At 44.3% G+C, this 71,675-nt stretch overlaps 3 protein-coding genes, 1 long non-coding RNA gene, 1 other non-coding gene and 1 pseudogene across 5 annotated transcripts; 3 read left to right on the top strand and 3 right to left on the bottom strand.

Annotated features, from left to right (window-relative positions):
• The first annotated feature begins 8,441 nt into the window (after positions 1–8,441).
• On the top strand, positions 8,442–10,366 carry LOC144673962 (uncharacterized). The gene is made up of 2 exons (XM_078535548.1): positions 8,442–8,484; positions 9,561–10,366. The coding sequence occupies exons 1-2, from the start codon at positions 8,442–8,444 to the stop codon at positions 10,364–10,366; spliced, it is 849 nt and encodes a 282-aa protein (XP_078391674.1).
• Positions 10,367–20,593: 10,227 nt separating this feature from the next.
• On the top strand, positions 20,594–20,667 carry trnat-ugu (transfer RNA threonine (anticodon UGU)). Its single transcript has one exon. It is a non-coding gene; the product is annotated as a tRNA-Thr (tRNA).
• Positions 20,668–30,146: 9,479 nt separating this feature from the next.
• Positions 30,147–33,503, bottom strand: LOC144673961 (uncharacterized; annotated as a pseudogene).
• Positions 33,504–39,441: 5,938 nt separating this feature from the next.
• LOC144673960 (uncharacterized) lies at positions 39,442–53,259 on the top strand. Its single transcript, XM_078535547.1, has 4 exons — positions 39,442–39,513; positions 44,818–45,713; positions 50,910–51,448; positions 53,165–53,259. The coding sequence occupies exons 1-4, from the start codon at positions 39,442–39,444 to the stop codon at positions 53,257–53,259; spliced, it is 1,602 nt and encodes a 533-aa protein (XP_078391673.1).
• Positions 53,260–53,398: 139 nt separating this feature from the next.
• On the bottom strand, positions 53,399–58,054 carry LOC144673959 (uncharacterized; the record flags this gene model as incomplete). The annotated part of the gene is made up of 3 exons (XM_078535546.1): positions 53,399–53,412; positions 54,908–55,115; positions 57,410–58,054. Coding segments are annotated over 3 exons (867 nt in total), but the record flags the coding sequence as incomplete, so codon positions are not given.
• A 5-nt stretch (positions 58,055–58,059) lies between these two features.
• On the bottom strand, positions 58,060–62,414 carry LOC144673956 (uncharacterized). The gene is made up of 3 exons (XR_013574451.1): positions 62,303–62,414; positions 60,251–60,357; positions 58,060–58,180 (listed from the first exon to the last, which is right to left on the bottom strand). It is a non-coding gene; the product is annotated as an uncharacterized LOC144673956 (long non-coding RNA).
• Positions 62,415–71,675: the final 9,261 nt, after the last annotated feature.

Here is a 71,675-nt window from a genome sequence, read left to right as displayed (position 1 = left end):
TTTGAACTTTTAAAGCTCGAGTGTTAACTGGTGGGCTAACTGAATAAATCCTTTCACATGCATGAAGGATCTGAATGGTCTCTCACCACGGAGACTGTGTTGCCGTCTCAGTAAATGAGTTGATATGGTGAATCACTTTCCATTTCCAACTGGTGAACAATATGTTAACATTGTTAGTTTACCTATACGGTTTCCAGTCAAACGTGGATCTCGGAGTCTACTGGTCATGGATTCCACATTCTTAGCACAAATCATTTAAATAAAATCAAAATACTGCAGATGCCGGCTATATGAAATGAAACAGAAAATGCTGGAATTCTCAGCAGATCTGATAGCGTCTGTGGAGAGAGAAACATAGCTTTTATTTCAGGTCTGCAACATTTCATCAGAACTGCACTGCATCTGAACTGTTAATTATGGCTCTCAATACAAAGATGCTGCCAAATGTGGTCAGGGAACTCAGAAGAAAAAGGACGCCCCTTTTGAGGAATCGAATTCGATGAGAATGAAGGGTGAACTGTCCAACTGAACAGAGACAATCAAGGCACCTTTCCCTTCTTTAAGATATTGGAACATTGATTCTAATGTTATCAGTGAAATTAACTGATCTGTGACATTGAAAGGATTCTCGTTACTGCAAATCAGGAATTCAAACCTAATATCAGTTTCGGGATAATCAGAATACTTGGTAACAGACAAGACACAGAAACGCTCGAAGGGAGACGGCACTGGGTGTAGGAGAGCTGGTTCCCAGTGACATGGATGTGTCTTCAGTGGGTAGGATCAGAATGTTTCCATGTATCCACAATGAATGTCCCCCTTTTGGTTAACAGCTGAACGTGCTGACCAATTGCGCCACAGAGACTAATGAAAGCATCATCAGCAATTCCTAACTTTAGCAAACTGCCTTCAGAATTAATTATCAGTTAATTGAAATAAAAACCATTCAATCATTTCCGCATTTCTTATTTCTGTTCGTTTTCAAACATTCACTAAATTTGCAATATGAAATTGAACAATAATTGGCCAAGTTGGTGACATCCTTGTTTTCGGGGTGTTTGCCTCTCCTTTGCCCTCTGTCACTCTCGGTGTATGTGTTTGTGTGTGTTCCTCTGTCTATGTCAATGTAGTTCAGTTCCCCGAGGGGTTGAACACATTTTTCCCATCACAAACTTTATTCACATTAGTTGTGCAGTTTCATATCAAAATGTCACAAAGGAAAATATCAGGATGGAAGATGCAGGAGGAGTTTGCAATTTTTGGAAGGAGGTGCAGTTAAAAAAGTGGAAGATTCAGCGAGAAGTTTTCTTCTCCTTTAACACGAGAGTTGGAAGCAGATCTGGGAGATATTTGTGCCGGTGTAAACAGTAAAAGCTCCCCTATTACCTCTATATTTTGCCTTGCACCATCATCCCGACAGTTGGTGCTATGCTACCTATCACAACCCTTCACTCATTCCATTTCTTCACCTCTGTATTTGGTTTTGACCTGTTGCACGGATGACATTTCCGGCACTGATGCAAAATTCCACTGATTCTGGCGGAGCTTTTATGCGTTTTGAGGTTTTAATCAACTAAATTTTAGCAATTTGCACGAGGGCTGTAAATCACCGTTCCCTGACCGGGAATCGAACCCAGGCCGCAGCGGTGAAAGTGCCAAATCCTGAATACTAGACCACCAGGGATGATACTTGAAAGTGTTACAACCTGGCCTGATGCCTGTATCTTCTATTTTCATTTCAGGCCTCTTTCACCAGAGGCACGTTTCTCCCACAAAATGACACGTTTATGTAAAACACAAACAACATTCATTGTCACACAGTTCAGGGTGACACTGGGTCCTTAAGCGACAAAAGAAAGAAAAGAAATTGCAACCTCTCCTGTTACCCAATGATTTCCAACAGTCATGATTTTTTCTGAGGATCAATTTCAAATATAATTTAACAACTGATCAACCATGTACCATTGCACATTCCAAATTTATGAAGTTATTGGATTTAAATAAACATTAATTATTCTCTCTTCCTCAGCTCTCCAGTGAATGAGACAGGGAAAAGCAGCAATATCCGGGCCCGCACTCACCCGCTGCCAGTTTAAAAGTACATTTACTTTGCTGAGTGTTTATTCTGTGAAATGATGCAGAGAGAGCATAACATGGTTGTAGGATACTGCGTTCAGTTAATGTTCCACAGTAAACAGGAACAATTCAACTACTTGACAACGTTTCTGCCCCAGACTCCAACCAGGGCGCCTTTATTGTGCAAGGCGAATGTGATAACCACTACACCACAGAAACACAGCAGGAGACAGTACCCCATACCCCTGATTATAATGCAGTCCTGCAGTAGCACTTTGGGTCTTTGATTTGAAGAAAGGGATTTCAGCTGTTCTCATTAGGAATGCTGGAGACAGACTGATGAACAATGCCATCATCAAATGGCACAACATGTTGGAAAATCATTAGATCATCATATCTATCCAAACCCGGGGCACGACGGTAAGAGCACTGAATCCTAACCACTAAACCGACCTGTGCCAGCTTCTGTTGTGAAGAGGAACCAATTAGTCTCAATTTACTTCTCTCTTTTCATAAACATGATGTTTATCCACTTCAATAACTGTCCAATTCACTTCCGAAGAAGCAGTTTCTGCAGAATCCATGCACAGTTTGCCTTAATTAAAATAGTTTCTCTGACCCAATGACATGGTGAGTTGGACTTAGGTTCCTGATACTGGTTTTGATATAATTATTACTTATTTACACAATTGATTTCATATTGAATTTATAAAAGACGTTTATTCTGATTCAGCATGTCCTTATTATTTCTGAGTTTATGTCTACATTCTCATTACGTTTCCTCTTCAAACTGCCAACCGAGTCTGTTACAGAACAGGGATAAAACCAAAAATACCTGGAAAACTCAGCAGGTCTGGCAGCATCTGCAGAGAGGAACACAGTTAATGTTTCGAGTCCGTATGACTCTTCATCAGAACTAAGGGATAAATAATTGTTACAGATTGTCCCTCTTCGTAGAACAGGGATAAATGATTGTTACAGATATCCAAAGGTCCGGTTCGATCACATGCTTAAACAGATAGTTTAATTGGTTTAAAATAATTTAGATCTGGGAATGGAATCTTATACAGGATAAGTATTTATCTTGGAAACAGGAAAGCGAGTCACTGTGCAATACAAATCCCACGGTGCTCATTTTGAGATTTGGTGAATGATAGTAGATGTACGGGAATGAAGGAACATGGAAGTGAAGCAGGAAAAACACACGGGAGAGTTTGGAAGGTTTTTGACTTCATTTCATCAATAATTTATTCTGGAGGCACCGAAAGGGAAGAAAAGGGAACAGCGCAGTCGACAGGATTCAAGCCTATGTGGGGAGATTTCCAATGGGTTTTGAATCCAACCTTAACCACTCGGCCACAACAATGAGCCTTCAACGAGTATTAATGTTGTTCATATAAAATCTTGGGATGGCTACAGCAGAGGAAGAGGACATTCGGCCCGATTGATTCCAGGTCACCCTGAAAATTATACTGCCTTGTTCTTCCGACCAAAATAAAGCACTGCAAACGTCAGTGCCCGGAAAACCAAGCCTGACATATTTGCTCAGGTGAGGAACCAGCTGAAGCTTTCAATATTGGTTTTCTTAACTCTGAATTTCCAAATGGGAATTGGAAAATGGCTTGAAAGCGAGAAAAAACAGGGTTAAGGAGAAAGAGAAAGGAAATTGAGATTAATTATAAAGCTCTTTGTACAAAACTGACATAGAGAGAATGGGTGGAGGTCCTCTTACTGCGCTGTGCCATTTGATGAGGACATTGTTGATCAGTCTGTCTCCAGCATTCCTAATGAGAACAGCCGAATCCATTTCTTCAAAACAAAGACCCAAAGTGCTGCTGCATGACGTCACCGCTTAACATTCCAGACAGCTCCATTGGGCTCTTTACAGCGCAGGGTTTGTAGAGGCGAGTGGGGGTCATATTTGCTTCACATGTGATAGCGCAGCAGTTTGAAACCAGGCAAGAGCATTATCCAAGCGTGTTTATTTAAATGTGAGTGGAAGTGCAATCATTTACCTTTGTTGTAAATATAAACATCCTGCTGACTAAGGTTTTTACCTTTTGTGATTTTAACCGAATTAATTATCATTTCAATAGAAGAAAACCCATCCAAATGCACATGTATTTTCTGATTTCCATTCAGGAAATTTGCTTTTGGAAATCGAACAAAAACTGAGCCAAGTTACTGAAATCCTTGCTTTCTACGCCTCGGTCTCCCCTTAGGCGTCTGTCACTCTCGGTGCATATCTCTCTGTGTGTGTTCCTCTGCGATTGTCAATGTGGTTCAGTTCCCTGAGGGGTGAAAGCGTTTTAAAAATCACAAATTTTATTTACATTAGTTGTGCAACATCGTGTTAAAAAGTTGCAGAGAGAAGCAGCAGCGTAAAAGATAAAAGAGGAGATTGGCCCTTTCTATATATGCCTTACAACAACAACTTATATTTATAAAGCACGTTTAACGTAATGAAACGTCACAAGGCGTTCCCCAGGATCATTATATTACAAAGTGTGACACTGAGCCACATATACGGTCAGATGACTAAAAGCTCTGTCAAAGGTGGAAGCTTTAAGAACTGTCTTAAAGGGAGAAAGTATCGATTTCATGTTCCAGCTAACAGCAATGGTTGGTGAAGAAGTCATTTGTGTTCAACCTAAACAGACCATTTGGTCGGAGCAAGTTGTCTCTGGTGGAAAAGATCTGAAATGAAAAAAAAAAACATGTAAACAGTAGTCTCCATAAGTCAAATTTCAAGCCTTATTGGTAGTTTCCCTCGTGGCACAGTGACTATGATTCGGCACTTTCATTGGACCAATAGCATTTAGGTTGGAGGGTTTTGGAAATTGAAAGTTGCACATGAGCAGCTTGTGGGACTATTTCACCTCACTGTCAATTTCATGTTCCAGCTCACAGCAATCGCTGTTTTCATTGGCTGAAGAAGTCGTTTTTTGTTGAACCTAAACCTCAACTGAAATGAAAAAAAGGGCAAAGGCTGTAGATAAGCCAAACCGAAAGTACGTTGGACAGCTAGTATGGTGGTCTAGTGGTTAGGATTCGACGCTCTCATAATTCAATTCCCAGTCAGGGAATGAAGATTTATTGATCTTGTGAAGTTGTTAAAACAATTTCTTAGAAACATTTACCAGCCCCACCGGAATCAGTGGAATGAGGTTTGAAGCTTTGCCTCAGCTGCAAATCTTACACTTGAGAACAAATACAGTGAAAAGCTTTAGAAAGTTGGTGTAACTTTTATTTGTGACTCACTAACTTGGGTATTCTGTAAATGCTGCTCGGAGGTTTAGTGACCGGGATATAATCTACCTGCGTTTCCCTGAGCCTGTGCTCGGTGTATGGGAAGGTTTAGCCCGGGTTGCTTTTCTGCTTTTCCCTGTCTCACTCACTGTGGAGCTGAGGAAGACAGCATAATTGATGGGTTTGTTTGAATCCAATAATTTCCTAGATTTTTAATGGGTACGATGATGCTATTTATTTGGCTCAAATCTTTTCTCATTATATGTGTTTGTGTGTTTGCTTTTTGTGTGGGAGTTCACTGGATAACAGTAGATCTGGCACCATTTTGGGAATATTATTTTGCAGCCCAAGTACTCAGTGACCAGCTCTCCTAATGCCGTCTCCCTTAAAGCCTTCCCCTGTATTGTCTGTTACTACATATTCTGATTGTCCCGAAGCCAATAGTAGGTTTGAATTCCTGATGTGCAGTAACGAGAATCATTTCAATGTCTCAGATCAGTTAATTTCACTGATAACGTCAGAGTCAATGTTCCAGTGTCTTAAAGAAGGGAAAGATGCCTTGACTGTCTCTGGTCAGTCGGGCATTTCACCCTTCATTTTCCTCGATTCCATTCCTCAGTGGGATTTTCTTTTTCTTCTTGAGTTCCCTGACTACACCTGGCAGTATCTTTGGATTGAGAGGAAAAATTAACAGTTCAAATGTAGTGTAGTTCTGATGAAAGGTTACAGGCCTGAAATGAAAAGTATGTTTATCTCTCCACAGACGCTAACAGATTTGCTGAGAATTCCAGCATTTTCTGTTTTTATTTCAGATAGCCAGCACCTGCAGTATTTTGCGTTTCTTTAACTCCTTAGTGAAACATATAAGATCCTGAGGGGACTTGACAGGGTTAATGTGGAGAGGATGTTGCCTCTTGTGGGAGAATCTAGAACTAGGGATTGCTGTTTAAAAATAAAGGGTCACCGATTTAAAACGGAGCTGAAGCAAAGTTCTTTTTCTCTCAGAGGGCCGTGAGTCTTTGGAATTCCCTTCCTGAAAAGATTGTGGAAGCAAAGTCTTTGAATATTTTTAAAACAGAGGTGGATATATTCTTGGTAAGCAAGGGGGTGATAGATTATCGGGGGTAGGCATGATATAGATTTCGGGTTACTTTCAGATCAGCCATGATCTTATTGAATGGTGGAGCAGGCTTGAGGGGCCGAATGGCCTGCTCCTGCTCTTTGTTGTTAGGGAGGAATACCAGTAGATTTCGAGATCCATGTCTGAGCTGAAAACATATAGGCCAACTCAAACTGTAAACAGATCATTCACCAGCTGGAAATGGAAAGGGATTTGCTCATCATCCCTTTTACTGACACAGCAAGACAGTCTCACTGGTGCGAGGCCATTCAGATACTTCATGAGTGCAAAGGGCTTTATTCAGTTTGCCCACAAGTTAACATTCCAACTTTAAAAATTCAAAGGATTTGATCCACAGTCAGAGAATCGCTGCTGGCAAGAGGCAGGTTAAATATTGCATGTTTGGGAGAAAACAAAAGATCACCAGCTCAGCCCAACTCCTGAGACTCCACTGAGTTCAGGTCTAACTGTAGGGTTTGGTTCTGCTGTTCATTACATCCAGGAGAGAATTATGGTGGAGGCCAGGCCAATTTGGTCACTGCATCGATTTATTCAAGAAGTTTATACCTTTCCCCCTTAGCATCGTATTCTGATATGTTTCTGTTGCACATTATCGCCTTTGAATGGCGGGGTGGTCACCCAGCATTCGCTGCAGGGCAGAATGTGCCCTATCCTCATTAAAGCAGCTCCCTGCATATGCGCATTACTCTGCGTGCCTGTGTGCGTGTGTGTGTGTGTGTGTGTGTTTATTGCATGCGCATTTCGTCTGTTTAATGAGCATGCGCAGTGCTGGTCTGTGACTGAAGTTGCTCAGAGTGGATGATGAATGTCGAGTGGAGTAAACTAACAGAGTTAGTGGGTGTCTGAGGAGGAATAGAGTCAGCTGAGTGGGCAGGGAGGCTTCATAAAGACACAGTGCAGGCCGCAGACCCCAAATAACAAGGTACCGGTCTTGTGTTTGCAGAGAACGGGCCGAAAAAGTCTGGATTTCTCCCTTCGCCCCGCCCGGGGTAACGGCCGCCATCTTTATAGGGGGCAATGTGCAGCAGAGCGCATGCGCGGTCATCCTGGTCCAGGTGGCAGGAGGAGAGAATGTTGTGCATTTCTATCCTGGACACTCAGGGATGGATTTTGGAAACTCCTTTTACAGGGGGTTCGAAGGGGAGGATTTACACACAGTAAACTCAAACCAAGAGAAACGTTTGTTCCGTCTGATATAGATCTTGTAAATTTCTTTTGCAGAATATTTGAAGGGGAGGATTTACAGACAGGAAACTCAAATCAAGAATCAAAATAAAATCTGACAGGGTCACTCAACTCCTCGGAACCTGAATGCCATCGGCCTTTGAATGCGGAAGGAATAAGGTTTATCTGTTTTGCATATGGGATAAGATTTTAAACATCTGTGTGACTGGAAATAGAGAGGAAGAGAGCATGGAGGGATTTGTAACCAAGGATGTGAATTTAAAAATTGAGATTCTGCTTAACCGGGGGCCTGTGTAGTTCAATGAGCAGAGTGGCGATGGGGGGAAGGGACTTGATGTGATTAAAATTTATTTAGTTATGATTAGAGGTATTCAAAATCAACAGGGGTCTGGACAGAGTAGATCGGGAGAGCATCAGGGGTCTGGACAGAGTAGATCAGGGGAAACTGTTCCCATTGGTGGAAAGATTGAGAATGAAAGGGAAGAGATTTAAGGCAATTGAAAAAAGAATCAATGGAGACATGAGTAGAAGCTTTTTCACACAACGAATGTTTAAGATCTGGAATGTGCTGCCTGACAGTGTGGTGGAGGCAGGTTCAATTAAGGCATTCAAGTGGGAATTGGATTATTACTTGCAAAGGAAGAATGTGCAGGGTTATGGGAAGAAGGTGGGGGAATGGCACTAAGATTCGGGCTCATTTGGAGAGCCGGTACAGACAGGACGGGCTGAATGGCCTCCTTCTTTGCTGTAACAATTCTGTGAGTCTGCGATACAGACAGTGAAGTTTTGGATGATCCCAGGTTTATCGAGCTTGAATGTGAGAGGCCGGATAGGTAAGTGTCAGCATATTCAAGTCTAGAGGAACAAAGAAATGGATGAGAGTTTCAGAAATGGTTGAGCTGAGGCAGAGGCAAAGTCGGGCGATATTACTGAGGTGAATCCACTCGAGCACAGACCTTCCCTTTTGTTCTCCCATCCCTTGCCTCCACCATCAAATCGCCCTTCCACTGACCCCAACCCATCATTTTTGTATCTTTCCAGAGTATTTCCAACATTTTCTGTTTTTATTACTGAGGTGGAAATAGGCGGTCTTGGTGATGATGTGGATATGTGGCTGGAAGGTCATCTTGGGATGAAATATTTCACCATGGTTGTTGACAGTCTGCTTCAGCCTCAGACAGTTGTCAGGGAGAGGGATGGAGTCGGTGTTTAGGGCATGGAGTTTGTAGCGGGGATTGAAGGCAATGGCTTCAGCCTTCCCAATATTTAACTAAAGGAAATTGCTGCTCATCCAGGACTGGATGTCAGACAAGTCAGGACGGTGTGTGACGTGGAGGGGAACTTGGAGATGATGGTGTGTCACAAACACCTGCTACCCTGGTCCTACTAGGTGGTGGAGGTTGAGGATTTGGGAGATTCTGTCAAAGTTCTGGTCAAGTTGTAGATGTATAACATACCTCTCCTTCAACCTTTCCTCTCCCATCTCCCTCTCTCTCTCGGTCTCTCATTCCCTCATCTCATAAAGGCCAGAGTCTTGCTTAGGCCCAGACCAGATGGCAGGTTCCCTTCCCTGAAGGACATTAGTGAACCAGTTTGGTTTTTATGACAATCCAGCAGTTTTCATGGTCACTTTTTCCTCGTGCCGGCCCCACAAATTCTCAGATTCATTCAGCTCAATTTCACAACCTGCCTTTGTGTTTTTGTGGGTTCTCTCTCACTCCATTTTTTCTGTTTTAAATCAATTTCACAGGGTAATAGAAGGGGAGGATTTGCAGTCGGGAAACTGAAGCCAAACATCACATCAGGATCTGACAGAGTCGCCCAATTTATCGTTGGATTTTGAACATGGAAGGAAAAAGCACCGTTCACAGTGGGGAGAAACCGTACACGTGTTTTGTGTGTGGACAAGGCTTCAGCCGATCATCTGGCCTGTCAAAACACAGGTGCAGTCACACTGGAGAAAAACCATGGAAATGTGGGGACTGCGGGAAGGGGTTCAGTTACCCATCCCAGCTGGAAATTCATCGGCACATTCATACTGGAGAGAGGCCATTCACATGTTCTGTGTGTAAAAAGGGATTTTCTGATTCTTCCACTCCACTGAAACACAAGCGAATTCACACTGGGGAGAGGCCATTCACCTGCGCTGAGTGTGGGAAGGGATTCACTCACTTATTCAGCCTGTTGACACACCAGCAGGTTCACACTGGGGAGAGCCTGTTTACCTGCACTGTGTGTGAAAAGGGATTTGCTGATGCATCCACTCTACTGAAGCCCAAGCGAGTTCACACTGGGGAGAAACTGTGGAAATGTGGGAACTGTGGGCAAGGATTCAATAGACCATCCCAGCTGGAAATTCATCGATGCACTCACACTGGAGAGAGGCCAGTCACCTGCTCCGAGTGTGGGAAGGGATTCACTCAGTTATCCACCCTGCAGACACACCAGCGAGCTCACACTGGGGAGCGGCCGTTCACCTGCTCCGTATGTAAAAAGGGATTTGCTGATTCATCCACCCTATTGAAACACAAGCGCATTCACACTGGGGAGAGGCCGTTTACCTGCACTGTGTGTGGGGAGGGATTCATTCAGTCATCCACACTGCTTATGCACCAGCATGTTCACACTGGGGAGAGGCCATTCACCTGCCCTGAGTGTGGGAAGAGATTCACTCGGTCATCCCACCTGCTGACACACCAGCGTGTTCACAAGTAACTGCAGGGATTGGATTTCCTTCCTAATGACATTCATGCCTGAACAATGTTCATTGGGGTCTCTTTCTGCTGATGTCAATAAACTCCAGTCCAGTTATATATTTTGGATAAAATTCAAATAAATCAGCTTTGTGTTAGGTAAACAGAGTGTCGAGCCTTTTTAATATCTCGAACATAATTTAGTTCCTTTTGAAGGTCTCTCCCTCTCCCCCGTCTCCTTCATCCTCACCTCCAAAAACAAGTGTGAGGAGCTCATGGAGCTTCTTTGTCACTAAGATTGAGACAATCCAATCAGCTGCCTCTGCTGCTTCCCTCCCTTCCACTAGCCCACCGGGACAAACTGTCTCTAAAGATCCCCCTTGTCCGAGCCCTGAACCCACATCTTTCTTTTGTTTCCCCCCATCTCCCCTCATGCCCTCTCAGTGCCCTCTGTGTGCATCACCTGCTCCATTGACCCTATTCCCACTAAACTACTGACCACCCAACTTCCCCATGTTTGCCGTCATTGTCAACGATTCTCTCTTTTCAGGTACTGGGGAGAGGGGGATCCTCTCCTTTAAATCTTCCATCATTACTGCTGACCTTAAATAAAAACAAACCCTTCACTCCTCCATCTTTGCATGCTGCCGCCCCATCTCCAGCCTCACTTTCCTCTCAAAAATCCTTAAATGTTTTGTAATCCCCCAAATCCATGTCCATCTTTCCCAGAACTCCAGGTTTCAATCCCTCCAATCAGGTTTCTGCCCTTTCCTGATCATAGTTTTTTTAATTTGCTAATCCAGTGCCAATGCCAATCAAGACAATGGCTGTGTCTAATGTGAATATGGTAGTGAGACCGAGTGAGCTCATTTGTTGGTTCCAGTCTCAGCCTCTATGGTGATGAGGGCTCAGCTCCCACCGCTGCCAAACTTTCGAGTGATTTGTTGTTTAAGGCGCTTCCAAAAAATTCTCCGTGCGGCGAAGGGGCAGCTGAGCTGTGCAGTGTTGTATTCCGGACGGAAGATTGAGGAGAGGCCGTGTAAATCCCAGGGTGACTGGGAAAAGGTGGGGCAATGGCATGGACTGGAAGGCCTTTTTCCTCTGAAACTCCCTATATCTATTCTATTATTTATACAATATGAGTTTATTAGTGGGCAGTCCTGGCTGAGTGTAAGGTGATGTGTCCATTGGGGACTTTGGTTTGAGTTCTACCAATTCCCCTTCTCATCATTCCCGATTGCAGCAAGCTATCTGCAGAATTAATTATCGGTTAAATAAAATCAAGAACACCCCAGCAGCCCTGTGTTTCTAATTCCTGTTCATCTGCAAACATTCACTAAATTTGCAGTCTGAAATGGAACAATAATTGGCCAAGTTGGTGCCATCCTTGTTTTCTGGGTGTTTGTCTCTCCTGAGGCCTCTGTCACTCTCGGTGAATGTGCCTGTGTGTGTTCCTCTGTGCGTGTCAGTGTGGTTCAGTACCCAAGGGGGTGAACACATTTTTACAATCACAAGCTTTATTCACATTAATTCTGCACCTTCATGTTAAAATGTTACAGAGAAAAATATCGGGTTGAAAAATGCAAGAGGAATTTGCAATGTTTGGAAGGAGGTGCAGCTAAGAAGTGGAAGATGTGAATGATGTTACTGATGATTGAGCGGAATGTATTGCAACCTTGGGACTTTTGTGGGTCGATTACCTTCTACACTTTGAAATTCAGAACAAGCTGAGGCTCCAGGTGAAAAAACACTTTTTTTTCACTTTATGCATTGTTAGCTCAGTCTGTAGAGCCTGAGACTTTTAACCCGAGGGACGTGGGTTCCAGCCCTATGCTGGATGTTACTGTTTTTTTTCTAAACTTTGCTGCATTTATGGTTGATCCCCAGCTCTCCATTCCTCCAGCAGTATCACTGCTCAAACTGAGTCTTTCTCCATCCCGCTTTGTTAATATCACAGTTGCTGGTTTCTGAGTGAAAACTGTCCTCGGCTTCACTGGAAGTCGGAGAGTTTTGTGCTTAAGATTTGGTGCTTTCACCGCTGCAACCTAGGTTCAATTCCCAGTCAGGGAAACCTTTTCTTTCCCGCTGTGTGAACTGTCACAGTGAATAAGAATTCCTTCTTAAAAGAAACCAGGTCTGGCAGCGTCTGTGGAGTGAGAAAGAGAGTTAATCTTCCAGCTGGATGAACTTTCACAAGAGCTGGACATTCAGAGATGGAACAGGTGGAAAACAAGTCCAGAGGCGGAGAGAGGGGAGTGAAAGGCCAAAAGGGAAGGACTGTGATAGGTTACAAGGCATGAGAGAGAAACTGACTAAAGGGATGATGGTGCAAAATGCGGATGGGAATGGGACAGATTTTTCTTCCAACTTTTCAAACTGGGACAAATATCACTCCTGATCAACCAGTCACAACTGCTCTTTTAAAGCAGCACGCTGGGCCGAATGGCCTCTTTCTGTGCTGTCTCTTTCTATAATTGTTTCATTTCCATCTGCACTGCTGCTGCCTTCACAGTCATTCGATAATCTTACAACCCATTCCAGCAAAATTTACCTTCTTCCCTTTGATGTCATGGGACTGAGTAAGATCAGTGCAAAGTGTTCTTGTCATTTTGCACATGATTTCGATCCAGTGGTGGAAGGTTTTTAATACACTTAACCCTGAATGAATTCAGCAGGGACATGGAGAAAGTCATGAAAGGTGAGAAGCATATCAGCGTGAGTTGAACCTGAGCGGTGAGACGCTAATGGATTTTAAAGCCACTGCCTGAAGCACAGTTCCAAACCTGAAACAGGTTGTCTGCTCATTATGACGTTGCTGTTTGTTGTGGGGGGGTGGGGTGGGGTGTGAGTTTGCTGAGCGGTGATTGGCTGCCGTGTTTCCTGCATCACAACAATGACGACACTTCAAAAAGTCCTTAATTGGCTGGAAAGCGCTTTGAGACGTCCCCTGGTCCGGAAAACCCTATATAAATGCAAATCTGTCTTCTTTAATTATCATAAATCCCAGCCCTCTGGTTACTGACCCTTGTCAGTGGAAACAGTTTCTCCCTCTCTGCTCTATCAAGCCGCCCGTCCCCACCACCACCACCCCCATTATTTCGAACAGCTCCGTGAAATCTCTGTTCAATCTTCTTTGCTCTAAAGAGAACAATCCTGGTCTCTATAATCTCTCCACAAAACTGAATTTCCTCATCACTGGACATGATGCAAGGTGGAGGATTGAGGCTAAATTTTGTAAAATATTGTCAGTTGGCAGGTGGGAAAATGGAGAAGGAACCAAACCAGAAAACCCAGTCTCCAGCTTTGTGAATCTTTAGAAACTCTTTGGGAACCGGAATCAGGGAAGAATGAAGGGGGAACTGTTCGACTGACCAGAGACAGTCAAGGCACCTTTCCCTTCTTTAAGACGCTAGAACATTGACATTATTTATGTTCTCAGTGAAATTAACTGATCTGAGTTATTGAAAGGATTCTCGTTTCTGCACATCAGGAATTCCAAACCTAATATCGGCTTCGGGACAATCAGAATACTTGGTAACAGTCAAGACACGCAAAGACTCGAAGGGAGACGGCACCGGTTGTAGGAGAGCTGGTTCCCGGTGACATGGATGTGCCTGCAGTGGGTGGGATCAGGCTGTTTCCATGTATCCACAATGAATGCCCCACTCTTTATTTTGGAAGAGTAAAATTGATCGAGAGAATTGTCATTCCAGTAGCAGCAATCTGAAGCTTTAACTCACTGATACTCTGGTTAGAGGCTGCATCAGTCTCTGGCGCAATTGGTCAGCGCGTTTGGCTGTTAACTGAAAGGTTGGTGGTTCGAGACCACCTAGGGGCGAAGCTTTCACTGTTTTCTCCCCATCAGCATTGATTATCACACAGTTCCAGACTGTCATTGGGTACTTGTGCTGAAACGAATGACCCCCAAAATGTTGCCAGTTCCAGTGTTAACCAGTGAGCTCCCAGGTAATTGGCTTTTGTCGAATATTAATTTCAAATATAATGAGAAAACAATTAGTCTGACCATGTACCGATATCTAACCCATTGGAAATTTATGAAGTTATTGGATTGAAACAAATACATCAATAATTCTCTTCCTCAGCTCCACAGTGAGTGAGACAGGGAAAAACAGAAAAGCAGCAATATTCCGGCCCCGCACTCTCCAATCACCCGCTGCCAGCAGAAAGCGGCGACTGCAGCTTCAATCAGCGGGTTACTGCCCATCCCTGGGACGCAAGGTACTCCAACCAGGGCCAAACCTCCCAATACACCGAGCTCAGGAAAACACAGGTAGATTATATCCCGTTCACTAAACCTCCGAGCAGCATTTACAGAATACCCGAGTGAGTGAATCACAAATAAAAGTCACACCAACTTTCTAAATCTTTTCATTGTAAAATTCCTTCATTTCATTGAAAAGTTAACAGTTGTGAATCTGAAAATGAGCACCATGGGATTTGTGTTACCGAGTGACATTTTTCCATTGTTTATCCGTCAGGTTTGCAATTCAAACTGTGTTGGATATTGAAGCGATTCTGATTTCAAAATGAGTTCACAAAGCAGCTAAACATTAAATCCAGAAACAAATCCTGAGGAAAATGGATCCCAATGTTTGGAAGGAGGTGCAGCTGAGAAGCGGAAGCTGTGAATGTTGTTATTGATGAATGAGTGAAAAGCATTGGATCCTTGGTCAATCACTGTAGCCGAGTGGTTAAATGGGTGGTTCTAAAACCCATTGGAGTCTCCGCAGGTAAATTCAAACCTTACCAAATGTTCTTCTTATTATTGCTGATTTCGACCAGGTGTCCACAGAACTCCCGGATCAATGGAAGAAAACGCATCCAAAAATTCTCTTGATTTTTGGACTCTAAGGGAATGAATGGCTATCGGGATCGGGAGGGAAATTGGTTTTGAGGCTGGAGATTCGCCCTGATCTTATTAAGTGACGGAGGAGGCTTGTGGGGCCCTATGAAGTATTTCTGCTACTTTGCTCCTGTTCTATTTGAGTAGCAATACCAGCCAAGGTGATGGGCACTAATATCCTGAGTTCGGTAGATTGGCTCTAGGTGGTTGAAAGTGTCACTTTTCATTGAGTGGTGAAAAATATGCTTTTAAAATCCACTGGGGTTTCCCCAGGAAAGTTCCAATCTTACCGACTGTGCTTCTTATTATTGTTGATTTCAACCAGGTGTCCACAGAACTCTCGGATCAATGGAAGAAAAACATCCAAAAATTCTCCTGATTTTTGGACTCTAAGGGAATGAAGGACGATCGGGATCGGGTGGGAAATTGGTGTTGAGGTTGGGGATCCGCCATGATCTTATTAAGTGACGGAGGAGGCTTGTGGGGCCTTATGAAGTATTGATGCTGCTTTGATTCTGTTCTGTTTCAGTAGTAATGGGCAGTAGCATCCTGAGCTCGATGATTCAGCTGAGTTATTGTAGGTGCTGATTTCAGGTTTCACTCTTTATTGAGGCGTGGTTTCTAATCCCACTGCTGCTAAATTGTCCTATTGGTCGAAAAGATGCCAGCTCACAGTTAAAGCAGGTGTGTGCGGTGTTTCACTTTAATGGGAAGAACGAGGAGACACAATAAAAATATAAATGGCTGTGGAGAAAATGTGGGGTTGTCGAATGAGCTGAATTCCTCTTCCATAAGCTGGCATGGACAGACTGGGCCCAATTTCCTCCTCCTCTGCTGTAGCCATCTATAATTTTATTCCAACAACACTAACCTATCTATAGGACCAATCATCGTGGCCGAGTGGTTCAGGCGATGGAGTCCAGATCCGGTCAAGGCGATGTGGAGTAGATCGTGAGCTTGGTAGCGCAGCTGTAGTGGTTGTTAATGGTTTAAGGTCTCATTCTTTATTGAGGCGTGATTTCAAATCCCACTGCTGCTAAAATTGCACTATTGGTCGAAGAAGTGCCAGCTCACGGTTAAAGCAGTGTTAATGCGGTGTTCACATTAACAGTAACACTGAGGAGAGACAATAAAAATATAAATGGCGACGGAGAAAAGGCGAGATTGTTGAATTAGCTGAATTCCTCTTCCATGAGCTGGCACGGACACGGTGGGCCGAATTTCCTCCTTCCCTTCTCTGCTGTGGCCGCCTATAATCTTATACCAACAAAATTACCCTGTGCATAGGGGCAGTCATTTAGACGATGGAGTCCAAATCCATTGGGGTTTCCTGCTTCTCATTATTCCTGGTTTTAACTCTGTATCCACAGAGTTAATTGTCGGTTACATTGAATAAAATCCGTCAAAACAAGCGGGCGTTTTCCTCCTTCTGTTCATTCACGAAACCTGCAGTGCAAATGGAGCAAAACTTGGTGTCATGCTTGCTTTCTGGGCGTTTGTCTCTCCTTAGAGACAAACCCTTGCCCTCTGTCACTCTCGGTGTCTATCCCTGTGTGTGTTCCTCTGTGTGTGTCAATGTGATTCAGTTTCCCGAGGAGCTGAACACATTTTTACCATCACAAACTTATTCACATTAGTTGTGCAGCTTCAGATGAAAATGTTACAGAGAAAATTATCAAGATGAAAGATACAAGAGGAGTTTGCGATGTTTGGAAGGAGGTTCAGCTAAGAAGTGGAAGGTGTGAATGATGGTATTGACGATTGACAGGAATGTATTGCAACCTTGGGGCTTGTGTATAAGACATAGGAGCTGAAATTAGGCCATTCGGCCCATCGTGTCTGCTCCGCCATTCAATCATGGCTGATAAGTTTCTCAACCCCATTCTCCCGCCTTCTCCCCGTAACCTTTGATCCCCTTACCAATCAAGAACCTTCGATTACCTTCTACACTTTGAAGTTCAGAACCAGCTGAGGCTGCAGGTGGAAAGCAACAGTTATCTCCATGTATGTTGGAATATGGGATACTTATGTCATGTGTGCCCGGCTAGTTCAACTGGTAGATCAAAGGCTCTTAATCTCAGTGTCGTGGGCTCGGCGCACGTTGAGTGCAGCTTCTTTCAAACAAATAACCACCAACCTCTGTTCCTTTGAAACTGGCACACGACGGACATTCACCACTGATTCAAAGCACTTCCATGTCACATCTCTTTCTGTCTCACCTCCAGCTCTCTCCGCCCTTCCAGGAGCTGTTTGACCACACACAGTCAGTTAGTGCGAGCATAATACACAACGTGATCGGTTTACAGATAACAGGCTAAAGAGACACCAGGATCTTCCTGATTCTCCAGGTACTGATTACAGGAATGTGCACAGTGCCGATTATCCACAGTCACACACTCCTTCCAGTCTTGTCTACGTTGTTCAGCTTTGAAATTTCTCGCATTTTCGCACTGGATTTCAATGTAAAGAAAACAGAGCTGTGATAAGCTTATATTGTTCAGCAGATATACTGCACGAAGTTACATAACAGGCTGATGATAACAGTGCTCTTTGGTCGAGGTGAGCTCCAGTGAAGGATTGGCACCATTAATGTGTCGTTCAATTAGTCTTGTGATTGGTTGATCCATCAGGAGTGATATTTTTGTCAATGCAAACAGTAGGCACCAGAATTTGCCCTTCTCCCACCCATATTTTGCCTGGCACCACCATCCCTATGGCCAGTGCTTTGCAAACAGCCCTTCTCTTGTCCTTCTTTCACTCCGCTTCTGTCTTTGTTCCCGGCCTGTTCTAAGTGTGATATTTCCAGCTCTGAGGCTAAACTTAAACTGATTCTGGTGGAGCTGCTAAATGTTTTCAATCAATAAGTAATTAATACTCATTTTGACAATTCCACAAGATCAATAAAACTGCATTCCCTGACCGGGAATCGAACCCGGCCGCAGCGGTGAAAATGCCGAATCCTGACCACTAGACCACCAGGGAAACTGGCAAATTTTCGTTTCCGTTTCATTTATTGACGCTGCTTTTATCCATGTTTCCATTTTAAATGCAATGAATTCTTCAGTCAATTACAACAACGGTTTCTGTGAGCTGGGACATGAAATTGACAGTGAGGTGAAATATCCCCACAAGCTGCTCATGTGTAACTGTCAATTTCCTAAACCCACCAACCTGATCACTGCGGCTGTTGTGAAACTGACAAGGGAACATATGGCAGACATTCATCACTGAAAGTAACTGACACACTTCTAAACACTTTCATGTCGCATCTGTTTCTGCTTCTGTCCCTGCCTCGCCTCCAGCTCCCTCTGCCCGTCTAGCTACCAGGTCATTTAGCTGCTTGATGCAGACACAGTCAGTTCATGAACCCAAGCTTTCCCTGGAAAGCAGGGACAGAGAATGTGGGACCCAATGATTTTAGAAAGAATGAGTTTGCTGATGACATGGTAAAGATAATCTGGGATCTCATCTTCCTGATTCTCCCAGACACTGAAGACAGGAATGTGCAGAGTGCCGATTATCCACAGTCGCAGGCTCCTTCCAGTCTTGTGCACGTAGTTGAGCTTTGAACCCACTCGCAAAAGTGGATTATAAAATGGCAGAATAAGTGTGAAAGAAGTGGTGTTTGGGAAATATCAAATTATAGAAAGTTACAGCAAAGAAAGAGGCCATTCGGCCCTGTGTGCTGCTTTCAAAGAACACCAAAGAAGAGTCACACGGAATTGAAACATTAACTTTATTTCTCTCTCCAGAAATATTGCCAGACATGCTGAATTTCCAACATTTTCTGTTTTCACTCAGATTTCCCGCATCCACAGTATTTTGCTTTTATCTCTGGGTTTCTAGCCCAGTGACAATGCCAATACGCCATCTCCTGAATGCTCTGATTTGATATGAACATGTTCTCCCTCAGGAAGTGCTGTTAGTAGCGGACGAGTGTTGAGGGCGATGGTTCTGACATCCATCGGGGTTTCCCCAATGTTGTTTTGCTGACTGCGGTTATCATTATTCCCGATGTTGACCAACAGAATTAGTTATCGGATAAATAGAATCAAACAAAAACTTCTGCGCTTTCTTATTTCCATTCATCTGCAAGGATTTACGAAATCTGCAGACGGAAATGGAGTAAAACTGAGCGAGTTTGGAGACATCCTATCTTTCTGGGTGTTTGTCTCTCCTTAGGCCTCTGTCACTGTCGATGTGTATGTCTGTGAGTGTCCCGCTGTGTGTGTCAATGTGGTTCAGTTCCTCATTTTTAGCAATCCCCACTTTATTCACCTTACTTGTGTGGCTTCATATTAAAATCGTACAGAGAAAATAAAAACCGGTTTAAAAGGTTCAAGAGGAATTTTCTTTCTGTATTTCTGAGTGGAGACTGTTCAGTTATTAAGTGTCCGTATGTTACAAAGCGGAGGGAGATTGAAATTTTCACTGAGCAACATTTAAACAGACACCGAGTCCTTGTGGCCGAGTGGTTAAGGCAATGGACACATCGAGAGAATGAATTTGTAAATACAAACAGTCCAAACTGATACCCCTCGGACATGAGGAACTGTATTTCTTCTCGAAGCTGTTCCACGTGTGACATTTGCAGCTCTGATGTGAAACTCCAACTCTCTCTCCACTGATTCGGGCGGAGCTGCTGTGCGTTTTCCGTTTTTAATCAATAAGTAAATCACGCCTGTTTTAACAGTTTGTACCAGATCAATAAACCTTCATTGCCTGGCCGGGAATTGAGTCCGGACTACGGCGGTGAAAGGGCCGAATCCTCACCTCTAAATCACGAGGAAAGTTGTCTATAACTCTTGCAACGTGCTTTATCTGGGCCACAATTGCCATTTTTCAGACACTTTCACCAGAGGTGTTTTTAAGGGGTAGCTGCAGTGAAGGATTGGCACCAATAAAATGTCGTTCAACTGGTCTGGTTCCAAATCCTGCTCAGGAATTTAAGAAAAACTTTGAGTTTGCTCAGTGTCCTGACTTCAAAAGCGAGAATGTAAAAAAGTACATTCCCCCAAGCGTGTAATAAAATGTCGGAATGACTGGGAAATTATGCTGGGAAACATAAAATTGTAGACAGTTACAGCAAAGAAAGAGGCCATTCGGCCTGGCGCGCTGCCTTCAAAGAGCAGTTGTGATTGATTGGTCAGGAGTGATATTTGTGTCAGTGTAAACAGTCGGCAGTAAAATCTCTCACATTACCGCGGCAGACATTCATCACTGAAAACAACTGACACACGTCAACTTCTGCCGCTTTCATGTCGCATCGTTAACTTTCTGTTCTCCCTTTCAGGCATTTCCAGGTCTATCAAATATTATCCATGCAGAACGTTGTCCTGTTCCTAGTTCCACTAGGAGACTTACTGTGCGTCGGATAGCTAAAGTGGCTCCACAGCTCAGTGGTTTAGAGCACTGGTCTTGTAAACCAGGGGTCGTGAGTTCAATTCTCACTGGGGCCTGCTATTAATTTTTATGAAATTTGGTAACAAGGTAAACTTTGAGCACAGCACTGTAAAGAGATTAAAGCTGGAAATACAAAACAAAAAAAAAAATACCTGGAAAAACTCAGCAGGTCCGACAGCATCTGCGGAGAGGAATAAAGTAAACGTTTCGGGTCCGTATGGCTCTTCAACAAAACCTGTATCGTAAGGTCATGTCAGTGGGCAACAAGATGGCAGATGGATTATAATGTAGGCATGTGCGATTATGTTCACTTGGTTATAAAAATGAGAATAACAGAATGCTTTTAAAATGTGAGAAATTTGTAAGTGCTGATGTTCAAAGAAACTTGGCTGTGCTTGTACAAGCAATGTGGAAAGCTAGCATGCAGGATCAGCATGTTGGCCTTTATTGCAAGGGGATTGGAGAGCAAGAATAAAGAGGTATTGCTACAGGGTTTTGGTGAGACGGTATTTGGAATCTTGTGTGCTGTTTTCATCTCCATATTTATAAAAGAATAGACTTGCATTGGCGACGGTGCAGGGAAGGTTCACTAAATTGGTCTCTGGAATCTATTCTCTGGAGTTTAGAAGAATTAAAGCCAATCTGATTGAAACCTGTAAAATTCTGAGAGGGCTTGATAGGGTAGACACAGGGATTGTTTCTGCTGGTCAGGGAGTCTAAAACACTGGGGCACAGTCTCAGGGTAAAGGGTCGATAATTTCAGGCTGAGATGAGGAGAAATTATTTCATCCAAAGGGTTGTGAACCTTTGAATTCTCTACCCAGAGGGTTGTGGATGTTCCATCATTGAATACATTTAAGGCTGGGATGGACAGATGTTTGGTCTCTCGGGGGACTAAGGGATATGGGGAACGGGCAGGATAATGGAGTTGAAGCCAAGATCAGTCATGATCGAATTGAATGATGGGACAAGCTCGATGAGCCGTGTGATCTACTCCTGCTTCTATTTCTTGTGATCATAAGTATAATAAAAACAGAAAGTATTGGAAGTTCTCAGAAGGTTTGACAGCAAATGTGAGGGGAGAAACAGAGTGAAGGTTTTGAGTCTAATTTGACACTTTTTCAAACCATAAATTGGCTGCTAGTTATGACATTTTGCACAACATCAAGACAGAATTGAACCCAGGCGGTGAAAGCACCGAGGCTGAACCACTAGAGTGTTACCTTCCAACTGAAGGTTTAATGGTTTAAGAAAACCTAGGGTCAAGTAGACTCCCTCTCTTCCTGCTTCTACTCATATTACCGACATAATTCTGCTTTGTGTCCTTTGGCTGCAAGGAAATGTTGTCCAATCTTTGCCAGCCCTGCTGTTATTCGGTAAGTTCTCACACAAGGATTGCGTGTCTCCAAATATTGCGTGCAGTTCTGGAATCCGCGTCATAGGAAGGGTGTGATTGCACTGGAGAGAGTGCAGAGGAGATTTACCAAGATGTTGCCTGGGCTGGAGAGTTTTAGTTATGAGGAGAGATTAGATAGGCTGGGGTTATTTTTCTTGGAGCAGAGGAGATTGAGCGGGGACATGATTGAGGTGTATAAAATTATGAGGGGCATAGATAGAGTAGACAGGAAGGAACATTCCCCCTTGGTGGAGGGATCAATAACCAGGGAGGATATATTTAAGATAAAGTGAAGGAGGTTTAGAGGGGATGTGAGGAAGAATTATTTCACCCAGAGGTTAGTGGAAATCTGGAACTCACTGCCTGAAAGAGTGGTAGAGGCAGAAGCTCTCATAACATTCAAAAAGTATTTGAATGTGCACTTGCAATGCAATGGCATAGAAGGCTATGGGCCTAGTGCTGGAAAATGGGATTAGGACAGTTAGGTACTTGTTTGACGGCGCAGATTCGATGGGCTGAAGGACCTCTTTCTGTGCTGTAGACCTCTATGACCCTATGACTAAATAGATTTATGAATATTCATTTCAAATATAGCAAGAAACTGAAACAAATATGTGCATAACATCCAACCTATTAGAAAGATTGGGTTCAAAGCAACGGATAGAAATTGACTGTCAAATTGCATATATAGAACTGGAACACACCATCACAACGAAGGAATCCATTGTCTGTTAAAATGTTGCTCAGTGAAAATTTCAATCATCCTCCGCTGTGTAACATACAGGCACTGAGTCAATAAGCAGTCTCCACTCAAATAAACACAAAGGGTCAATCTCCTCTTGCAACTTTTCAACCTGTTGTTATTCTCTGTACCATTTACCATGAAGATATATAAAGAAAGTGAATAAGGTTTGCGATTGTAAAAAATGTGTTCACCCCTCGGGGAACTGAACCACATTGACACACACAGAAATATACAACGTGAGTGGTAGCGAGCAAGGGTTTATCTCTAAGGACAGAAAAAACTCTCAGAACGCAAGAATGGCACAAATTAGCTCAGTTTTGTATCATTTCTGACTGTAAATTCCGTGAATTCTTATGGATCAATAGAAATGAAGCAACACGGAAGTGAAGCAGGAAAAACACACGGGAGTGTTTGGAAGGTGCTGATTCCATTTAACCAATAGTTCATTCTGGAGGCAGCAAAACAAAGGAACAGCGAGAACCACAGTCAGCAGGACTCTAACCCACGTGGAGAGGCCCCAATGGATTTAAAACCCATCCCTTTAACCACGGCTGCAGGCCTTATACTAGCGTCATTGTTGTTCATGTAAAATCATGGAATGTTTACAGCAGAGAATGAGGGCATTCAGCCCCACCTATTCCCAGTCACCCTGCAATTACGACAGCCTCCCTTGTTCTACCTACCAAGACGAACTACATCATATGCCAAATACCCCAAGCCTATTCTAAGGGATTTGATGAAACATCTGAAAGACAAACCAACTGAAACTTTGGCAATAGTGGGATTAAAATCCATGACTTAATAGGAACTGGTGCTTAAATCCAGAGCCTGAGACCACTTGCATACGCTACTGCTGGCAATATGATAGCAACCATTGCCTTGATTGGTAACGTAACAAATATCAACAGGAATAGACCATTTTGTCTTTCGAGCCCCTCACTGTACCATAAAATCAGACCCCAAAACCACATAGAGACCATTCAGCCGGGTCAGAGGAACATAGGCCATTCAGCCCTTTGACCCTGCTCAACCATTCGTTAAGATCAAGGCTGATATGTTTGTGGTCTCAACTCCACTTTCCTGTCTGTCTGTCCGTCCCCACCCCCACCCTCACCGCCCCCCATAACCATTGACTCCCTTCTCTCCCAAAAATCTGTCCAAACCAGCCTTGAAATTCCTCAGACTAAGGACCCTCTGAAAAAACAAAAAAAAATTTTTCATCTGCGTCAGAAAAGGGAGGCCTCTTCCTCTTCTGGAATTAACTCACCTGACCCCACTCCCCTACCTTTTCCCTAAACATGTTGCAGTATTTGATCCAATTCCCTTTTGAATTCCGCTGCTGAATCTGCCATCCCCACACTCTCTATCTAACCCAGCCTCCGGATCCATCCCTACCAGGTCGCCATGTGGAAATGCATGGTGACCCTGCACTGAAGAACAGGACCCAGGCATACTCAGCTACTTGACAACAGAACAACATGAAGTGACTATTGTGGAAAATTGAATGAGACAACATTTTAAATCATCAAGATATTGACACACACTCCATAGAGAAACTGGCTTTCAAACAATCAGGATAGAATTAAACACACCAGTACCTATCAGAGGGAGTAAAATTAAAGTGAAGAGGGAAACAAACTCTAGATTTAGAAAATATCCACAAGGTGGATGAAGGTGAATAGTGAGCTAGAGAATCTTTAAAGTCCGTGCATGAACTTCTGTTTGAACCAGATGTATTTACCAATGTCAATAATTTAAAATTGTGTGAGATGATCTGCAGGTGGGGAGGATGAATCTCAGTCGATAGTTAACACATTTAGTGGATAAAGTTTTCAAATTTGCTCTTGGTGGCAGCTCAAGGGTTAGTGTTGCTGATTCTGATCGTTCCAGTAGCTTTAGTATGTTATCCACGGTTTGTCATAAAGAAATTAGGAAAACAAGCTCGTAGCTTAGAAATAGTGAGGTTAGTCAGAAATCAGTTGTGAGAAATCAATAAGGATATTCCCTTCTCAAGGTGGTTAGATCTGTAAGAAATCACTGCCTAATAACCTTATAAAATCTTCAGAAGTGTATTGAATATTGTACGAATGGCTCCTCCTCTCCCTCTCTCTCTCGCTTAGGAAGAAAGACTCCTGGCTTGACAAACATAGGACAACATATCCCAATGTTATCTCATAGGGATGGACTCAGGAGTTAGGGAATGGAATTTGTACTGGTGACTGAAGACAATGGCTTTGATCTTCCCAATTATTAAAAGGTGCAAATTTCTGCTAATCCTGTACGGAATGTTGGATAAGCAGTTTGATAATTTAGTAACAGTGAAGGAATGGAGAGGGATGGTGGTGAGGTAGAGCTGGGTGTTGTCAGTGTACATGTGAAAACTAACATGATGCTTTTGGATGATGTCACCTCGTGGCAGCATGGAGATGAGAAATAGGAGGTATCAAGGATAGATCCTTTTTTTAGGATGGATGATGACGGTGGATTTAAAGGTGAGAGGGACAGTACCAGAAGAGAGGGAAAAAAACATGAACAATATCAGCCAACATGGAGAAGTTGAATGGTCAGCAGTTCAGTGGGAATCGGGTCACTGGAGCAGAAGGCGAGTCTCATGGACAAGATGAACACTGAAAGGTTATGAAGGGAAATAGGAAACTGGAGAAAGATCTAAGTTCAGATCTCGGACATGGGGGATCTTTAGAGACAGTTGTCCCGGTGGGCTAGTGGAAGGGAGGGAAGCAGCAGAGGCAGCTGATCGGATTGACTCAATCTTAGTGACAAAGAAGCTGCATGAGCTCCTCACACTTGCTGTTGGAGGTGAGAACAGAACAGGCATGGGAGAGAGAGAGAGCACTTCAAAAGGAACTAACTTCTGTAGAGAAATGAAAAAGACTCGACACACTCTGTGTTTGACACAAAGCTAATTTATTTGACTTTTATCCAGAATTTTAACCCCTATAACTGGGTTGAAGTTTATTAACATCAGCAGAAACAGACCCCATAGAACATGGTTCAGTCCCAAATGTGATTAACAGCAAAATCCAATCACTGTAGTTACTTGTCAACTTGAGTTAATGTTTCGAGTCCATGTGACTCTTCTGAAGAAGAGTCTATGTGGACTCAAATCGTAAACTTTGTTTTTCTGTTCACAGATGCTGCCAGACCGGCTGAGTCTTTCTACACTTTGTTTTATTTCAGATTTCCAGCATCTGCAGTATTTTATCTTTATACTTGTGAACTGGTTGTTATCACTGAAGTGTGGATGAACAACCAAATGACTTGCCACACTCGGAGCGTGAGAACAGCCTCTCCCCAGTGTAAATTCACTGGTGTACAGTGAGGTCAGAGGATTGCCTGAAGCCAGGCCCATTATGAGAGCACCTCAACGGTCTTTCGTCAGTCTGAACATGTTAATAAGGCATCAGTTGCCTGGAACATTTCTAGCACTTCCCGCAGTCCGGGCATTTAAAATGCCTCATCAGTGTGAACTCACTCGTGTGTCTGCAGATGGGACAACTGAGTGAATCGCTTTCCACAGTTGGAGCAGTTGAATGGTCTCTCGTCAGTGTCAACATGTTGATGGGAACCAATGAACATTCTCCACTCTCACAATCCGCTGCTTCCGGCTTCTCTCCGGCACCAACCTCAAGCAAAGAGAGCAGGAGACTCCGAGCATGCGCCATCCACCCGGACAACCCGCGGCAGATAGAGCGGTTTCTGAGGCGCACGGGGTTGTGGGTAATCAGGCCGCCATTAGAGACCTCGTCTCAGTTAATCTTTGCCTGAAACTGGGAAAGCAAGGGGAAGGTTCAATTCGCATCGGGATAGAAAATAAGAAAGATCAAGTTCCAACTCCTGCCATTCGGACTAGAGATGATAAGGGACAAAAAGGAGGATTTACACATGGGGGCAAATGGCATAGCCGAGAGTCGAAATGAATACTTTGCAACTGCCTTTACAAAGGAAGAAAATGCTACCAAGAACATGGTGAAAGAGGAGGTGATTCAGATTCAGAAAGGTTTAAAATTGAATTCGAGGAGATATTAGATAGGTTACCAATACTTAAAGTTGTGAAACAAAAACAGAACATTCTGGAAAAACTCAGCCGGTCTTACAGCATCTGTGGAATGAAAAAATAAACAATTAATGTTTCGAGTCCGTATGACTTACTGTTTTGTTCTCCCTCCGCAGATGCTGTTAGACCTACTGAGTTTTTCCAGCATTTTCTGCTTTTGTTTCAGAATTCCAGCATCTGCAGTATTTTGCTTTTACTTTAAAGTTGTGAAATCACCTGAGCCAAAAGAGATGCACCCAAGGATCCTGGGAGAAATAAGAGTGAAATTTACAGAGGCGGTGGCCATAATATTTAATTGTGCCTTAGACTCAGGTGCCAAAGGGCTCGAAAATTGCAAAAGTTACACCCTTGTTCCAGAATAGGTGTAAGGATAAGCCCAGCAACTGCAGGCCAATTACTTTAACTTCAGTGGTGAGAAACATCTAGAAACTATAATTTGGACGAAGTTAGCAGTCACATGGACAAATGCAGGTTAATAAAGGAAAAACAACATGGACTTCTCAAGAGAAAATCATGTTTAACTTCCTGGAGTTTTTTGAAGAGGTAACAGAGAGGGTTGATGAGGGCAATGCTCTTGATATAGTGTACATGGACTTTCAAAAGTCACTTCGTACAGGGCTGCTCAACAGACTTTTAAGCAAAGTTATAGCTCGTGGAATAAATGGGACAGTAGCCACATGGATACGGAATTGGCTCAGTGGAAGGAAACAGAATGTAGTTAATGGATGTTTTTTAGGCTGGTGGAAGGTTTGTAATGGTGTTCCCCAGGGGTCAGTGTTGGGACTCGGGCTTTTCCTGATATATATTAATGACCTAAATCTTGATGTAAAGGGAAAAATTTCAAAGTTTGCAGAAGATACAAAAGGGGTTGAAGGAGAAAGGGACCTGGGTGTATATGTCCATAAGTCATTGAATGTGGAAGGAGAGTGATTGAGAGAGTGATTAATAAAATATACAGTATCCTGGGTTTTATTAATAGGGGCATAGAGTAGAAGAGAAGAAGGTCATGTATAAGTCACTCGCTTGGCCTCAGGTGGTTTATTGCATCCATTTCTGGGCAGCACACTTCAGGAAGGATGTGAAGGCATTGGAGAGGGTGCAGAAAAGATTCACAAGCTTGATTCCAGGGAGGAAGGACAGCACATCAGAAGATAAATTGGAAAAAATTAGGACAGTTTTCATTAGAGAAAAGGAGGCTGGGAGGATATTTGGCAGAGTTATTCAAAATCAAGTGGGGGCTGCACAGAGTAGATAAGGAGAAACTGTTCCCACTCATCAAAGGATTGAGAACAGGAGGGCATAGTTTTAAAGTGATCAGTAAAATAATCAACAATGATATGAGAAAAATCCTTTCACGCAGTATCTGGTTAGGGTCTGGAATGCTTTGTGTGGGAGTGTGGTGGAGGCAGGTCCAATTGAAGCATTCAGGCAGGAATTAGGCTATTATCCGAAAAGGAAGAATATACAGGTTTATGGGGGAAAGGCAGAAGAATAGGACTGGTTGAGTTGCTGATTCGGAGAGCCAGTGCAGACACGATGGGCTAAATGCCAAGCGCCAAACCAAATCTATAACGTGGTAAAAATTATTGGTTCATTCTGACAGTCAATCTCTATCAATATGTTTGTAACAGAGCAACATTCCATTGTTCTCCCAGATTTACATTCTAACAGGAAGTTCCAGGTGTTTGTAGCGCTGTGATCTTGTGGTGTGGACAATAACATCGTCAATGTTATTGTCCACACCACAAGATCACACATCAATCTTGTGGAAAGTGTCTGATACATCCAGAGTGATATGGTCTGCAAAATGCAATCTGTGTGAGTCATTGGAATATGATTGTGTAATAGTTCAATGTGATCTGACCACTCACTGAGTGAGTCCGTATAAGTGTAACATAGATACACACAGCTTGTGTCATAGTTCAGTGAGACCTGACTACTTAATGAGTGAGTCTGTATGAGGGTGAGATTCTGCTAACATAGACATTACAAACTAAGAATGACAAGGTCCATCTCCTACCATTTGCATCCTGCAATAATGGACCTGTTGGCAAATTCTTGGGAATTAATCTGTTTCAATAAGTCTGTCACAAACTAACACCCTGTTGTTCTGCTGTGCTTTATATTTTAATGGGCATTAGCAGACATATTTATTGCTATGAGCTTGGGTAGTGGCTATGTCTTCACTCTACTCTGTTGATCTGATCAAGAAGGGCTGCTGCAGAAAGAAGGACTTGGTCTGTCAGACGCGGTCACTGTGAAAGTGATAATGAAACATCTGTGTGTCAAAGTTCAGTGACACCTGATCACTTACCGAGTGTGAGTCAATGAAAATGTAACTCAAATAATCTCAGCTCCTGCAGGTGATTCTCTGGCTACAATGACATAGATAAGAAAGGAATCAGGAGCATGTAGTCCCACCCAGCTGAACACCAGTGGAGAGGCATTGGAGGAGGATGGTTCAGTCAGTGGTGTCAAAGACCACAGACAGGCCAAGAAGGACAATGAGGGAGAATTTACCTTTGTCACATTCACAGAGGATGTAATTTTTGACTTTGATGAGAGCTGTTTCAATATTGTGGCAGGGGCAGTTTTCTTATTGGAGGGATTGAACCATGGAGTTCCATTAAAGATTGGCATGGATTTTGGAGGTGACCAGGACTTTGGAGAGAAAAGGGTGGAGAGAAATGGGGAGATAGTTTGCAAGGTCATTGGGGTCAAGGATTGGTTTTATTGCGGAGGGAGTGATGATGGCAGATTTAAAGGAGAGGGAACGTGCTTCAAAGGAACTAACTTGTGTTCGAGATATTAAAAAGACTCAACGCACTGTGTTTAACACAAAACTGGTTTATTTGATTTTTATACAGAATATTAACCAGAATGACAGGGCTGGAGTTTATTAACATCAGCAGAAACAGACCTCAATGAACATGTCCTGGATGTGATTAACAGGAAAATCCAATCACTGCAGTTACTTACGAAATCACTGGTGTTTCACCCAGTTAGCTGACCGAGTGTTGGAAGGGATTCACTCAGAGCAGGTGAACAGTCTCTCCCCATTGTGAGCTAGCTGGTGCGTCAGCAGGTGGGATGACTGAGTGAATCCTTTCCCACACTTGGAGCATCTGAACGGCCACTCCCCCATGTGAACTCACTGGTGTACAGCGAGTTGAGAGGATCACCTAAACCCAGTCCCACAGTGAAAGCACCTAAGTGGTCTCTCATCAGTGTGAACCAATTGATGGGACACCAGTTCGCCAGAACTTTTAAAGCACTTTTTGCAGTCTGGACATTTAAAAGGTCTCTCATCAGTGTGAATTTATTGATGTGTCTTTAGATGGGATGATTGAGTAAATCTCTTCCCACACTCGGAGCAGCTGAACAACTTCTCCCCAGTGTGAACTCGCTGTGAACCAGGTTGTTTGAATGGGCGAATTTTTTCCCACACTCGGAGCAGCTGAATGGCCTCCCCTCAGTGTGAATTTGTTCATGTCTCAGCAGGCTGGATAACTGAGTGAATCCCTTCCCACACTCCGTACAGGTGAACAGTCTCTCCCCAGTGTGAATTTACTGGTGCCTCAGCAGGGTGGATAACTGAGTGAATCCCTTCTCACGTACAGGTGAATGGCCTCTCCCCAGTGTGGACTCGCTGCTGTATGGTGAGTTCAGATAAACGCCTGAACCCAGTCCCACAGTGAGAGCATCTGAACGGTCTCTCGTCAGTGTGAAGATGCTGGTGCGCCAGCAGGTTGGATGAGTCAGTGAATCCTCTCTCACACTCGGAGCAGGAGAACGGTTTTTCCCCAGTGTGAACCCGCTGGTGTATCACCAGGCTGGATGACTGAGTGAATCCTTTCCCAGAAATGGAGCAAGTGAACGGTCTCTCCCCCGTGTGAACTCTCTGGTGCCTCAGCAGGTTGGATGAATTAATGAATCCCTTCCTACACTCTGGGCAGGTGAACAGCCTCTCCCCAGTGTGACTGTCTCGATGAGTTTCCAGCTGAACTGCATAAGTGAATCCCTTCCTACAATCTGCACGTTTCCACAGCTTCTCCCCATTGTGACTGCAGTTATGTTCTGATAGGCCAGATGATCGGCTGGTCTCATCCACACACAGAACACGTGTACGGTTTCTCCCCACTGTGAACAGTGCTTTTTCCTTCCATTTTCAAAATCCAATGATATTCAGGTTACCACAAATTTGGCGAATCCATCAGATCCTGATGTGATGTTTTATTTCACTTCCCCAAATTAAAATCCTCCCCTCCTAATAGTCTGTGAAACTGATTTAAAACAGAAAAAAAGGAGTGAGAGAGAACCCACAAAAACACAAAGGCAGGTTGTGAAATGGAGCTGAATTAATCTGGGAATTTGTGGGGCCGGCACTGGGAAAATGTGACCATGAAAGCTGCTGGATTGTCATAAAAACCCAACAGGTTCACTAATGTCCTACAGGGAAGGGAACCTGGCACTCGGTCTGGGCCTACACAAGACTCTGGACTCCATCGGAGCAAATAGAGAGAGAGGTTGGAGAGGTATTGGATAAAACAAAGGGATAAACTTTAAATCTCCATCCCTAGAAGGACCAGGGTAACAGGTGTAGGTGAACACCATCACCTACAAGTTCCCCTCCAAGTCACACACCGTCCTGACTTGTCTGACATCCAGCACTGGATTAACAGAAATTTCCTCCATTTAAATATTGAGAAGACGAAAGCCATTGTCTTCAGTCCTCGCTACAAACTCCACTCCATAGTCATTGGCTCCATCCCTCTACCTTGCTGGGAGTTGGAGCAGAGCCGACCTGTGGGAGATACTCGGGAGATGAGAAGAGCCTAGAAATACAGGTCGGGGATTCGAGTGAGGCCTACCTTGCTGGGAGTCAGAGCAGAGCAGACCTGCAGGAGACAGTGGGGAGCTGAGGAGCCCCTATAAATACAGATGGGGGATTTGAATGAGGAGTGTCTATAAATACAGACTGAGGATTCGAGTGAGGAGTGTCTATAAATACAGACAGGATATTTGAGTGAGGAACACATATAAATACAGACCGGGGATTTGAGTGAGGAACGCCTATAAATACAGACCGGGGATTTGAGTGAGGAGCGTCTATAAATACAGACCGAGGATTTGAGTGAGGAGCGTCTATAAATATAGAGTGAGGATTTGAGTGAGGAGTGTCTATAAATACAGACTGAGGATTCGAGTGAGGAGTGTCTATAAATACAGACAGGATATTTGAGTGAGGAGCGTCTATAAATACAGAGTGAGGATTTGAGTGAGGAGTGTCTATAAATACAGACTGGGGATTTGAGTGAGGAAAGTTTATAAATACAGACGGGGGATTTGAGTGAGGAGCGTCTATAAATACAGACGGGGGGTTTGAGTGAGGAACGTCTATAAACACAGACGGGGTATTTGAGTAAGGAACATCTATAAATACAGACGGGGGATTTGAGTGAGGAGCGTCTATAAATACAGACGGGGGATCTGAGTGAGGAATGGGCTATTTCACTGTTGCAGCTGCTGTGAGGCAGCAGGAGAGGGGGGAAAGAGGCAACTGTGATGTCACAGGAAGCTGGTACGTTGATTGGTTGGTAAGTGCTCAGTCTAAGGGACAGTGTGTGAGAAACCAGGTTAGGACAAGCGAGTTCGGGTAGATCTATAAATAAAAATAACTAAAACTTTACAATCATAAACCAAAATTTGAAAACTTTAAAACTCAAATAAAACAACAAATATTTTAAACAAGCAATAAAATAGAGTTACTTAAATCAACATCTAATACACATCCCTTGTAGTTAAGAAGCATATAATCTTTAGTTGTCAGTGGTACTAGCATTCAGTAAACACAGTAAATTGTAGCATACATAGGAAGAAAGTAATTAAAGTAAATTAACTAAATAACATAAGTTAGAATGGTAGGACAGGGGTTATGTTGCAGCTGTGACATGTGGGAGCTTTTGGACGCCAAGGCGATCCATGACAAACACGTCTGCAGGAAGTGTAAGCAGCTTGAGGAATTCCAGATCAGGATTATTGATCTGGAAATCGAAATGCAGACACTGTGCAACATAAGGGATGGGGAGAAATACCTGGATACTTTGTTCCAGAAGACAGTCACACCTCTTAGAAGAGGGTCATCTGTTTTGATCAGCAGTGAGGGACAGGAGGATGTGACTGTCAGTGAGGCAGGTGATGGGACTGAGCAGGCAGTAGTGGAGGAGTCTCAGACTTTGCAAGTGTCAAACAGGTTTGAGGTGCTCACAACCTGTGTGGATGAAAGTGAAATGTGCAAGGTGGATGAGCTGGCTGGCCATGATACTGTGGTACAGGATGCCATTCACGCAGGGGGAGTAAAAAGGAATGTAGTGGTAGTAAGGGATAGTATAGTGAGGGCATTGACACTGTTTTCTGCAGCAAAAAGTGAGAGTCCAGACGGCTGTGTTGCCTGCCCAGTGCCAGGGTTCGGGACATCTGCTCAGGGCTGGAGAGGGACTTGCAATGGGAGGGGGAGAATCCAGTTGTCGTGGTCCATGTACGTACCAATGACATAGGTAGAACTAGGAAAGAGGTTCTGTAAATTCAGTGTAAGGAGATAGGCACCAAATTATGTAGCAGAAACTCAAAGGTAATAATCTCTGGATTATTACCTGAGGCACGTGCAATTTGGCATCGGGCAAATAAGATTAGCGAGACCAATGCGTGGCTCAAAGATTGGTGTGGGAGAAGTGGGTTCCGGTTTGTGGGGCACTTGTATCTGTGTTGGGGACAGTGGGGGCTGTACCGTTGGGATGGTTTACACCTGAACTGTGCTGGGATGAGTGTCCTTGCAAATCGCATAGTTAGGGAAGTAGAGAAGGCTTTAAACTGAACAAGAGCAGTGAGGGATCAAGCTTGGGTAGAGGTAGCAATTCAAGGTGTAGAGTCAAGACAGGAGAGCAAAATAGTAATATGAGAAATGATGGTCAGAGAATGGCAGGAAAGGACTGAGAGAAAAAGCCTAAGAAGAAATCAACAGTCAAGACTAGATGTTACAACGGTAACAAAAATATAAGACTCAAAGCTCTCTATCTGAATGCACATAGCATTCAAAACAAAGTAAATGAATTGATGACCCACACAGAAGTAAATAAATATGATCTGATAGTAATTATGGAGACGTGGCTGCAGGACAACTAAGATTGGGTCCTTAATATTGAGGGTACATGACATTCAAGGAGAATAGGAAGCTCAGTAAAGGTGTATGGGTAGCATTGTTAATCAAAGAGGGCATTGGTGCAATAGTTAGAGATGACCTTGGATGAGGAGATCAGGATGTAGAATCGGTTTGGGTGGAGATGAGGAATAGTAGGGGAAAAATAGTCATTAGTGGGAGTGGTTGACGGGCCCCTAACAGCAGCCATAGTGTAGGACAAAGTATTCAAGAGAAAATATTGTGTGCTTGTGATAAAGGGACGGCAATAATCATAGGTGATTTTAATCTACACATTAACTGGAAGTATCAGATTGGCAGTAATAGCCTGGGTGAGGAGTTCTTAGAATGCTTTTGAGATAGTTTCTTAGAGCAGCATGTTCAGAAGCCAATCAGAGAGCAGGTTATATTTGACTTGGTATTGTGTAATGTAACGGGATTAAGTAATGACCTCAGAGTAAGGGCACTGCTAGGTAGCAGCGAGCACAATATGGTTGAATTTTACATCCAGTTTGAAAGGGAGAAGAGTGGGTCACAGACTAGTATCTTAAACTTAAATAAGGGCAACTTTGTGGGGATGAAAGCTGAGCTAGCTGAAGTGAAATGGGAAACTAGCCTAGAGGATAGATGAATAGAGAAGCAGTGGCAGGCATTTAGGGGGATATTTCAGAGTATTCAGAATGAATCCCGACCATATAGAAAAATTATAAGGGGAGGACCCACCATCTGTGGTTAACTAAAGAAGTTAAGGAAAGCTTCAAGCTTAAGGAAAAAGCATACAACTCCGCAAAGATGAGCAGCAGGACAGATGATTGGACAGAATATAAAGAACAGTCGAAAATGGCTAAAAGGTTAATCAGGAGAAAGAAATTAGAGTGTGAGAGGAAGTTTGCTAGAAATGTAAAAATGGATAGCAAGTGTTTCTACAGGTGCTTAAAAAGGAAAAGAGTGAGCAAAGTGAGTGTTGGTCCTCTAGAGGGTGACAGTGGGGAGTTAATAGTAGATAAGGAAATGGTGGAAGAAATGAATAATATTTTGCTTCTGTGTTCAATATAAAGGATACAAAAAACATTCCAGTAATAGCTGCAAATCAGAAGGTGACAGGAGAAAGGAACTTGGTGAAATTGAAATCATTGGGGAAATGGTACTGAGCAAATTGAAGGAGCTGCTGATGTCAAGTCTCTGGGACCCAATGAACTACATCCTTGGGTCTTAAAAGAGGCGGCTAATGCGGTAGTCGGTGCGCTGGTGTTAATTTTCCAAAATTCGCTCGATTTTGGAAAGGTTCCATCAGATTGGAAAGTAGCAAATATAACCCCTCTATTCAAGAAGGGAGGGAGGCAGAAAACAGGAAACTATAGGCCAGTTAGCTTGACGTCTGTCGTGGGGAAGTTATCAGAATCAATCATTAAGGAGATTATAGCTGGGCACTTAGAAGAGGTCAAGGCAATCGGGAAGAGTCAGCATGGTTTTGTGAAAGGAAAATCCTGTTTAACCAACTGATTGGAGTTTTTTTGAAGGAGTAACATGCGCAATGGATAAAGGGGAGCCTGTAGATGTACTGTACTTGGATTTTCAGAAGGCTTTTGAGAAGGTGCCACATCAAATTATTATGGAAAATAAAAGCGCATGGTGTAGGGGGTAACTTATTAGCATGGATAGGAGATTGGCTGGCTGGCAGAAAGCAGAGAGTGTGTGTAAATGGGTCTTTTTCTGATTGGCAGGATGTGACGAGTGGAGTCCCACAGGGGTCTGTGCTGGGGCCTCAACTTTTTATGATTTACATCAATGACTTAGAGGAGGGGAGTGAAGACATGGTCGCTAAATTGGCAGATGGCACAAAGATAGCAAGAAAAGTATGTTGTGAAGAGGACACGAGGAGGTTGCAGATGGATATAGATAGGTCGAATGAGTGGCCAAAGATCTGGCAAATGGAGTAAAATGTGGGAAAATGTGAAGTTGGTCACTTTGGCAGGAAGAACAAAAAAGCAGAGTATTGCTTAAATGGAAAATGGCTGCATAATTCTGAGGTGCAGAGGGACCTAGGTGTTCTAGTAAATGAGTCACAAAAAGTTTGTATGCAGGTACAGCAAGTAATTAATAAGGCTAATGGAATGCTATCCTTTGTTAGGAGAGGGGTTGAACATAAAAGTAAGGATGTTATGCTTCAGTTGTACAGGACTGCACCTTGAATTCTGTGTGCAGTTTTGGTCTCCTTATTTAAGGAAGAATATAAATGCATTGGAGGCGGTTCAAAGGATGTTCACTAGATTGATACCTGGAATGCGTGGGCTGTCTTATGAGGAAAGGTTGGACAGACTGGGCTTGTTTCCACTGGAGTTTAGAGGAGGGAGGAGTGATTTGATTGAAGTATACAAGATCTTGAATGGCCTTGACAAGGTGGACATGGAAAGGATGTTTCCTCTTGTGGGTGAGTCCAGAACTAGGGGGCACTGTTTCAAAATTAGGGGGTTGCCCTTTTAGGACAGAGATGAGGATAATTTTTTCTCTCAGAGGGATGTGCGAATGGGAACGCTCTGCCTTAGAAGGCAGTGGAGGCGCGACCATTGAATATTTTTAAGACACAGGTAGATAGATTCTTGTTAGGCAAGGGAATCAAAGGTTATCGAGGTTAGATGGGAATGTGGAAATTCAAAGACAACAAGATCAGTCATGATCTTATTGAATGGCACAGCAAGCTTGAGAGGCCAAATGTTCTGCTCCCGTTCCTATTCCATATGTTCTTATGGTGTCTCTCCAGTGTGAATTCGCTGGTGTATTTGTAAGTGGGATGACTGAGTGAATCCCTTCCCACATATGGAGCAGGTGAATGGTCTTTCCCCAGCATCAAACCGTTGGTGTCTCAGCAGGCCAGCTGGCTGAGTGAATCCCTTCCCACACACAGAGCAGGTGAACGGTCTCTCTCCAGTGTGAATTTGCTGGTGTATCAGCAGGTCAGATGACTGAGTGAATCTCTTCCAACACTCAGAGCAGACGAACGGTCACTCCCCATTGTGAATTCGCTGGTGTGTTCGCAGGTGGGATGATTGAGTGAAACCATTCCCACATTCAGAGCAACTGAATGGTCTCTCCTCAGTGTGAATTCGCTGGTGTGTTCGCAGGTTGGCTGACAGAGTGAATCCCTTCCCACACTCGGAGCAGGTGAACGGCCTCTCCCCAGTGTGACTGCGTCGATGGATTTCCAGCTGGGATGGGTAACTGAATCCTTTCCCACAGTCCTCACATTTCCACAGTTTCTCCATGGTTCAAGTGCCCTGTGTCTCTCCAGGTTTGATGATCAGTTGAATCCTTGTCCACACATAGAACACGTATACAATTTCCCCCTGCTGTGAATGGTTTGATGTTATTTCAGGCTGCGTAACTGGTTAAAGCTCTTTCCACAGTCAGTTCACTGGAACACTCTCACTCGGGTGTGTGTGTCTCGGTGCTTTTCCACTCACACTGATGTTTGAAATCTTTTCCCACAGAAAGAACAAACATTTCTCTTTGCACATTCAAAAACGATAATATTCAGGTCCTGATGAATCGACTGACTCAGTCAGATCTTGATGTGATGTTTGCTTTGAGTTCCCCCTCTGTAAATCCTCCCCTTCCGATACCCTGCAAAAGGGGTTTACAAATGTGATCACTGTAAGAACAGGATAGAAATTCAGAGCAGACAATTCTCATTTCTATGGAACATTATTTCCTATCTTCTTCTCCCAAAGCTGCAAATCCCTGTCCCACACATTCTCCCTCCTCCCTGTGCTGAAGCCAAACAGAGTTTTGGATAATTCTTCCTGTATCTTTTAAACAAATTTGTCCAACTGAAGATAACAATATGTTTCATCATTCACTTCAGTCATTACTCATGACAAAACATTAATCTGAAACTCCCTGACCGACCACACAGAATAGCAGACGTTCACCTTGTGTCCAAAACTTACTATGTGGAGATTTAATGAGTGATTGTGAAGGTGGTTTCTCCAAACCTCCCAGGATTTCCTTCCTTCCTTCTCTCCCTCTCTAACTAAGTTAAACCTGGGATCAGTCTCATGGTCTATTCCGGTTACTGCTTCTCTTCCTGATGACTAATTAACTCCAATTAAATACTGAGAAGACTGAAGACACTGTTTTCAGTCCCTGCTCCAATCTCCATTCCCTAGATACCATCTCCATCCTTCTCCCTGGGAACAGTCTGAGATTAAACCAGTCTGTTTATAAACTCGGTGTTACATTTGATCTCGAGATCAGATTCTGACCTCATATCTGTGCCATCACAAAAATCGCCTGTTTCCACCTCTGTAACATTACCCGCCCTCACCCTGTCTCAGCGCATCTGCTGCTGAAACCCTCATCACTGCCGTTGTTACCTCCAGACTTGAACGATTATCCCAACACACTCCTGGCTGGTCTCCCACATTCTGCTCTCCGTAAATGTGAAGCCATCCAAAAGTCTGCTGTCCATGTCTTCAGTCGTAGCAAGTCCTGTTCCTCTGTCACCCTCTGCTTCCTGACCTGCCTTGGATCCCGGTCAAGCAACAGCTTGATTTTAAAATTCTCATCCTTGTTTTCAAATCCCTCCATGGCCGCGCCCCTCCCTTTCTCTGTAATTTCCTCCAGCCCCACAACCCTACGAGATATCTGCACTGCTTGAATTCTGATAGCTTGTACATTGTCCATTTTAATCGCTCCAGCATTAATGACCTTGCCTTATGTTCCCTCGTTCCCAAATTCTGAAATTCTCTCCCTACACATCTCCCTCTGTCTACCACGTTTTCCCCCTTTAAGACACTTGAGTATTGCCAAAAAAAGAGACATTCTATTGAAACCTTTTCTCTTGTACTCATCAGGACAGGCGCAAGAACATCAAATTTAAAAGATTATCAGTCGGGCTCATAATGGGGCTCACTTATGCTTGCTATAAGCTGCATGTATTCATACACAGGGAACTGTCCACTGCAGACAGAAGGTGCATGTCCAGGGATGGGGCTGTTTGTTGAATTAAACAAAAGCATGGAGGATGATAGCTCTTTGGTGAATACTCCATGGTAATGCCTTGACCAATCAGAGCTAACTGGCCAAACCAGTCAACACCCATTCCTCGTGCAGCATAAATTGTTATTTGCTGAGAAATTTGTTTTTTTTGCATCTGTCCAGAGGAGTGCAACATGAAATATCAGTAATATGTCTCCCTTTTTCAGCAATACTTAAATTCTGTACTGCTGAGTGACTGTGGGTTTATAATTCTATTGCTGCTGATCTAAAACTCCTGGTGAACACGCATTTTATGAACGTCTCCCTCGGGCTGTTGCTCATTGTCCCCGTGAGGATGGCGGCCGCGCATGCGCCCTGTAGCATATTGGCCAATCAAGATGGCGGCCGCGCATGCGCCAATCTCCACATTCCCCCTATAAAGATGGCGGCCGTTAACTCGGGCCTTTCTCCCGCAGTTCAGAGCAAACCCGTGAACGGTGGCTCCTTATTGAGGGTTTGGGGCCGACACCGTGAGTTTATGAAGCTTCCAAATTCACCCGTCAACCCTATCTCTATTCAAGGGTTTATTTTCGATTCTGCATCCGTACTCGGTCTTTGTTTAACCCGCATTTTAAATCCGCTCACTCGAGTTCACTTACCGCCTGTCTCCACGGACTGCGCATGTTCCGACTCCAAATGACTGGCATGAGCTCCGGACCAATAGGAAGAAGGGGCGGGTTTGGATGACCGAACGGGAGCGGCAGGTCCTTCAGCCAATCGGAGTGAGAGGGGCGGAGCGTTTTGGGAATGGAGCATGCGCAGTGTGGGCGGGGGACCAGGATGAAGGCGGTGAATTTTTTCCCAATTATTGATCTAGATTTTTCTTTTCCACCTATTTCCATTATTTTTAAATGTATTTCCATCCATTGTTTTATCTCTAACTTTTAGCCTATTTCAATCCCTTCACCCCACCCCCACTAGGGCTATCTGTACCTTGCTCGTCCGGCTTTCTACCCTTAATTAGCACATTCCTTAGATAATATCACCACCTTCAACACCTCTTTGCACTTTTGTCTGTGACATCTTTTGATTATCTCCACCTATCACTGGCCCTCTATCCAGCTCTACTTGTCACCCCCCCCCCCCCTCCCCTTAAACCAGCTTATATTTCACCTCTCTTCTATTTTTACTTAGTTCTGTTGAAGAGTCATTCGGACTCGAGACGTTAACTGTGTTCCTCTCAGCAGATGCTGCCAGACCTGCTGAGTTTTTCCAGGTATTTTTGTTTTTGTTGCGGTGGAATTTAAAGTCCAGCGGGTGAGAAAGGGCCGAGTGCAGGAGAGGAATGGAGCCGGAGGGTGGACTGGGAGGGTTCACATAGCCCCGGTGTAGGACTTCAAACCCGGATTAGAAACTTCCGGAGCCCAGTTTATACCGAGTGTTTGGAAACTCCTTTTACAGGGGGTTAGAAGGGGAGGATTTACACACAGCAAACTCAAACCAAGAGAAATATTTGTCGCTTTGGACTGACATGCTGAAACACATTGAATTCACACTGGTGAGAGGCTGTTCAGTTGCTCACAGTGTGGTAAGAGGTTCAGGACATCACCCCACCTGCTGGGACACCAGCACATTCTCACTGGCAAGAGACCTTTTAATTTAAGTGTGAGAAGTCCTTTAAAAGGTGTGGGGAACCTTGCGGGGAGATTTGCTAGTGCTGTTGGTGGGCTCTTAAACTAATTTGGCATGAGGGTGGGATACAGAGTGGAGGTATAGTAGGGGGTGATGTACATACAAGTATATAAGAAAAAACAAGTCAATCTAGAAGGCAGGGTGTACAAAGTCAAGTTAAGGCACAAGGCAACATGGCAAGGCTGGATGACATTTATTTTAATGTAAGGAGTGTTGTGAGTAAGGCAGATGAGTTGCAGATGCTGATTAACACATGGGGATATGATATCATTGCTATCACGGCAACATGGCTGAGGGAGGGGCAGGACTGGCAGCTCAATATTCCGAGGTATAGAATCTTCAGGTGAGACAGGAAGGGGGCGGAGGTTGTAAAAGAGATGGTGGTGTCACAATATTGATCAAGGAGTCAATTAGTGCAGTAAGGAGGGATGGTATCTTAGAAGGTTCCTTAAATCAGGCCGTATAGGTAGAACTTAAAAACAAAAAGGGGGCAATCACATTGTTGGGAGCATCCTATAGACCCCCAAACAGTCAGGGAGAGATAGAAGGGCAGATATGTAGGCAAATCACAGAAGTGTCAAAAGAATAGGGTAATAACAGTCGGGGATTTCAACTTCCCCAATATTAACTGGGATAGACAAAGTGTGAAAGACTTTGAGGGGGCTGAATTCTTCAAATGTATCCAGGAGAGATTTTTAAGCCAGCACATAAAAAGTCCTACAAGAGAGGTGCTGGACCTTCTTTTGGAGAACAAAGCTGGGCAAGTTGTAGAAGTGTCAGTGGGGGAGCAGTTCAGTGATAATGACCATAACTCAATAAGATTTTAAGTAGTTATGGAAAAGGATGAAGATGGATCGAAAATAAGGGTTTTGAATTGGGGGAAGGCCAATTTCAATATGATAAGACAGGACCTGGTCAAAGTGGACTGGGAGCAGTTACTTGTAGGAAAATCAACATCAGAGCAGTGGGAGTCATTCAAAAAGGAAATAGTGAGAGTGCAGGGCCAACATTTTCCCACAAAGGACCAACAAGTCCAGAGAAACCGGGATGTTGAGGAATTGACAGGATTAGATAAGGGGGGAAAAATGGGAAGCTTATGGTACAAACCGAGGGCTCAAAAGAGCAGGAGCCCTTGATGGGTTGAGAAAGTGCAGGGGGTTACTTAAAAAAAGAAATTAGGAAGGCGAAGAGGGGGCATGAAAAACTCAGCTGGGTGAAATAAGTTAAAATCCAAAGGCATTTTATAAGTATATTCAGGGCAAGAGGATAACCAGGGAAAGATTAGGGCCCATCAGGGACCAAAATGGCAATCTGTGAGAGGAGCTGGAAGATGTAGGTGAGGTTTGAAATGAGTACTTTGCATCTGTATTAACTATACAGAAGGACGGTGTAGGTATAGAAATCTGGGAGGGGGACTGTGATATACTTGAACAAATGAGTATTGAGAGGGAGGAGGTATTAGCGGTTTTATTGGGCCTTAAAAGTGTATTAATCCCCAGGCCCAGATGAGATGTATCCCAGGTGCTGTGGGAGTCAAGGGGGGAGATTGCAGGGGCACAGACATTAATTTTCAAATCCACTCTGGTCACAGGAGAAGTACCAGAGGACTGGAGGACAGCTAATGTGGTACCATTATTAAAGAAGAATGGTAGGGATAAACCAGGGAGCTAATAGGCCAGTGAGTCTAACATCAGTGGTAGGGAAACTTTTGGAAACATTCTGAGGGACAGAATTAATCCCCACGTGGAGAGGCAAGGATTAATCAAGGATAGTCAGCATGGCTTTGTCGGTGAGAGATCATGTCTAACAAATTTGATTGAATTTTTCGAGGAGGTGACGAGGTGTGTAGATGAGGGTAGTTCAGTTGATGTAGTCCACATGGAATTCTCTGAGGCTTTTGACAAGGTCTGGCCTGGGAGACAGGTCCAGAAGGTAAGAGCCCATGTGATCCAGGGCAATTTGGCAAATTGGATCCAGAATTAGCTCAGTGTCAGGAGGCAGAGGGTGATGGTCAAAGGTTGTTTTTGTGACTGGAAGCCTGTGTCCAGTGGCGTACTGCAGGGTTCGGTGCTGGGTCCCTTGTAGTTTTTAGTGGACATTAATGATGTAGACATGAATGTAGGAGGTATGATCAGTAAGTTCACAGGTAACACAAAAAAATCACTATTGTAGTAACTAGCGAGGAGGAAACCCTTAGACTAGAGGACAATATAGACGGGCTGGTCAGATGGGCAGGACAGTGGAAAATGGAATTTAATCCCAAAAAGTGTGAGGTGATGCATTTTCGGAAGACTAACTAGGCAAGGGAGTACATGATGAATGGTAGGACCCGAGGAAGTACAGACCCTTGGTGTACATGTCTATAGATCCTTGAACATAAGAACATAAGTACTAGGAGCAGGAGTGGGCAATTCAGCCCCTCGAGCCTGCCCCGCCATTCATTACGATCATGGCTGATCTCATTTTGGCCTCAACTCTAATTTCCCTCCCTCTCCCCATAACCTTTCAACCCATTACTAATTAAGTCCGTGTGGTGAAGGTGCTCGCACAATGCTGTTAGGTAAGGAGCTACAGTTTATTCACCCAGCGATGGGGAAGGGACATTGTTGTTGTTGATTTGGAGAAATATCAATTTGTCTTTATATCACATATTAATTGTTATATAGTTTACCAAGATATTTCACAGAAATGTTAGAAACCAAGGAGATACTCGGGCAGGTGGCCAATAATTTGGTCAAAGAGGTTGGTCTGAAGGAGTATCTTAAAGGATGCAAATGAGGTAGAGAGATGGAGAGGTTTAGGGAGGGAATTCTAGAGTCTTGGAAACTGACAGAATGGCAACCAGTGATGGAATTATTAAAATCAGTAATTCTTGAATTCGAGAAGAGCAGATATCGTGGGGGGATTGTGAGGCTGGAGGAGGTTACAGAGATAGAAATGATCACAACCATGGAGGAAAACAAGGATGAGAATGTGAAAATTTAGGTGCTGCTTAAATGAGTGCCTTCAAATCATTTGTATAGTTTGTGAATGGTTGTGGGCCAAGCACTGATCCTTGTAGTATCCCACAAATAACTGCCTGTCATCCTGAGAATGAGACATTTATTCCGACTCTCTGTTTTCTGTCTGTTCACCAATTCTCAATCTATAACAGGATAATACCCCAATCCCATGCACTTGAATTCTGTTTACTGACAGCCTGTGCTTTGTTTAGTAACCTTCTCTCTCTGTCTCTCCTACTCCTCTCTCTCTTTCGCTCTCTGTCACATTGAATTCTCCAGCCCAGCGAGTTGTGGATGCTCCATCATTGAATATATTTCCGGCTGAGTTGGAGAGATTTTTGGTCTCTCAGGGAGTTCAGGGATATGGGGAGAGGGCGGGAAAGTGGAGTTGAAGCCCAAGATCAGCCACGATCGTATTGAATGGTGGAGCAGGCTCGATGGGGTGTTAGGACTTCTCTTGTTCCTATTTCGTATGTTCTTATGGAGGCCAGAGTCTTGTGTAGGCCCAGACCGGGTGGCAGGTTCCCACCCCTGATGGACATTAGTGAACCAGTTGGATTTTTATGACAATCCAGTAGTTTTTTGTTCACTTTTTCCCAGTGCCGGCCTCACAAATTACCAGATTCATTCAGCTCAATTTCACAACCTGCCTTTGTGTTTTTATGGGTTCTCTCTCACTCCCTTTTTTCTGTTTTAAATCAATTTCACAGGGTATTAGAAGGGGAGGATTTGAAATCGGGAAACTGAAACCAAAGAACACAACAGATCTGATGGAGTCGCCTAATTTATCGTAAGCTGAATATCATCAGATTTTGAACATGGAAGGAAAAAGCACCGTTCACAGTGGGGAGAAACCGTACACGTGTTCTGTGTGTGGACGAGGCTTCAGCCAATCATCTGACCTGACGGAGCATAAATGCAGTCACAATGGAGAGAAACCATGGAAATGTGGGGACTGTGGGAAGAGATTCAAATCCCCATTGGAACTGGGAACGCATTGGTGCACTCACACTGGGGAGAGACCATTCACTTGCTCTGAGCGTGGGAAGGGATTCACTCAATTAGCCAACCTCATGGGACACCAGCGAGTTAACACAGATGAGAGACCTTTTAAATGCCCACAGTGTGAGACGTGCTTCAAAAGTTCTGTGGAACTAAAGTCCCATCAATGTTTTCACACTGATGAGAGACCGTTCAGGTGCTCTCTCTGTGGGACTGGGTTCAGACGATCATCTGAACTCATTGCACACCAGCGAGTCCACACTGGAGAGAGACCGTTCACCTGTTCCAGGTGTGGGAAGGGATTCATTCAGTCATCCAACCTGCTGCTGCACCAGAGAGTTCACACTGGAGAGAGGCCATTTACCTGCTCCGAATGTGGGAAGGGATTCAGTCAGTCATCCGACTGGCTAAGGCACCAGAGAGTTCACACTGGAGAAAGGCCATTTACCTGTTCCGAATGTGGGAAGGGATTCAGTCAGTCATCCCACTGGCTAAGACACCAGAGAGTTCACACTGGAGAGAGGCCATTTACCTGCTCCAAATGTGGGAAGGGATTCAGTCAGTCATCCGGCCTGCTGCTGCACCAGAGAGTTCACACTGGAGAGAGGCCATTTACCTGCTCCGAATGTGGGAAGGGATTCAGTCAGTTATCCCACTGGCTAAGACACCAGAGAGTTCACACTGGAGAGAGGCCATTTACCTGCTCCGAATGTGGGAAGGGATTCAGTCAGTCATCCGGCCTGCTGCTGCACCAGAGAGTTCACACTGGAGAGAGGCCATTTGCCTGCTCCGAATGTGGGAAGGGATTCAGTCAGTTATCCCACCGGATAAGACACCAGAGAGTTCACACTGGAGAGAGTCCATTTACCTGCTCCAAATGTGGGAAAGGATTCAGTCAGTCATCTAACCTGCTGCTGCACCAGAGAGTTCACACTGGAGAGAGGCCATTTACCTGCTCCGAATGTGGGAAGGGATTCAGTCGGTCATCCGACCTGCTGAGACACCAGCAAGTTCACAAGTAACTGTCGTGATGTGATTTTGCTCTTAATAACATTCAGGACTGAAGTATGTTCATTATAGTGTGTTTCTGTAGACATTAATAAACTCCAGCCCACTTAGATAAAAATCAGATAAATCAGCATTGTGTTAAACACAATGCATTGAACCTTTTTTTACTATTTTTAACACGTTAGTTACTTTTTGATAATAAACTCCAGCCCAGTTACACATTCTGTATAAAATTGAAATAAATCAGCTTTTCGATGAACAGTTGAGTCGTTTTGATATCTCTAGCACAAGTTAGTTCCTTTTGAAGGGCTCTCCCTCTGCCCTGTCTCCTCCATCCTCACCTCCAGCAACAAGTGTGAGGAGCTCATGGAGCTTCTTTGTCACTAAGATTGAGACAATCTGATCAGCTGCCTCTGCTGCTTCCCTCCCTTTCACTAGCCCACCGGGACAAACTATCTCTGAAGATCCCCCTTGTCCGAGCCTGAACTCGTGATTAAATGACAAAGGGGATGATGGTGCAAGGCAGCATTGGGTGATAATGAGACAAGGAAATAAACTAATGGGACAAGTGGATAAACAACAGACAGGCCCAGAGGAGAGATAAATGGTAAAAGAAGAACCATTACCAGACCCTACTGTCAGAAAAAATGGGAGCAGTGGTTATGATTTGAAATTGTCAAAATGAATGTTGAGTCCAGAAGGATGTAAAGTGTCCAATGAAAGATGGGCTGCTGTTCCTCGAGCTTCCATTTAGCTTCATTGGAACAGTGAAGGAGGCCGAGGTCAGAGTGGGAGTGGGTGGAGATTAAACTGGTAAATGACCAGAACCTCAGGGTCACACTTGGAGACTGAAAGGCGATGTTCCACACGGCAGTTACCCAATTGGGATTTAATCTCCTCAATGTAGAGAAAACCGTACTGTGGTCAGTGAATAGACAATACTGAATAGCAAGAAGTACCAGTAAATCACTGTGCCCCTTGGAAAGTGTTTTGGGCCCTGGAATGAGGGAAGGGAGGAGGTGGACGGGTGCTGCTGCATCTGCTGTGCTTGAATGGAAATGATTCACACTGATGTTGATAAGAACACAAGAAATAGGAGCAGGGTTGGACTAAAAGGCCCCTTGAGCCTGCTCCACCATTAAATGTTCTTCCAGCTCAACTCCATTTTCCCATCCTATCACCATATCCCTTAGTGCCCAAATATTTATGGATTTCCATCTTGAACATATCAAGATGGAGAACAACAGACTCAGTGCAACTATTAATCTGAGAAATGCACAAACAAGGTGCATGTGAATTACAAATTCACCTCTTCACTGCTTGGTAATCATGTAAAATGAGCTTTACACTGGCCCCATGCTGAAATCTAGTCATTCTCTGACAGGTATTCTTAATGGTATAATTAGCTAATTTAAAATGAAAAATACCCCCTGCTTCACTGTAAGGCTGAGAGACAACTTTGTAATTGATTCATAATGTCACAGACTGGCTCATTAGATCTGCTCATTTCATCTAATCTTATTTTCAGCTAATGGGAGAATGGCTGAAACAGGGGATGGTGAATAACAGCTCGAAACCACAGTCCCCTCTCCCACTGCCATAATGATCCTTACAACATACAGGAATTTGGGACAATGTGACTTTGATGCTCAGATTAGCTCTGCCTCCATATTATAGGAAGGAGCGAAGCACTGGGGATGGTGCAAAAAAGATTTACTGGAATGATGCCAGAATTGGAAAATATGTCAAATTCACAAAGATTTAACAGATTGAAAAGTTTTTCTCTGGAAAAGAAAGTGAGGGATGACTTGACTAAGGCCTTTAAGATAATGAAAGGGGTTGACAGAGTAGACAAGTGGAAGAGTTTTCCACTTGTAGATGGTTGAGAATAAATATACGTTAGTCATCAATAAATCTATGCACAATTCATATGCAACTTCTTCAATCAAAGATAAAAGCAGAAAATCATGGAAATACTCAGCACATCCAGGAGAATCTGTGAATTGAGAAATAGAGTTAAGTTTTCAAGTCTGCTCACTGATGCAGTGCAGTTCTGATGGAAAGTCACAACCCTGAAATTTAAATACATCTTTCACTCTCCACAGACACTGCCAGATCTGCTGAAAATTCCAATATTTTGTTTTTTTATTTCAGATTTACAGCACCACCTTTCTCTAACTGTGGTTGAGAATGTAGAGCTCATTCTCAGAAGGGTTTGAGATCCCAGTGTGAGCTGAAACTCATGTTGCAAAATCACACCATGAAATCACACCAGCTGAATGTGGAAATGGATTCACCTCGTTATTCCATTTTCTGACACAGCAGCACAGTCATACCTGTGGGAGACCATTCAGATACTTCATGTGTGCAACCCTTTGCTCACTGCCCACCTGCTAACACTCCAATTTGAGAAGGTCAAAGGATTAGATCCACAATTGCTACATTCCAGCTGACAAAACAGAGTTTCAGTAGTTAGAATATGGGAAGAAAAATCACTTGTCTGCGCCGCTGCTGAGACTCCAGTGAGTTCAGATCTAACTGTCAGGGTTTGTTCTGTTGTTAATTACACCAAGGACAGAACTATGGTGGAGGGGCCGTGCACTATGGTTGCCATATCAATATTAATAATTTTATTTATTGGCCCTATGGCGCCAATCATCATCGGATCATAAAACATAACTATCTTATCAGAAAAGGCCTTTCAATGGCGGTACGTTTACCCAGGATTCAGTGGGGGGCAGAATGTGCTCTATCCTCACGACAGGCGGTCCACGCGCAGGCGCAGTAGCTGGCAGAGACTGGTACATGCGCATTGCGTTCTCTGACTGGAGCATGCGCAGTACCATCTGTACCTGGAGCTGGTGGAAGACGCTGAGAAATGGCGAACACAGGCGAGTAAAAGGAGCCGGTGAGTGGGGGAGGGATGGAGGCGGCGGAGTGGGCGGGGAGGCTTCATGAAGACCCTGTGAAGGTCTGAAATCTTGAATAAGAAGCTACCGGTCCTGCGGTTACACCGAATGGAGAGGGGGCAACTCTGACCCGCATCTCCTCTCGGAGACAGGCCCGAGTTAACAACCGCCATCTTCACAGGGGCAATGTGCAGCAGGGCGCATGCGCGGCTATCCTGTTCCAGGTAGCAGGAGGAGAGGATATTGTGAATTTCTATCCTGGACTGACAGGGATGGATTTTGGAAACTCCTTTTACAGGGGGTTAGAAGGGGAGGGTTTATACACAGCAAACTCAAACCAAGGGAAATCTTTGTCTCTTCTCAATTTCTATCTTGGACTGAGGGTTAATGTTTTTGTAAATTTCTGATACTGGATCTTAGAAGTGGAGGGTTGACAGATGGGAAACTCAAATCAAACATCAATTCAGATCTGGCAGAGTCACTCGATTCGTGAGGACCTGAATATCATCGGCCTTTAAATCTGGAAGGTAAACAGTTGGCCTGTCTGTCTGTGGGCAAAGATTACTTGTAGGAGAAAGAATAGTTAACTGGGGAAAGCCAACTTCAATGGGTTGAGAATGGATCTGACCCAGTAAAGTGGAATCAAAGGTTGGCAGGAGAAACTGTAATTGAGGAATGGGCTGCCTTAAAGAGGAAATAGATCAGACATAGTAATGACATATTCTTATAAATGAGGAAGGTGTGACTATCATATCCACAGCTCACTAAATAAGAGAAGAGATTAAGATGAAGATGAATCAGTCTGCTAACAGAGATATCAGGTGGCTAATACAACCGAGAGACAGGCTGAAGAAAGAATATTCAGAGAGAAATTGGAAAAAGAAAGTAAGAGAAGCAAAGAGAGAGTATGAGAAGAGACTGGCAGCTAACATGGAAGGAAATCAAAACGCTTTCTCTGGCTGATACCTAGTAACAGGGCGGTAAAAGGAGACAGGGGCTGATTAGGGATTTAAAAAAAGGTGATTTACCCATTGACGCAGGGGGTATGGATGAGCTATAAATGAATATTTGGCATCTGTCTTTACCAAAGAAGGTGATGCTGCACAGGTCATGGTTAAAGAGGAGGTAGTTCAAACACTTGTGGTGTTTAATATCGATAAGGAGAAGGTATTATATAGGCTGTCTGATAAAGTTGACAAGGCACCAGGATTGGATGAGATATATCCAAGGATACTGAGGGAATTCAGAGTGGAAATTGTGGAGGCACTGACCATATTATTCCAATCTTCTTCAGACCCATGAGTGGTGACAGAGGACAGGAGAATTGAAAATCATACACCTTTGTTCAAAAAGGGTGTAATGATCAGCCCAGCAACTACCAGACCAGTCAGTTTAACCTTGGGGGTGATAATTCTGGACAAAATTAATACTCACTTAAGCAAATGTGGGCTCATTCAGGAAAGCCAGCGCAAGTTTGTTAAGGAAAAATCATGTTAAACTAACTTGCTTAAGGTTTTTCAAGAGTTAACAGTGTGGTTGATGAGGGTAATGCTGTTAGTGTGGTGTACATGGTCTTCCAAATGGCATTAGGTAAAGTGCCACATAACAGACTTGTGAGCAAAGTTATAGCTCATAGAACAAAATGGGCAGCAGCAACATGGGTACAAAATTGACTGAGTGACAGGAAACAGACGGTAATGATTTTTCAGAATGGAGGAAGGTTGAAAGTGGATTTCCCCAGGAGTCAGTGTTAGGACTCCTGCTCCTATGACCTAGACCTTGGTGGTCAGGCACAATTTTGGAATTTATGGGCACAGACTGTGTAGAAGGTCCTTTCTCTGGTGGACCTTAGTGAACCAGTTGAATTTTTGTGACAATCCAGCATCTTTCGTGGTCACTTTTTCCTATTGCCGGCCCCACAAATTCCCAGATTCATTCAGCTCAGTTTCACAACCTGTTTTAGTGGGTTCTCTCTCATTCCCTCTTTCTGTTTTTAATCAATTCCACAGGATATTAGAAGGAGAGTATTTGCAGTCAGGAAACTGAAACCAAACATCACATCAGGATCTGATGGAGTTGCACAGTTTATCGTAGCCTGAATATCATTGGATTTTGAACATGGAAGGAAAAAGCACCGTTCACAGTGGGGAGAAACCGTACACGTGTTGTATGTGTGGACAAGGCTTCAGCCAATCATCTAATCTGGCAGGACATAAATGTAGTCCCAACAGGGAGAAACCGTGGAAATGTGGGGACTGTGGGAAGGGATTCAATTACATGGAAAGACATTGGTGCAGTCAAACAGCAGAGAGACCGTTCATCTGCTCAGAGTGTGGGAAGGGATTCACTCGTTCATCCTACCTACTGAAACACCAGCGAGTTCACACTGACGAGAGATCTTTTAAATGCTTGGACTGGGGGAAGTGCTATAAAAGTTCCTGGGAACTGATGTCCCATCAACGTGTTCACACTGACGAGAGACTGTTCAGCTGCTCTTACTGTGGGACTGGGTTCAGGCGATCATCTCTTCTGACTGTGCACCAACGAATTCACACTGGGGAGAAGCCATTTATCTGTTCCAAGTGTGGGAAGGGATTCACTCAGTCATCCAACCTGCTGAGACACCAGCATGGTCACACTGGAGAGAGGCATTTCACCTGTTCAGAATGTGGGAAGGGATTCACTGATTCATCCCATCTGTTGATGCACCAGCGGGTTCACAGTGAGGAGAGACCTTTTCAATGTCCAGATTGTGGGAAGTGCTATAAAAGTTCCGGGGACCTGATGTCCCATCAACGTGTTCACACTGACGAGAGACCGTTCAGATGCTCTCACTGTGGGACTGGGTTCAGGCGATCAGCTAATCTTATTTCACACCAGCGAGTTCACACTGGGGAGAGACCTTTCACCTGCTCCGAGTATGGGATGGGATTTACTCAGTCATCCAACCTCCTGAGACACCAGCAAGTTCACGAGTAACTACAGTGATTGAGTTTTGCAACTGAACCATGTTTCACTGGGGTCTGTTTCTGCTGATGTTAGTAAACTCCAGCCCAGTTATAGGTGTTAACGTTCTGGATAAAAATAAAATCATTAAGCTTTTTATTAAATAGATGATGTTGAATCTTTTTACTATCCCTAAGACATTAGTTCCTTTCGAAGGGCTCTCCCTCTCCCCTGTCTCCTCCATATTCACCTCCAGCAACAAGTATGAGGAGCTCATGGAGCTTCTTTGTCACTAAGATTGAGACAATCCGATCAGCTGCCTCTGCTGCTTTCTTCCCTTCCACCAGCCCATTGGGACAAAGTTTCTCTAAAGATCCCTCATGTCCGATTTCTGAACCCACATCTTTCTCTAGTTTCTCTCCCATCTCCCCTTCCTGCCCTCTCAGAGCTCACTTTGCCCGTGAGACCCACCTCCTGCTCCATCGACCCTATTCCCGCTAAACTGCTGATCACCCATTTTCCCCATGTTCACTGATATTAATGGTTCTCTCTCTCCTGGTACTGCCCATCTCTCCTTCAAATCTGCCATCATCACCTGTCCTCAATAAACCCAACACTTGACCCCACGATCCTATTAAACTCCCGCTCCAGCTCCAACCTCCTTTCGCTCTCCAAAGTCCTGATCACCTCCCAAATCCATGTCCACATTTCCCAGAACTCCATGTTTAAATCCCTCCAATAAGATCTCTGTCCCTGTCACGGTATCGAAACAGCTCTTCCCAAAGTCACCAATGACACCCGATGTGAATGTGACAAAGGAAAACTCCCTCATTGTCCTTCTCGGCCTGTCTGCAGCCTCTAACAACGTGGACCAAACCGTCCTCCTCCAATGCCTCTGCACTGGTGGCCAGCTGGGTGGGACATGATGAAACAATGTACAAACAATTCAAGGGCTGACTGACTTCAAGAAATAACCGGGCAGACAGGGAATGTCACCGTTACAACAAGGAGAGTCCGTGGTTTCAGTGAATGAACCGACAGAAGGTGTTGTGGATTATCTAAGACATTCGACATGAGTCAGCTGTGTGATGGAAAAGCAACATTAATGACAAATATGGGGATACAGGAGAGCCCCAAAGACATCTTATCGATAGAAGTTTCTCCCATACATTTGGAGTATTTTGTAGACATTACAGCATTGATTATGATTACAGAATGAACCGTGTGCCTTTGTTTATAATTTCGATCCTGTACGTTCATGCCTATGTAGAAATGGTCTGCACCCATACCTGGTTCCTCTGTTATTCCCCTCCCACCCCACACCACAAGTGCACTCCCTCTGACCTTCTCGACTTTCTAGCTCTTTCTCACTGTCTCCCTTTCCATCAAAAATCAGCAAATTGTTAAAAAAATGAATGTAAAAATAATGTCTAACCTTGTAATCCCGACATTAGCAAGAAGTCCCCTTATGTCCCCTTATAAAGATCTGTCCATTCGAACATACCCTAATCCTTCTGTTAGTCCTAAATTAATTATGTCAGACAGGCTAAGCAGAATTAATAACTTGAAGCATCTATGTGTTAATGACGCATTCCCCCCTTTCAAGGTTTAGGACAGGTTAGGAAGAAGGTTCATATTGTCATCATTCAGAACAACCCAGATTACAAAGGAACAACTGATCTCAAAGACAACCTCTTGTAGTGTGTGTGGAGGTGGTGTGCTGACTCAGGTTTAAATGAGTTAAATGATATATGTTTTCTATGTTAGACAATCACATTAAAATCTGGAACTCAGATGGGGATATGGATTTGTGTTAGGTGGGAAGATCGGGATCAGTGTATTACTCCAGGGAGCCTAATGATCAGAGGGACAGTATTTCAGAACTGATTCCTGTGATAGCAGCAATCCCATTGCTGTCTGTGAAAAAGACCGATGGAAATATTTAAAGTGGAAACCATAGGCGTGTTGGAGGATGATGTACACAAGGAATTTGTGAACTATCTGAGGATAATGGTGAGGGGAAAGGAATGGATCTGGAAAGCAGCAGACACTTCATGTTGCTCCAGGAGAAGTGGGGCCTGGTTGTGTAGGTGTCAGGTGTTACACAGCACACAGTCAGCCTGTGGTTTCACCCTGGATGAAGGATCTCCGAATCGTACCATTCACATCACTGGATGGGATTCTCAGGAGCCATGTTGTCTGCTTGGAGAGGAAGGTTTGTGTTAGAGCTAATGAGAAGCAGCACAGACAACCACACACACAGACCCACACTCATTCTGTCTGTCTTACACACTCAGACAACCTCTCCACACCCATACACTTTTACACACACTTCCACACTCAGGGATACACCCGCACTCATACAAACAGACACATGAGGACACATCCTGTCCTATCAGGTGGACAACACCGACCAAAGTGACTAATACTGGGGATAAAGTATTGGTGCCTATGGAGAACACTGATTTTGGCACATTCAAGTCAACATCACCCTCCATAGCCTGTGAGCGGTTTTGAACATCCAATCTCACCCCTTTCTCTGAACATTAAATCTCCAACGAACGACATCTGGGACAGAGGCTGCAACACAATTAGAACAATGAGCTGTCTATTGCCAGCTTTGGTGACAGTGGGAGATAGTGTAAATTTCAGAACAACATCCTGGATAATTACAGCCTCTAATTTCCTCTTGGAATGACTTAAAATGTCAATTCCTCTCATGTTGATGGTCTGTTTGATGAGAGAATTCTGAGACAGATCACATGGAGAAAGAATATAATGTTGTTTTGACTCTGTATCCAATATTCCCCTGAGTTTGTTCATTGCTGCCCCAATGTCCTGAGACATGTTCCTTTGTTCAAAAATAACTATTTTGTGTTAGCAATATTAAAAAAGACTCAATACACCATGTGTTTAACACAAATCTGATTGTTATCCAGAATATAAACCCCTATAACTGGGCTGGAGTTTATTACCATCAGCAGAAACAGACCCCAATGAACATGTTCCGACCTGGATGTGATTCACAGCAAAATCCAATCACTTGTTAGTTGTGAACTTGCTGGTGTCTCAGCAGGTTAGCGGCTGAATGAATCCCTTCCCACACTCGGAGCAGCTGAACGGCCTCTCTCCAGTGTGAATTCATTGGTGTACAGTGAGTTGAGATGACCATCTGAATCCAGTCCCACAGTGAGAGCACCTGAACGGTCTCTCGTCAGTGTGAACACGTTGATGGGACATCAGTTCACTGGAATTTTAAAGCACTTCTCTGTCCACTTTAAAGTCCACTCGGCAGTGTGAATTTGTTGATGTGTCTGTAGGTGGGATGACTGAGTAAATCTCTTCCCACACTCAGAGCAGCTGAACAACTTCTCCCCAGTGTGAACTTGCTGGTGTCTCACAAGGTTGTTTGAAGGGGTGAATCTTTTCCCACACTCGGAGCAGCTGAATGGCCTCCCCTCAGTGTGAGTTTGTTCGTGTCTCAGCAGGGTGGATAACTGAGTGAATCCCTTCCCACACTCCGTACAGGTGAATGGCCTCTCCCCAGTGTGAGTGTTCTGGTGTATGGTGAGTTCTGATAAATATATGCTTTCTTTACCACCTGATCCACCTGTCCTGCCACCTTCAGGGACCTGTGGACATGGACTCCGAGGTCTCTCACTTCCTCTACCCCTCCCAATATTCTCCTGTTTATTGTGTATTCTCCAGCTTTGCTTGCCCTCCCCAAATGCATTAGCATGAATTATCTTTCTCTTTTACAGCTGATTTAAAGTTGCAGATTTTGCTCCAAAGGTTAAATTGGGATTGATATTCAAAGTTAGCTATTTAACTGCAGCAACAACTTCAGTTGGGAGCCAGTGAATTAAGAGGAAAGATCCCAGACAGCGGATTAAGAGGTAAGATCCCAGACAGCGGTTCTTCAAGGTACACTGCAGGCCCGACAGCTCAATCAGCTCCACTCTCAGCTCAGGAGAGCTCAACAACTCCACATCTTGTCCACAGGGGAGTTCTCCTGGTGCATTGGGACCAACATTCGTGCTTTAACTAACACCCCATCAAAAAAAAACTGGATTAATCAGTTAGTCTGATTGCTGTTTGTGGAATCTTGCTGTGCACAAACTGGCTGTCATGAAACAGGAACAACTTATATAAAACATCCCAAGGTGCTTCAGAGGATTTTCATAAAGAAAAAACTGACAAGTCACATAGGGAGATATTAGGGCCAATGGACAAAGCCGTGATTGAAGAGGTAAATTTTAACCAACATCTTTAATCAGGAGAGAGAGGTGGAGGGGTGGAGAAGTTGAGGGAGAGAATTTCAAAGCTTCACACCTAGGCACGGCCATCAATGGTGGAGTAATTAAAGTCAGAGATGCCAAAGAGGCCAGGAGGATGAGTGCTGAAATCTAGGAGGGTTGTAGTACTGGAGATTAGAGAGATAGAGAGGGATGAGGCCATGGAGGGATTTGAAACAAGTATGCAATTTTAAAATGGCGACATTGCTTGACCAGGAGCCAATGTGGGTCAATGAGCACAGGGGTAATGGGTGAATGGGATTTGAGGTGAGAATGCACAGGCACAGAGTTTTTGATGATCTCATGATACGTGTGGGACGGGGTGAATGTGAGGGGCTGGCCAGGAATGTATTGGAATCATCAAGTCTAAAGGTAACACAGACATGGATGAGGGTTTGAGCAGCAGATGAGCTGGGGGTGGGGTGGAGACAGGCGGCGTTATGGAGATTGAAATATCTGGTCTTAGTGATGGTGTGGATATGTGGTCAGAAACTCACCTTGGAGTCAAATATGAGACTAAGATTGTGAACAGTGTTGTTCAGCCTCAGACAGTTCCCGGAGAGAGGGATGGACTCGTTAGGGAATGGGATTTGTAGTGGTGACCGAAGACAATAGCTTTGGTCTTCCCAATTTTTAATTGGAGGAAATTTCTGCTCATCCAGTACTGGATGTGGGATAAGCAGTTTGATAATTTAGTAACAGTGGAGGAATGGAGAGGGATGATGGTGAGGTAGAGCTGGGTGTTGTCAGTGTACATGTGAAAACTAACACGGTGCTTTTGGATGATGTCACCGAGTGGCAGCATGTAGATGAGAAATAGGAGGGGCCAAGTATAGATCCTTGGGGGGCACCAAGTACAAGGACTTTGGAGAGGAAAGGGAGGTTGGAGATGGGGCAGTAGTTTGTGAAGACAATGGTGGATCAGAGATTGTTTTTTTAGGATGGGTGATGACGATGCATTGAAAGGTGAAGAGCACAGTCCCAGGAGAGAGAGAGAACCATTCACAGTATCAGCTACATGGAGAAATTAGATGATCAGCAGTTTAGTGGGAATAGGATCGATGGGGCAGGAGCTGGGTCTCATGCACAAGATGAGCGCTGAGAGGGCATGAGGGGAGATGAGAGAGAAACTAGAGGAAGATGCGAGTTCAGGGTTCAGACAAGGGGGATCTTTACAGACAGTTTGTCCCGGTGGGTTAGTGGAAGGGAGGGAAGCAGCAGAGGCATCTGATCGGATTGTCTCAATCTTAGTGGCAAAGAAGCTCCATGAGCTCCTCACACTTGTTGTTGGAGGTGAAGGTGGAGGAGGCAGGGGAGAGGGAGGGTCCTTCAAAATGAACTAACTTGTGTTAGAGCCACTAAAAAGACTCAACTCACTGTATTTCATACAAAGCTGATTTATTTGACTTTATCATATGATATACTTTTTTAATATTTACACCTGTAACTGGGCTGAAATTTACTAACATCAGCAGAAACAGACCCCAATGTACATGGTTCAGTCCTGGATGTGACTAACAGCAAAATCCAATCAATGTTATGAGTTACTTGTGAACTTGCTGATGTCTCAGCAGGCTGGATGACCGAGTGAATCCCTTCACGCACTTGGAGCAGGTGAACAGTCTCTTCCCAGTGTGAGTTCGCTGGTGTACAGTGAGTTGAGATGATTCCCTGAACCCAGTCCCACAGTAAGAGCACCTGAATGGTCTCTCGTCAGTGTGAACACGTTGATGGGACATCAGGTTCCCAGAACTCTTGTAGCATTTCCCGCAGTCTGGGCATTTAAAAGGTCTCTCGTCAATGTGAACTCGCTGGTGTGTCAGCAGGTGGGATGATTGAATGAATCCCACCCCACACTGGGAGCAGGTGAATGGTCTCTCCCCTGTGTGAAGTTGCTGGTGTTGATGCAGCCCTGATGATCGGGTGAACTCCTTCCCACACTGGGAGCAGGTGAATGGTCTCTCCCCTGTGTGAAGTTGCTGGTGTTGATGCAGCCCTGATGATCGGGTGAACTCCTTCCCACACTGGAAGCAGGTGAACAGTCTCTCCCCTGTGTGAACTCGCTGGTGTTGTACCAGCCCTGATGATCGCGTAAATCCACTCCCACACTCGGTGCAGGTGAATGGTCGCTCCCCAGTGTGAACTCGCTGGTGTGTCAGCAGGCTGGACGATCGAGTAAATCCCTTCCCACATACGAAGCAGATGAACGGTGTCTCCCCACTGTGAACGGTGCTTTGTCCGTCCATGTTCAATAGGGCGACTCCGTCAGATCCTGATGTGATGTTTGGTTTCAGTTTCCCGACTGTAAATTCTCTCCTTCTAATACCCTGTGAAATTGATTTAAAACAGAAAAAAGGGAGTGAGAGAGAACCCACAAAAACACAAAGGCAGGTTGTGAAATTGAGCTGAATGAATCTGGGAATTTGTGGGGCCGGCACGAGGAAAAAGTGACCATGAAAACTGCTGGATTGTCATAAAAACCCAACTGGTTCACTGATGTCCTTCGGGGAAGGGAACCTGCCACCCAGTCTGGGCCTACACAAGACTCTGGTCTCTTTAGGAGTATAAGTAGTGATCAAGAGAAGTCCTAACACCCTGTTGAGCCTGCTCCACCATTCAATACGATCGTGGCTGATCTTGGGCTTCAACTGCACTTTTCCACCCACACCCCATATCCTTCGACTCCACGAGAGAGCAAAAATCTCCCCATCTCAGCCTGAAATATATTCAATGATGGAGCATCCACAACTCGCTGGGCTGGAGAATTCTATGCGACAGAGAGAGAAAGAGAGAGAAGGAGAGTGGGAGAGGCAGAGAGAGAAGGGGAGTGGGAGAGGCAGGGAGAGAAGGGGAGTGGGAGAGGCAGAGAGAGAAGGGGAGTGGGAGAGGCAGGGAGAGAATGGGAGTGGGAGAGGCAGGTACAGAAGGGGAGTGGGAGAGGCAGAGAGAGAAGGGGAGTGGGAGAGGCAGAGAGAGAAGGGGAGTGGGAGAGGCAGAGAGAGAAGGGAAGTGGGAGAGGCAGGGAGAGAAGGGGAGTGGGAGAGACAGAGAGAGAAGGGCAGTGGGAGAGGCAGAGAGAGAAGGGGAGTGGGAGAGGTAGGGAGAGAAGGGGAGTTGGAGAGGCAGGGAGAGAAGGGGAGTTGGAGAGGCAGGGAGAGAAGGGGAGTGGGAGAGGTAGGGAGAGAAGGGGAGTTGGAGAGGCAGGGAGAGAAGGGGAGTGGGAGAGGTAGGGAGAGAAGGGGAGTTGGAGAGGCAGGGAGAAAAGGGGAGTGGGAGAGGCAGAGAGAGAAGGGGAGTGGGAGAGGTAGTGGATGAGGAGAGGTTCGTTATAGATCTACAACTAAACCAGAACTTTGACAAAACTTCCCAAACCCTCAACCTCCACCACCTAGAAGGACCAGGGTAACAGGTGTCTGTGAACACCATCACCTCCAAGTTCCCCTCCAAGTCACACACCATCCTGGCTTGTCTGACATCCAGTACTGGATGTACAGAAATTTCCTCCATTTAAATATTGAGAAGATTGAAGCCATTGTCTTCAGTCCCCACTACAAACTCCACTCCCTATCCACCGACTCCATCCCTCTCCTGACAACTGTCTGAGGCTGAACCAGGCTGTTCACAACCATGGTGAAATATTTCACCCCAAGGTGAGCTTCCAACCACAGATCCACATCATCACCAAGACCGCCTATTTCCACCTCAGTAACATCGCCCGACTCCACCCCAGTCTCAGCTCATCTGCTGCTGAAACTCTCATCCATTCCTTTGTTACCTCGAGACTTAACTATCCTAACACACTCCCGGCCGGCCTCCCACATTCAATCTCCCTGTAATCTTGAGGTGATCCAAAACTGTGCTGCCCGTGTGCTTACTCACACCAAGTCTTGTTCACCCATCACCCCTGTGCACATTGACCTGCAAAGGCTCCAGGATAAGAAGCAAAATTTTTAATTTCTCATCCGTATTTTCAAATCCCTCCAGGGTCTCACCCTCCCTATCTCTGTAATCCAGCCTCACAACCCTCTGAGGTATCTCAGCTCCTCTAATTCCAGCCTCCTGAGAATTCCTGATTTTAATCGCTCCACCATTGGTGACCATTCTTTCATTTGCCTTGGCCACAAGCTCTGGAATTTCCTCCCTAAACTTCTCCACTTCTCTTTCTCCCCTTTAAGATGCTCCTTAAAACCGACCCATTTGACCAAGCTTTTGGTCACCTGCCCTAATATCTCCTTATGTTGCTCAGTGTTAAACATTGCTTTGCAACATTTCTGTGAAATACCTTGGAATATTGTCTTACATTGAAAGTGCGATATAAATACAAATTATTGTTGTTGATTTGGATGTATATCAATGTTCCTTCATCATCACAGGGTGAATAACCTGTAACTCCTTACCTAACATCATTGTGGGAGCACCTTCACCACATGGACTGCAGCGGTTCAAGAAGGTCAAACATCATCTTCTCCACAGGCAACTGGGGATTGGCAATATTTGCTGGTATCTGTGGAGAGAGAAACAGAGCTAACATTTCAGGCCATGCAGAATGAATACAGAGAATAAAAATTATACAGAATTTGATGGTCAACAGAAGCTCAGAAGTGGAAGAGAAATGGATTATAGTGCGAGAAAAACAATTCTTGACTATGAAAGATGGGAAGGTAAAGCTGGGAAGACAGCAGCACATGGTCAGGTTTGGGGAGCGATGGAAACTTCCTTTAGACACTGTCGGCAGAAGTAACAGTAAAATCCTAAATGGAGCTAAAATACGCCCATAACTAGAGACAGAGGAAGTTAGACAATGGCAGAGAAGTGATCGGGGGGCAGAGGTGAAACGGAGGAATGGATGAACATGGATTTAGATCCACAGTAAAGAAGTCACACCAGCCCCTGAGGCATGAAACCTCTTACAGATAACAGAGCACTGCACTAAAGTCTAGATTGTAGATAAATGGTCAAAAACATTCAGCTCTGAAATAAATTCAGAGTTTGCAATGTTGAACACTTCTGTTGGAGCCTGCAGCTGGAAAGATATCAGCAGCACTGGAGTCAGATAAAAATCTCCCAGTTGAGGAAATACCCGGGGAGCGGGTTGACGTCACTGTGTAATTGTCGATGTGTGATGATGTCATGCACACGGGCACAGAACATCTGGGTCTGTGCAAACCAGTGATCACCACACATTATGAAGGATGTGAGGGTCCTTGAGAGGGTACAGAGGAGATTTACCAGAATGGGTCGAGGGATGTTGTAAGATTACTTTGGAGAAACTGGGGTTGTTCTCCTTGGAGAAAAGTAGATTGAGGGGAGATTTGAGAGAGGTGTACAAGATTATGATAGGTTTAGATAGGGTAGTTAAAGAAAGGCTGTTCACAGTATCTGATCATAAAAGGATTACATGAATACAGATTTAAGGGATTACAAATTTAAGATTTGGGGCAAGATCTACAGGGAGCATATGAGGAAAAAATTTTACACAGCGAGTGGCAATGACCTGGAACTCAATGCTTACAATTCGAGGCCGATAATATCAAGTTCCGATGAATCAAGTCATTCTGTCAAATCTTAATGTGAAGTTTCGTTTCCGTTTCCAATCCGCAAATCCTTCCCATTTAATATCTAAGGATGTTGCCTGGGATGGAACATTTAAGTTGTGAAGAGAGGTTGGATAGTCTTGGGTTGTTTTCGCTGGAGCAGAGAAGACTGAGGGGCAACCTGATTGAGGTGTATAAGATTATGAAGGGCATGCCAGGGTGGATAGGGAGCAGCTGTTCCCCTTATTTGAAGGGTCTGTCACAAGGGGACATAAGTTCAAAGTGAGGGGCAGGAGGTTTAGGGGGAATGTGAGAAAAAACTTTTTTACCCAGAGGGTGGTGACGGTCTGGAATTCACTGCCTGGGAGGGTGGTGACGGTCTGGAATTCAATGCCTGGGAGCGTGGTGGAGACGGGTTGTCTCACATCCATTAAAAAGTACCTGGATGAACAGTTGGCACGTCATAACATTCAAGGCTATGGGCCAAGTACTGGAAAATGGGATTAGGGAGGTAGGTCAGGTGTTTCTCACGTGTCGGTGCAGACTCGATGGGCCGAAGGGCCTCTTCAGCAATGTGTGATTCTGTGAAAAAGGAGTTTACAAACAATCCATCACTGTCAATCCAGGACATAAATTAAGAGACAAATATTTCTCTTGGTCTAAGTTTGCTGTGTGTAAATTCTCCCCTTCTAACCTCCTGTAAAAGGAGTTTCCAAAATCCATCCCTGTCAGTCCAGGATAGAAATGCACAACATTCTCTCCTCCTGCTACCTGGATCAGGATGACCGCGCATGCGCCCTGCTGCACATTGCACCCCCCCTCTCCCTATAAAGATGGCGGCCGTTCACCCGGGCCTGGCAAAAGAGAAAAAAACAGACTTTTTCGGTCCGTTCCCTGCAACCGCAAACCCCGTACCTTGTTATTTGGGGTCTTCAACCTGCACTGTGTCTTTATGAAGCCTCCCTGCCCACTCCGCTGGCTCCATTCCTCCTCACACACCCACTAACTCTGTTAGTTTGCTCCACTCCACATTCCCTCTCCCGCTCTGAGCAGCTTCAGTCTCAGACCAGCACTGCGCACGCTCCAAGCACATACAACAATGCGCATGTGCAAGGAACTTTTCTCGTGAGAATAGGGCACATTCTGTCCCGCAGCGAATGCTGGGTGGTCGCTCCGCCATTGAAGGGCGAAAATGTCGGATAGAAACCTCTGTCATGTAATCAGATACGATGGGTGCCATTGGGGAAAGGCATCAAATTGTTGAATCAATTGATACAGCTACCAAATTACTCTGGGCTCCACCATAATTCTCTCCTGGGTGTAATGAACAGCAGAACAACCCCCTAGAGTTAGATCTGAACTCGGCGGAAGCTCAGAAGATGGGGTGAGTTGGTGGCTTTTAAACCATCTTTTGCCACTAACAATCCTCTGATTGTGGATCAAATCCTTTGAACCTTTAAAGATGGAGTGTTAACATGTGGGCAAACTGAATAAAGCCCTTTGCTCACGTGAAGTATCTGAATGGCCTCTCACCGGTGTCATGAAGCTGCTAATGTACATAATATTTTGGAAAATACTTTTCTTTTAAAATAGAGGCTTAGTCTGTGGGTGAGTCTTATTTGGATTAAGGCCAGCTAGCCTGGGTGCTTTGATGTGTGCTAGTTTTGAGATATCAGAGAAATAATGTGCATTTGCATTTTTTAATAGAGCATTCAAGAAGGAGAGTGAAAACGGATACCTACTAGCAGCTACCTAGCAATATATTTATATTTTTAATAAAATTGGTATTATGAAAGGGCTTTCATTTTTAAAAGGTGGTGTTCAAAGAGACTGGTGGGAAAATGAGAATTAGCATTCAATCAGTGATAGTAGGTATAACAAGATAACCATTTTGGGTGTGCAGAACAGAGGCAATGTCAGATCAAAAGGCAGCTGCAAGCCTCCAGTTGACTCCACAAGGAACAAATGAAAAGAACTTCATTTTGAATTTGTACGGCGAAAATGCTTTGCCTGGTGTCTGGCTAAGTCTAAGGGTTCCTGTTGCCTTAGTGGGGATTAGTTTGGGAATTTGTTAAAAGTTCTGAGAGTAATAATTTGTAGCCATGTGTATATATATTTTAATCTGTGTAAATTAATAAAATGTTTCATTTTGTTTAATGTAAAACTTCGAGAGCTGGTGGTCTGATTCCTGAATTTAGGGTCGCATCTCAAACATAGCACTTAAAATTATAGGTTGTGACAGTTGTTTAAGGTTTCCCTTTGGGAATTTCAAATAACTCTGCTTTACCAACTGCATCAGTCATAACACCGGCGAGACTGTTTTGCTGTGTCAGTAATTGGGATGATTGGGCGAATCCCTTTCCATTTCCACCTGGTGAACAATCTGTTTACAGTGTGAGCTTACCTGCACGTTTTCAGCTCAGACATGGATCTCGAAATCTACTGGTAATGGGTTCCACATCCTTAGCACTATATAAGAACAAGGAGCAGGAGTAGGCCATTAGGCTCCTCAAGCCTGCTCCGTCATTTAATAAGATCATGGCTGACCTGACAGTAACCTGAAATCTGTACCCCCGTCTATCCTCGATAACCTATCACCCCCCTTGCTTACCAATAATATATCCATCTCTGCCTTAAAAATATTTAAAGGCTCTGCTTCCATAGTCTTTTCAGGAAGACAGTTCCAAAAGCTCACGACTCTCTGAGAGAAAAAAATCTTTGCCTCTCTGTTTTAAATGGGTGACGGCTTATATTTAAAAAGTGACCCCGAGTTCTAGATTCTCCCACAAGAGGTAACATCCTCTCAACATCCGCCCTGCCAGGTACCCTCAGAATCTTGTATGTTTCACTAATCAGGTAAAGAAAAGCAACATATTGCAGATGCTGGTCACCTGATATAAAAACAGAAAATATTGGCATTCTCAGCAGACCTGGTAGCCTCTGTGGAGAGATAAACATAGTTTTCATTTCAGGTCTGTAAACTTTCATCGGAACTGCATCACATCTGAACTATAAATTATGCCTCTCAGATCAAAGATGCTGCCAGATGTGGTCAGGGAACTCAAGGAGAAAATGAAAATCCGCTTTGAGGAATGGAATCAGAGAATGAAGGGTGAACAGCCCGACTGAGCAGAGACAGTCAAGGTACTTTTCCCTTCTTTAAGACGATGGAACATTGACTCTGATGTTATCAGTGAAATTAACTGATCTGAGACATTTAAATGATTCTCCTTACTGCACATCAGGAATTCAGACCTAATATCGGCTTCGGGACAATCAGAATATTTGGTAACAGACAAGACAACGAAAGGCTCGAAGGGAGATGGCACCGGTTGTAGGAGAGCTGGTTCCCGGTGACATGGATGTGCCTGCAGTGGGTGGGATCAGACTGTTTCCATGTGTTCACAATGAATGACCCAATCTTTATTTTGGAAGCGCAAGATTGAGAGAGAGCGATAGTCATCTGGGTAGTGGCAATCTGAAGATTTGACTCACTGACACCCTGGTTAGGATACCTTGTAGACTGAACTTATATAAGTCTCTGAGGCACAATTGGTCAGTGTGTTTTCTTGTTAACTGAAAGGTTGGTGATTCAAGACCATCCAGCAGTGAAGACTTTACTGTTTCCCCCACCCCCCCATCCCATCAGCATTCTTTGTCACGCAGTTCAGGGTTGTCATTGGATACGTGGGCTACAAGATAATATCCCCAAAACGGTTCCAGATCTACTGTTGTCCAGTGAGCTCCCACACAAACAGCTTTTTGAAAAATATTATTTTTCTGTCAAATATAGTGAGAAAAGATTTGTACGAACTATGTACCTTCATCTAACCCAGTAGAAATGAAAGAAATTATTGGTTTCAGACAAATCTATCAACAATTCCCTCATCCTCAGCTCCACAGTGAGTGAGACAGGGAAAAGCAGCAATATTCCGGCCCCGCACTCTCCAATCACCCGCTGCCAGCAGAAAGCGGCGACTGCAGCTTCAATCAGCGGGTTACTGCCCATCCCTGGGACGCGAGATACTTCAACCCGGGCCAAACCTCCCAATACACCGAGCACAGGCTCAGGAAAACGCAGGTAGATTATATCCCGGTCACTAAACCTCCGAGCATCATTTACAGAATACCCGAGTGAGTGAGTCACAAATAAAAATCGCACAACCTTTCCATTTCTTTTCACTGTAAAATTCCTTCATTGTATTGAAAATCTGACTGTTGAAGATCTGAAAATGAGCACCATGGGATATGTCTGACTGAGTTACTTGTTTTCTATTGTTTGTCCGTCAGGTTTGCAGTTCAATTGTTGTGGATGTTGAAGATAATCTGATTTCAAAATGAGTTCATAAAGCAGATAAATATTAAATCCAGGAACAAATCCTGAGGAAAATGGATCACAATGTTTGGAAGGAGGTGCAGCTAAGAAGTGGAAGATGTGAATGATGTTATTAATGATTGAGAGGAATGCATTGCAACCTTGGGGCTTTTGTAGGGTGGTTACCTTACACACATTGATATTCGGAACAAGCTGAGGTATCAGGTTGAAAGCAACAAGTGTCTCCATGTGTGTTGGGATATGAAGCGGACCTTGATCACTTGCCCAGCTAGCTCAGTTGGTAGAACACGTGACTCTTAATCTCAGGGTCGTTGGTTTGAGCCCTACGCTGGGTGCTGTGGGACTTTTAAAATCTTGCTTCTTTCAAAAAGGGGAAAAAACTCCAACTAATCGCTGCAAGGCAGGCATTCACCATTGAAAGCAACTGGCAGACATCAAATTCAAAGCACTTTCATGTCGCATCTCTTTCTGCTTCTGTCCCTGTCTCGTGTCCAGCTCCCAGGTCAATTAGCTGCTGGATGCAGACAGAGTCAGTTCGTGGGAAAATAAGATGCAAGGCGATAGGTTTGCAGACAATCTTGCAGGGTAAACAGTCACCAGGATCTCAGCTACCTGATCCTCCCAGATTCTGATTACAGGAATGTCCACAGTGCCTATTATCCACAGTCACACTCTCCTTCTAGTCCGTTTGTACGTTGTACAAGCACGTTCTAGTACGTTGTTCAGCTTTGAAATTGTTCATATTTTCACACTGTGTTTCAATGTGAAGAAAACAGAGCTGTGATAAGCTTATATTGTTCAGCAGATGCACTGCAAGAAGGTACATAACAGGCTGATGGTAACAGTGCTCTTTGGACGTGGTGAACTCCAGTGAGGAATTGGCACCATTCACGTGTCTTTCAGTTAGTCTCGTGACAAACCTGGTACTAGAAATGACAAAAAATTTCGCTGAATTTTCTCCGTGTTTTGGTTTGTTAAGAGCCGAATACAAGGTAAGAAAGTACATCTCGCTCGAGTGGGTTAATGAATGGCAGAATGACCCATGTTGTTGGGAAACATAAAATTATAAAAAGTTAGAGCAAAGAAAGAGGCCATTCGTGCTGCTTTCAAAGAGCAGGGTGATTGATTAGGAGTGATAGTTGTGACGGTACAATCAGTAGGGAGCAACATTTGTCCTTCTCCCACCCATATTTTGCCTCGCACCAACATCTCTGGTCAGTGCTTCACAAACAGCCCTACTCTTCAGCTATTCCCTCACTCCGCCTCTGTGTTCTCCACTTGTTCCATGTGTGATTTTTCCAGCTCCGAGGCGATACTCTCACTCTTCTGCTTCTGGCAGAGCTGCTAAATATTTTCAATCAATAAGTTATCAATACTTGCTTAAACAATTTCTCGAAATCCACAAACCTTCATTCTTTGACCAGGAATCGAACCCGGGCCGCAGCAGTGAAAGCGCTAAATTCTAACCACTAGACCATCAGGGAAGCGACCAAAACATTTATCAAGCTGGTTTACCTATGCTGCTTTTGCCTCTTTTTGTTCCATCTCAAATCTCTTAAACCACAAAACTGCCTGTTTAGGTTCAACACAAACGACTTCTTCAGCCAATGAAAATAACGGTATCTGTGAGCTGGAAGATGAAATTGACAGTGAGGTGAAATAGTCCCACAAACTGCTCATGTGTAACTTTCAATTTCCAAAACCCTCCACCCTCTTCGCTGTTGGTCCAATGGAAGCGCCGATTCCTGGTCAGTTGTCATCAGGGAAACTACCAATAAACTGGACATTTGGCTTTTTTTTCATTCCCGATCTCTTCACCAGAGAAAAATTTCTCCGACTAAATGTCTTGTTAAACTTGAACACAGGTGACTTCTTCACTAATGAGAAGCACCATTGCTGTTAGCTGGAACATGAAGTCGATACTTTCCTACTTTAAGACAGTTCTTAAAGTCTCCCCCTTTGACCGAGCTTTTAGTCATCTGACTGAATATGTGGCTCGGTGTCACACTTTGTTATATAATGCTCCTGGGGAGTGCCTTGTGACGTTTCATTTGGTTAAAGGCGCTTTATAAATATAAGTTGTTGTTGTAGGATATACATAGAAAGGGCCAATCTCTTGTTATATCTTTCATGCTGATATTTTTCTTTGTTTTATCCATTCTCGGGGTGTGGGCATCGCTGGCTAGGCCAGCATTTATTGCCCATCCCTAGTTGTCCTTGAGAAGTAGTGGTGAACTGCTTTCTTAAACCGCTGCAGTCTGTGTAGTGTAGGTACACCCACAGTGCTGTTAGAAAAGGAGTTCCAGGATTTTGACCCAGCGACAGTGAAGGAATGGCAATATATTTGCAAGTCAGGATGGTAAGTGACTTGGCAGAGAACTTCCAGGTGGTGTCGTTCCCATCAACCTGCTGCCCCTGTCCTTATGGATGGTTACGGTCGTGGGTTTGGAAGGTGCTGCCTAAGGAGCCTTGGTGAATTCCTGCAGTGCATTTACAATGCTGCTACGGTGCGTCGGTGGAGGAGGGAGTGATTGTTTTTGGATGCGGTGCCAATCAATTGGGCTGCTTTGTCCTGGATGGTCTCAAGCTCCTTGAGTGTTGTGGGTGCTGCACTCAGCAAGGCAAGTGGAGAGTATTCCATCACACATCTGACTTATGCCTTGTAGATGGCTTTGCGAGAGTTAGGAGATGAGTTACACATCGCATGATTCCTAGCCTCTGACCTGTTCTTGTAGCTACAGTATTTATATGGCTAGTCCAGTTCAGTTTCTGGTCAATGGTAACAACGAGGATATTGACACTGGGGGATTCAGTGGTGGTAATGCCTTGAACATCAAGCGGCGATGAATGAATTCTCTCTTGATGGAGATGGTCATTACCTGATACTTGTGTGGCACGAATGTTATCTGCCTCTCGTCATCCCAAGCCTGGATACTATCCAGGCTTTGCTGCATTTGGACATAGACTGCTTCAGTAACTGAGGAGTCGCGAATGGTGCTAAACATTGTGCAATCATCAGCGAACATCCCCACTTCTGACCTTATGATGGGCGGAAAGTCATTGATGGAGTAGCTGAAGATGGTTGGGCTGAGGACACTACCCTGAGGAACTCCTGCAGTGATGTCCTGGAGCTGAGATGACTGACCTCGAACAAGCACAACCATCTTCCTTTGTGCTCGGCATGACACCAAATAGTGGAGAGTATTCCCCCCAGATTCCCATTGACTCCAGTTTTGCTAGGGCTCCTTGATGCCACACTCGGCAAAATGTTGCATTGATGTGAAGGGCAGTCACTCTCACCTCACCTCTGGAGTTCAGCTCTTTTGTCCATGTTTGAACTAAGGCTATAATGAGATCAGGAGCTGAGTGGCCCTGGCGGAACCCAAACCGGGCATCAGTGAGCAGGTTATGGCTAAGTAAGTGCTGCTTAATAGCACTGTCAGTGACCCCTTCCATTACTTTACTGATGGCAGAGAGTAAACTGATGGGGCGGTAATTGGCTGAGTAAGATTTGTCTTGCTTTTTGTGTACAGGACATTCCTGGGCAATTTTCCACATAGCCAGTTAGATGCCAGTGTTATAGCTCTACTGGAACAGCTTGGCTAAGGGCGCGGTAAGTTCTGGAGAACAAGTTTTCAGTACTATTGCCAGAATATTGTCAGTGTCCATAGCCTTTGAAGTACCCAGTGCCTTCAGTCGCTTCTTTATATCATGTGGGGTGAATCGAATTGGCTGAAGACTGGCATCTGTGATGCTGGGGACCTCTGGGGGATGCCGATGGACCATCCACTCGGCACTTCTGGCTGAAGATTTTGGCAAATGCCTTATCTTTTCCACTGATGTACTGGGCTCCCCCATCATTGAGTTTGGGGATATTTGTGGAACCTCCATTTCCAGTGAGTCGTTTAATTGTCCACCACCATTCTCGACTGATTGTCACAGGACTTCAGAGCTTAGATCCGATTCATTGGTTGTGGGATCACTTAGCCCTGTCCATCATTTGCTTCTTATGCTGTTTGGCATGCAAGTAGCCCTTTGTTGTATCTTCACCAGGTTGACACCTCATGTTTAGGTATGCCTGGTGCTGCTCCTGACATGGCCTCCTGCACGCTTCACTGAACCAGGGTTGATCCCCTGGCTTGCTGGCGATGGTACAGTGGGGGATATGCAGGGCCAGGTTACAGATTATGTTCAAGTACAATGGGGGATATGCAGGGCCAGGTTACAGATTATGTTCAAGTACAATGGCCCACAGCGTCTCCTGGATGCCAAGTCTAGATCTATTCGAAATCTATCCCATTTAGCATGGTGGTCATGCCACACAACACGATGGAGGACATTGTTAAGGTGAAGACGGGACTTCGTCTCCGCAATGACTGTGCAGCAGTTACCCGTGTCAATACTGTTATGGACAGATGCATCTGAGGCAGGCAGGTTGGTGAGGATGAGGTCAAGTATGTTTTTCGCTCACCACTTGCTGTAGACCCAGTCTAGCAGCTATGTTATTTAGGACTAAGCCAGCTAGGTCAGTAGTGGCACTACCGAGCCATGCTTGGCGATGGACATTGAAGTCTCCCACCCAGAATACTTTGTGCGTCCTTGCCACCTCCAAGTGATGTTCAACATGGAGGAGCACTGATTCATCAGCCGAGGGAAGATTATACGTGCTAATCAACACGAGGCTTTCCTTGCCCACATTTGACCTGTTTCCAGGAGACTTCATGGGGTCCGGAATCAATATTGAGGACTCCCAGGGCAACTCCCTCCCGACTGTGCCGGCACCTCTGCTGGGCCTGTCCTCGGTGGAACAGGATATACCCAGAGATGGTGGTGTCTGAGGCATTATCTGTAAGGCACGATTCCATATGTCAGGCTGTTTGCTTGACTAGTCTGTTAGGCAGATGTTGGTAAGGAGTACTTTGCAGGGTCGACAGGGCTGAAATTGCCATTGTCGCTTCCAGTGCCTTGGTCAAATATTGGGTAGTCCGTTCAATCCTTTTATGTGTCTTTGTTACAATTGAATGGTCATTTCAGGGGCTATTTTAAGAGTCAACCACAGTGCTGTGGGCCTGGAGTCACGTGTGGCCAGACGAGGTAAGATTTCTTTCCCTAAAGGTCATTAGTGAACCAGACGGTTTTTCACAGCAATCCACACTCGTTTCACCAATTACAGTAGAAATATCACAGTCGAGAACAAACACAGAGGCAGTGTGGGAAAGAAAGAGGAAGAGAAGGGCTGTTTGGGATTCGAACCCGGAGTGTTACCCTGGCTCCCTTGACTATTAGTCCAGCGACAATATAATTTTATTAGCTTTCCTAATTACTTGCTATGTTTGCATGCTAACCATTACATCTCAGAGCCCGGCAATCTTTCACCATTTAGATAATATGCTTTTTCATTCTTCCTGCCAAAATGGACAATTTCACATTTGCCCACATTATATTCCATTTACCAGATCTTTATCCATTCACTTAATCTATCTATGTCCCTTTTCAGGTCCTTATGTCAACTCCACAAATTACTTTTCCAACTATCTTTCTGTCGTCAGCATATTTACCAACCATTCCTTGGGCCATTCATCCAACTGATTTATACACATTGTAAAAAGCCGAGACCCCGCAAAAAACACTTGATGTGTCACTTTATCAAATGCCTTCTGGAAACCTAAGTACAGCACATCCACCAGTTCTCCATTATCCATAATATATGCTAGTTCAAAGAACTCTAACAAATTGGTCAAAGACGATTTTCCTTTAACAAAACCATGTTGACTCTGCCTGATTACCTTGAATTTTTTAATGTGTCCTGCCATAACGTCACTAAAAATAGCATCGAACCTTTTCCTTCTGACAGATGTTAAACTGACTGCCCTGCAGTTTCCTGTTTCCTGTCTCTCTCACTTTTTGAGCCAACGTATTACATTTGTTGTTTTCCAATCTCATGGAATCTTG

The sequence above is a fragment of the Cetorhinus maximus genome, unplaced genomic scaffold, assembly GCF_964194155.1.
Source record: "Cetorhinus maximus unplaced genomic scaffold, sCetMax3.hap1.1 HAP1_SCAFFOLD_522, whole genome shotgun sequence".
Taxonomy (NCBI): domain Eukaryota; kingdom Metazoa; phylum Chordata; class Chondrichthyes; order Lamniformes; family Cetorhinidae; genus Cetorhinus; species Cetorhinus maximus.
Note: the sequence above shows the minus strand (reverse complement) of the source record. Positions and strands in the feature narration are given on the sequence as shown.

Coding starts and splice junctions, on each gene's coding strand:
- LOC144673962 (XM_078535548.1), top strand. CDS start 8,442: ATGATCCCAGGTTTATCGAGCTTGAATGTGAGAGGCCGGATAG. Junction 8,485..9,560: donor GAATGTGAGAGGCCGGATAG/GTAAGTGTCAGC, acceptor TGTGTGGACAAG/GCTTCAGCCGATCATCTGGC.
- LOC144673960 (XM_078535547.1), top strand. CDS start 39,442: ATGGCGGCCGTTAACTCGGGCCTTTCTCCCGCAGTTCAGAGCAAACCC. Junction 45,714..50,909: donor AGACACCAGCAAGTTCACAA/GTAACTGTCGTG, acceptor ACATTGGTGCAG/TCAAACAGCAGAGAGACCGT. Junction 51,449..53,164: donor ACCGTTCAGATGCTCTCACT/GTGGGACTGGGT, acceptor CCCCCTTTCAAG/GTTTAGGACAGGTTAGGAAG.